Below are 68,994 nucleotides of genomic sequence, written 5' to 3'. Positions count from 1 at the left end.
CCATCCTGTGGCTCATGGCAGAACACCTGTACCAAGTTTCTCTGGAGGAGGCATCAACCGCGCACAGAGACGATGATGGTGATGATAACTCTAACGTACCATAACCATGGTACGTTATCAATAGATAATTCTATTACCAATAGATTAGCAAATCTCGACCTGTTCTTCCATTTTCTCCTTCGCTTCCACTATGCCCACTGTTGAGACTTAGGAGGGTTGATGAATCAGAGGAGTACAACGAAATTAATTAGCAAGTAGGCACATGCATGTCTGAGGTATATTGATAATTTATCGACCTAATCCTCTGATTCTAAATTTAGTATTGTCAAGCTACCACCAAATCACAAATAACGAGATGGTAGGCAACTGGATGCAAGCACATACAGGCATGCTAATGCAGTCAGCACATGGGCCGTGTTTCTGTGCTATTGTAGATCAGGCATTCACGCGATTTGAGTTGCCTATCGCACACTGTATCGGACTCCATCACCATGCTCGACTTCTTCAAGGGTATCACCCGCCATCTTAAATTTGACAGCTGCCAAACGGCTTCTAGGTCCACGGAAGTTCAAACCGAAAAGATCTTGATTTTTGACCGTCTTCTGTGGGCAGCCCAAGCTATCAAAGTTGTACTAAATCAGTGACACTTATTATGGATAGGAGGGAGTATATATTTGCTGAATTGTATTCACTTTCCCTGTTGTTTTCTCCCGCAGACTCACAATGCTAAGAAAGCTTGCCCAGCTGATGTTCCCCTTCCAGATTGGGTTTTCAAGTCAAAGCAAATTGGTAAACCCCTACCCTTAGTACATTGCACTGCATACATGGTATTCTCAGTAACGCAACGTTGTCTGTGGGACACCTTTATTGTGTGCTTTTTGCTCATAGGCACTTCTAGTACCATGTAAAGATAATTTGCTGAAAAATGTGTTAGTGGGTGCGGGGTATCTGGAGAATAATTTTGCTGTCTTGCCATAACCATGTCACCATTTCTTGTCTCCAGCAACAACACAAAACAGTTAAAAAAAAATCCATATATGGACAGGTTTATGTTTAATCTTGTACGCAAGAGACACCTTGCATTGTGCTGCATTTTGGATAGCCTGTTTGTAGTTTTGTACAAGAAAACCTGGTGTATCAGGTTGTCATGTTTGAATTCAGTATAGAAGGCTGAATCTGAACCTGCCACGGAAGCAAGATATATATATGACCTGTTATTCATCTTCTCTCTCCTGGAATAAGAAATGGCATTTAATCGTCCGCGGTATCTTTCAGCAAATTTATACATTTTTGTGATGGTACTGAGCAAAGAGCAAAAAAATAGTGTCTCTAAGCAAAATGCAAGAAATTGTGATGTCCAACAACCAATTTTGCCACAGTAATATGATTATTTCCATTCAGGTTCATGTATCCAACACCTGGGTATGCAATTTTTATTTTATACTGCAGGCAAATGGTGACAAGTCAACATGAAGAAGAAATTGGATCTCACTGACACCATACAAGATGGAGCACACCGTTGTTCCTGATTGATTATGGGATCAGGAGACATCTTATAATGGCTTTCACCAAGGACTCTCCAAGTTGCATGTAGAAGAGGTACTACTGACTACATCGGTTCACTGTTTTTCAGGGTTAGATTATTCAATGTTGATTCAAGGGAATAAACCCGATTTCTCCATAGCCTACTGCAGCTCGTTTCTCCCCCGCAGCTTGTTGATATATACAGACTGGTGGAAGATCGGTTCGGTATATATACCTTCAGGTTCTCCAAGGTATGTCGATGAAACAAACTCGAATTTATGGACATCGGTTCAGATGAGTTGTATTACCTCTGTTACACCATACTTAACCAGTATAGTCTTTGTACCTTTTCCACTCCAGCAAATGGGTCTTTGGGATTTTTCAGAAATTATATTTGGGCCGGGAGCAAATATCCAACGTCTTCACAGGATGATACATTAATTGTCATATTAAAAAAAAATCTAATGGGATACAACTAATGACCAAATCTACTTTACAAATGGCACAAATTCGAAACAGAAGAAAAATGGAGCATCGCAGAACATACAGTAGAAGATCATGGTGGAAACACCGTGCATGAAGTAAGAAAATAATGCCACAAACTAATTAATCTCCAATTGTCATCAATCACATGCAATTAAGCCGGTGTGTCATTGCTAGAATCCTTTGATAATGTTCCTGGCGGACAGGAATGCACACACAAAGATAAGGTAACAGACCAGGAAAACGCAAAACAGCACCGCCAAGCTACTCCCACGAAGGCCGCGGTACCTTCCAGGGACCCGGTATCGGCTGGGTCGAGGGAGCCAGCAGAACATGGTGCGGCACCATGCTAGGAAGCCAATCCTCATGAGCAAAGACCACGCGTGAAGGAGCATCACGAAGACAGGCGTGAGCTGCGGTATGATGACCAGAGCAGCAAACGGGCAGACGGCGATGGGGATTAGGTAATCAACCGGAGCAACGGCCACATACACCCCCGACGAGAACACGACGATGATCGACACCGCCGCTAGCCGGAGGGATACCCCTCCCGTGGTGAGGTAGAATAACCGTGTCCTCCTGTCCATGAAGGAGAACCCGGCGTAGGTGCAGCAAGAGGTGGCCACTGCGGAGAAGGCGAACGCGAAGGCGTCGGACGCCATGAAGATCCTGTAAGCAATTGCCCATGCTAAGCTCTCATACTCAGCCGAGTCCTCTGAGCGGCTGTACATTCTTGTCACGGTGAAAGGCGCTGCGAATGCTATGGTCAGGATGAGCACTGCACAGACAGCCACCAGCCCAGCGGATTTGCCGGTTGATTTGGACTCCTTCTCCCTGTCAGGTTTTGCCAAGACAGTAGCGAACTGGTCCCTTCGACAGGTGCCGTAATCACCGCCAGCAAGTACAAGGTGGTACATAATCCATTGCCGGGGAGCCTGGAGTAATTAAGGGATGAACTGGATTAGTACCCAATAATCATGCAAAGCAATGTAGAAAACAAAAATTAATTAATATACCATTCCACCATGATAGATCATCAACTGTCTATATTTTAAAACTATATATATAGTAGGTATGACCTCTATTCACGTGGATAACCACTGCAACACGATTATACTCTTCTATATTAAATCCAAAATAAAATAAAATAAAATTTAAATAAGTTTCATATGAAGTTCATAATGAGCTGTATTTCAGAACGAAAAATATATAAAATATGGGACTTCAATCAACCGCAAAACTAAAATGTGCACAAATATTAAGATAACACTAGCAATTCGGTTTCCATTTATTCATGCAAAACAATGTAGAGAATAAAAATTAATTGTACCATTTTACCAGGATGGATCAAAAACCAATTATGTATCTAGTATCAGAAAACCACAGCTCTCAGAACTTCTTGTCACATAACCACAACTATTTGGTTAATTGGTAATGCAGACTAAAATTTGAGGTCAAGGGCATTTGAAAGCAAATCTGACCAGTTGGGCCCACTGGTCAGAGCCATATGGGAAAAAAAAAAGGGACCAGGACTGAACCAAGGTTAATTGGCTGACAGACCATTCGAGCATGATTTAGTCTTGGCAGTGTTTATTTTAGTAGTGTTTATTTAGAAACTTTAGTACATACAACCCCTTGTCAATGTCTTGGTAGTGTTTATTTGAGTAGTGTTTATTTTGGTAGTTTTTTTTACAGTGAACGGAGGGATTAGTTTGTAATATAAGATAAGATAGTGTCCATCTCAAAGGTACTCTTAGGCTCATTTGGCATTGCTGAACTGTGCCGCGTTGAGCCGCTGAACTTATTTTATAATCTGATGTGGAAAAATACATACAAAAATAGGGAAAAGTTGGAAAAAACGGGATTATGATAATCCACCGCAATGCCAAACAGAACCTTAAAGGGCAAGAAAGTACAATTAATATGAAATAGGAACCATAATAAATTAGTATTTTGGAGGGAAATTACGATATATACTTACCGGCGATAATGACAGGCCAAGTGGGAGCTTCAACTGTGCAATATCAAGAGGTGTACGCGCCTCCTTGTTTGTGAAGCTCAAACATACTTCCGGACACCGCATTAACCGGCAAAAAATGAACTGATTTCCTTGCTCTACAGCCAAATGAAGAGCCGTATTCCCACTTGAATCCCTGACGTTTAAGATTCCTGCTAACTTGTGCTTGGAGCACACATAGTTTACCACATCGTATCTTCTCTTTTGGACAGCAATGTGGAGGATCGTCTGGCCTAAGTTATTGCATGCCAAAGCGCAGCCGGGACGCTTCTTAGCCAAGAGCTCGACGATCGTAAGGCTTCCATTGGCAGCAGCAACATGTATGGGCAGTGATCCCTCTTTGTCGGCGTGGTATCCAGCACATTCGTCCGCTTTGAGAAGAAGCTTTGCGATAGATGTGTCTTCTGTTGATGCCAAGAGGTGAAGCGGCGTGTTCCAAGATTCATCTGCCATCGATACGAGGCGCCCCTTCTTCCACTGCACAAGACATTTGCTGAGATCTACATTTGAGAGAGAAAGTTAATGTAATGTAATGTAATGTGAGAGCCAAACTAATTAAGATGATATTGGTCAAATAAATGACGAAGAATTAATGACCTGTCTTTTGATTTGCCACACTACACTGTACATACCTTTGCCCAGGAGGACAGCAGCGTGCAGAGCTGTCTTTTCTCCAGGCCCTTTGTAGGATGCATCTGGATAGCTGAGGCGTCGTTGTTTCTGGGTGAGAAACTGAACGATGTCAAGTTGGCGTAGAGTTGTAGCCAAGTAGAGAGGAGAAACACCCTCATTATCCTCCATTCCCACCAGCACACAGGGGTCGCCACGTTCGAAGACGTTAACATCCTCCTCGACCAGCGTCTCCACGGCAAGCTTATTTCCAGACCGCACTGCCTCGTGCAAGCATGTCTCCCCATCACACTTCTTCTCTCTCAAGAGTTGCTTGGCACGTTGCTCTCGGCAAGCTATCGACATGACAAGGCCGATCATCGCGACATTCCCTGTGGCAGCTGCACAGTGCAAGGGAGTCTCTCCCCTCCTGTTCTTGGCTTCTACATCAATCACCAAACCTGGCCACATGGCGATTTTCTTCACTAGCTCCACATGCCCTAACCTTGCAGCAATATGGAGAACCCCATCCAAGTCAGATGTCACTCCTTGCAGAAGCATGGATGTCCTTGGAGGAGTCCGGATTTCCTCCTCTTGCCTAGGTTCAGGAGCTCGCTTTTCCGCCTCCACTTGTTGGTCTAATTCCTCCTGCAGAATTCGCTCAAGTTCCTTTCGATCACCTTCTACTGCCGCTTTGAGCAAGGCGACTTGCATCTCCTGCCGTTGGGGGGGATCATCTGTTTCTCTGACCATGTCGTTTGGAGGAATAATATTACCACGTCCGGCATGGTGGAAGCTTATTTGCCCCTCGAAAATTGAGATTATTACTTCTGATGGCCCAGGCGTGTCGCCTTCCCTGACAGTGATCGTGTAACTTTCTGGCTGGCGTTGATTGTTATCCATCTTCACGGATATGAACTATTTGACACAACATCTGGTAACAAAAAAGAATGTATTTAGTTACGGAACTAAGCCAGACATCCGATCGAGGGGAAGCACCACATTAATCCACATCGTCTTAATTATTTAATCATCAGATGTTATATTTAACGATCAAAATTTAATATTACTGTAGTTGATGCTTGGGATGGTGCACAACTCAAACGTACTTTTAGGAGAACCTTCACTGCTCTGATGTTAGAACAGTGGAGGGAATTGGAGATGACTGATGGTAGTATATGTTTTAGTAATGAGGTTGATTTTGTGATCTGGAAATATGAAAGCAATGGGGTTTTCTCTTCCAGTTCTTTGTATAAAGTTGTAACTAATAGAGGGGTGATGCCGGTGTTTTTGCCTTTCATGTGGAAAATTGTAGTTCCTCCTAAAATTCATATCTTCCTTAGGCTGCTGGCTAATAATAAGATAATGATTACAGATAATATGGATTATGGAGAAAAGGAAAATGATGAAACATTTGGACTGTGTCTTGTGTAAAGAACTGGAATCTGTGAGTCATCTGTTCTTTGAATGTGTAGTTGCTAGGTGTATCTGGTCTGATATTGCTATAATGTTCAATGTGACTGTGCTAGATTTTGAATCATTAGCTAGACATTGGATTAATCATAAGACGATGTCTGTGTTTAATCTACTGTCGGCAGCAGTCCTGTGGGGACTGTGGGAGTGGGAGTGCCGCAATGACATTGTGTTTAACAATGTTTTGTGGATCAATATCAAACAGGTCTGGGGCAAAGTGCTAAGAAACATCAAAAGCTGGAAAGTGTTGCTGCCAGAACATGCTCGCGGGAGCGACTATTCCAGGGGCTGGAACAAATTCTACTACTTCTTTGGCGGCCTTTGCTGCTGCACTAGAAGGAGACTAGCTTTGGCTGGTGTTGGCATCTGGTTCTGCCTCGATCAAGATTGCGGAGATTGGGCACGAAGGCGAGGTCCAGATGAAGGAAATGGAGATTGGCCCGGTGATCAACCTGTGAAGCTGAGCCATCCCCTGAAGTCTGCTTTGATAGTTGGTCTCTGTCGTGAGTTTTGGTGGGTGAAGAGCCTGGGCATCTTTGCCATGTAATAGGTGCGAAATTGCTTTTTAGCTCAAATTTGTACTAAAACAACGACAATAATTACAGTACGGCTGGAGTATGTTTTTACTTTTGCCTGTGACATGCTGAGAACCTGGGGGTGGTGGCTTCGTCTAGTAAAAGATGGGGCTGGGGAGAGGCTCCCTGTTTTTCTAATTTTTTTAATGAAGTAGGTAGTATCTTTGTTGCCCATCAAAATGGTTCAAGACCCAGACGAACGTTTCCCTGCTTGTTGCTGGAGGTATCATCCTAGAGATTGAGCATCTCTTCCGCTCCGGGTCAGAAATTCAGATCCAGCACATCGGATAGGATGACAGTGGCATCATCAACGTTGTTCTTTCCTGCAGGCGTTAGATCCCTGCAGTTGTGGTGTGGCCAATTTGTGGGTGTTTCAGAAGGTATCAGGCATGTGGGCCGATGGGGATGCGAAACAACGTGATAGACAAGCGCTTTGCGGCCCTGCATGAGGTCAACTATGGCATGCAATTTTGGGTTTGTGATTTAGTAAGTACTCTCCCCGTTCCTTAAATTAGGATGTACTGTATATTGTTTTTTTTGACTAAGCCTTTGACCAACGATTATTCTATGGACATGTGACTCATGTGATACAAATCATAACCATAAACAATTAATTTTGAATACTAGTTTAATAATATCAATCTTATTTCATGAAAAGTATATATAAATTGACTAATCATTGGTCAAAAGCTCGGTCAAAGGAATATTCCATGCATTCATGCATGCATTCCCCCTTGCACGCGTTTAGTTTAGATGAGATTTTCAAAAAAACAATAGTGAATTTTCCAACTAAAAAAATTAAATGGGGTCATTTGTGGCAAAACGTTTGCTAAATGGGGTAAAAAACGGAAATCTCACTAAATGGGATCAAAATTGTCAAAAAACTGGAACTTGGAGGATCAAAAATTGAATTCACTCTTTCTTTCTTTTTCTCAGAAGGGATAACCACGGTGATAGGAAAATACTGGCCTTTTACTAGACGTAATTTCTTAATCAAATTTTGAATTCATTTTTTCTTTTTAAATGATTATGTACTGCACATGTAATTCTCCAATGGTTTATATTCTTTAAAAAACAGACCCCGCCCCTAAACATCCCATTCTGTGGGGACTCAAAGAAAAGCGATTACCGAGCGGTGTCTGGAAATACCACATGATAACCAAAACCTTGGATCTAGAACACACCGGGACAACAACCTCAGCAGCCGGCCCAGTCATTCATAGATGTTGCAAGATTAAGGTTTAATTTGGCATTGCCGAACTATGTTGCACTGAACTTATTTTATAATTTACTGTTGAAAAATACACACAAATGCAGGAAAAAATTAATATGCCAAACACGAAAATAGCTAAAAGCCGGTTGAAAAATCTGAATTATCATAATCCACCTCAATGCCAAACACAGCCTAAACGACCAAATTAGACTGTTTTCAAATGGAGTTGAGAAACGATAGTACTTTCTAGAAGACGCTGAGCAAACTTACAGCTTTTGAGGAAGGCAGTCGAAGATATGAAGAATTAGAAGATCGCTACTCCGAGCCCCCAAGCCGTTGGCGCTCCGTGCAACCTAGCCATCTTGCAAGTAGAAGTCCCTTGAGATTTCAGATCTAGTCGGGAACTCCTGGCTTTATAGCCTGCCTAAGTACAGCCAGCAATGCTTAGAAATCGATGTACCTACTATGTTAGTATTATTTATAAAGAGCACATGCTCCGAGGGAGTATACGCGTAACCATCTTAACAACGATTAATTAACACTGTATGAACATGTAATATGACTTCGCCAATCGCCAATCTCAAGATAATTAATCTGTCGGCGGTCCAGTCTTTAGGAGGTGCTCATAAAGACATGGCGCGCGTGCGTTTATAGAGATGAGTATGCATGTGTGAGAGCGCTTGCATCTATAGTGTGTTTCCTCAAAATAAAAATATGTGCCACAAAATATGGTTGGCAACTGGCGCAACGTTGCACGCATGTATCAGAATAATTAGGCTGTCAAAGACGGTTGACTTGGATTCTGATCAGTCGCGGGCGACCAGCTAAGCCAGCGAACTCAGATTCCCAACTTTAATTAAGTCATCAAAAAAAGAGAGGAGAAGCTAAGCTGCCTTGCTGGCTAGTGGCTAGGGTCTACCGGCGACATGCATGTGCCCTGACCAGACCACGTTGTTGATCATGCCACGGCCACCGAACGGGTTGTGCCACTAATCTCGGAGATTCGGGTCATTTTTGCCTTGTTAATTAACCAATCATGCATGTGCCTCTCGATCCTCATTATTTAAACACACAAAACGGATTTTTCACTTAGACTTAATACGAATCGCGTATACTATCACTACCGCAAACCGATATATCCCTGTCGGGGGCCTTCTATTCCTGTCGGGCCCGCAGCCGGCCGACAAGAATAACAGTATATTCCTGTCGGTTGGCTAGAACCACATATGAATAGAAGTATTTTCCTGTCGGTCGGCTCATACCACACAGGGAAATGTCAATTCGTGTCGGTTTAGAAGCTCACACACGGGAATGAACATATATTCCTGTCGGGCAAGTTTACACAGACAGGAATATAAAGCTCCTCCTGTCGGTTTTTTCGTTGGGCTGACAGGGAAAACTTCAATTCCTGTCGGGATTTTTATCTGGCCGACGGGAATATATATTTCCCGTGGGTTGGAGACCGACAAGAATAGGAATTGAAAATCTTTTTGAAACTTTTGACATACCAAATGAGCTCCAAATTAGGCGAGGCTGAGCAAGGATGTTGCACCCTAACAAGCTTGGAATCAAAATATCACATTAAATGTGCGACATGATCATACATTGCCTTGAATGGTTCAAGGTAACTCAAACGTGGAGTTTATTCCTTCTGTGCAATAACTCTCCGCATATTTTTCATCGTTGGATATAATAAGATTTTGCTTTATATTGTAACATAAGTATCGCATAAAAGGTTCTAAATGTACTAAATGTAATTTTTATTTGATACCATTTGGACAAAATAATGTGTTTTTGATTTTTTGAAGCTATTTAATGAAAGTAGTGTATAAAAGAATTACCAAAATATCATCCCAAAAATTATGAATCAATATACCAACTAGAATTGGTTTGATTTAGTCACATATATGAAATAATATCTTACATGGCCAATAGGGATATTCATGGTTGAGTCCTGACATGTGGTTTGTGAGTCCTGCCATGTGAAAGGTGGTTGGATGGTTCTAACTTTTGACAAGTGAAGGTGGTTTGCTGGACTTGTGTGTTTTGTGGTATGTGTAATGGCTATATTCATGGTTGAGTCCTGACATGTGGTTTGTCATGCTCCAATTCATGTAGGACTTGTAGACAATATGTATTGTGATGCTTGGAACTTGTTTGCACATTCTGGACAATATGAACTTGTTTGTGACTTCATTGTGGGTCATATTTACTGTTGAGCTTATATTCATTTGTTATTGTGCTGTGCAAATATGAATTGCATTTAATGTTAATCATCTACATATTTTCTGTCAGTTTTTCTATTTTTCCATGTCGGTCCATGTCCATTCTTCTGTCGGCTAATGTTCATATTCCTGTCAGTTTTTGCACCAATACCTGTCGCAGCTGATGCCGCCCTAGGTATATTCCTGTCAGCATTTTCCTGTCCGCACAACTGCAGAGGCAAATTTGTGCACCCGACGACGGAAAAATTCAATTTTTTCTATTAATTTATTTCCCTGTGGGTGAGCCGATAGAAGTTACCTGACAGGAAAATTCCTTGAGCTGACGAGACACGTCATGGCGTCGGATTATATTCCTGTCGCTGACACACGGGCTCTCGGCCGTCACACAGACATTTTCGACTATCCCTGTCGGCTATTCCTGTCGGCCAACACACAGGAGTTCTATTCCTGTCAGGAAACAGCATTTTTCCTGTCGGCCAACACACGGGAGTTCTATTCCTGTCAGGAAACAGCATTTTTCCTGTCGGCCAACACACGGGAGTTCTATTCCTGTCAGGAACAGCATTTTTGTCCGTGGTAGTGGTAGTGTATACATGCAAGCTCTCGGCTGTAGGTGTCAAGACTAGTCCAGAGTCATTAAGCCCATTAATTTGACAGTGCAATACAAGCTTAACGTAACGTTGGCTGCATTTGTAAAGTACTCCCAAAAGTAAATCCATGGTTCTTGCTGATAGCTAGCTTTGATTTTCACATGCCGATCTGCACCGATTAAGTCACGTACCAGCTGTCTACAACGGCCACAACGTGGGTCTATACGTGCATGATTTGTGGAAGTTCACATGCCTCTAGGTAAAGTCCTCTTTACCCAGCCGACCGGCGCCCGACGTGCCTGGTCTTGTGGCGACGTCTCCAACGACCACAACGTAAGTCCCAACGAAAAAGAACTGCCATGTGCTAATAGCTGTTTAATTGTTTATCGTCGCTGTCAATTGCTGGCATATTAAGGAAGGAATGATTCTCGAGCTAAAGTGACCATGAGAGGTGATTCAGGCATATGTGGATATGACTCTGTTAGAGTAAATATCACGGATATATTTACAAACTTAGACAAAACTACATCTACCATGACTTCTGGACGAAAGTGTATTAGAAAACCCCTAATCTGCCATATGCTCTGCTAACAGCGAAATTGACCGCGGGTCTCACCTGTCGGCCAAAGAAGCAAGAACTAGCTTAGGTTTAGGCGGTTTGGTCCGGTTCTCTGCCAATTCACCCCATAGCACCTCCTTGCAGTGTGATGGCCTGCAAATGCCATCCTTCGAACTGAGTCTCAGCACCTCAAAATAGACTCCTCCACTCAACCACAGTACTCCAAATCTTCCACATACATCAGCACTTTGCCAAATTCCTAATTACTAAGTGATGGAAGCATCAATTCCTCTCTTTCCGGTACTCTAAATGACCAACTACAACCAAATCGACAGCAATCCCCAATTTCGCCTGAAAACATCACACCTCCAATGTACAGCCTGAAAAACTATGGAAGCGTTTCTTGGAGTCTTGATGTTGCATGCGTTTGTTTAACGCCCTCCCTCAATCTAAACTTTGTTAAGTTCAGATTGTGCTTGAATGATTCAAGACTTCGAACTGGAAGGGCCTTTGTCAATCCATCTGCAAGCTGATCCTTGGATGGAACAAACCGAATTTCTAACAACTTTGATGCAACTCTTTCTCTCACAAAATGAAAATCGATCTCTATGCATGTGTTTTGCTCTTGCATGAAACATTGGATTCGCCGAGAGATAAGTAGCACCTAGATTATCACACCATAAACATGAAGTTCTGTCCTTGTTTATTCCTAGTTCTGCCATTAACGATTCCAGCCAAATAATCTCTGCCGTGGCATTTGCTAGCGCCTTGTACTCTGCTTCTGTGCTCGATCGAGAGACAGTAGCTTGCTTTCTTGCACTCCATGAAACCAGATTTGGTCCTACAAAGATTGCAGTTCCACTCATCGATCTTTGATCATCAATACTGCCAGCCCAATCAGCATCAGTGAAGGAATTGATCATAACAGATGATGACTTCTTAAATTCAAGCCCAACGTCAGTACTTCCTTTCACATATACTTCTGGAAATGCAAGATCAGGACGAGTTAAAGTGAGATATTGAAGCGCACCGACTATACTTCTGCAGCGTGTACTATCTTCTGAGCCAAGAGGATCTCCTGCATGTGCTGACAGTTTTTCCGAAACAGATAAAGGAGTGGGAGATGGCTTGCAATTCTGCATATTTACTCTAGATAGCAGATCCAAGGCATACTTTTCTTGTGACAGAACTAGTCCCTCATTATTCCTTTTCACCTCAATACCTAGGAAATAATGGAGATCACCAAGATCTTTTAACGCGAAATCAGCTCTTAGATCTTGTAGAAGGGTTGTGATGGCTTTGTCTGATGAACTTGTCACAATTATATCATCCACATAAATGAGGAAAAACATGTTGATACCTCCTCTTCTGAATATGAACAAGGAAGTATCTGATTTTGAGGGGAAAAAACCAAGTTTCTGGAGCTTCGTGCTTAATCTTGAATACCATGCTCTTGGAGCTTGTTTCAACCCATATAGTGCTTTATCAAGCTTGCAGATCTGACCCGGTGCATTAGGATTTTCATACCTAGGTGGTTGTTTCATGAACACCTTCCAGAACACCATGCAAAAACGCGTTCTTTACATCTAGTTGTCTCAGGCACCATCGTTTTGATACTGCTATTGAAAGAACAAGTCTAATAGTAGCAATCTTTACCACTGGACGAAAGGTATCCTCATAGTCAATCCCATACCTTTGTTTAAAGCCCTTCGCTACCAATCTTGCCTTGTATCAATCAATGGTGCCATCAGCTTTCTTCTTAATCTTATAGGCCCACTTACAATCTATGAGATTTCTACCTTGTTTAGCTGGAACTAGATGCCAAGTTTGATTTTTCATCAAGGCATCATATTCTTCATCCATGGATGTTTTCCAACTCTTGTTCTCAAGAGCTTCTTGAAGATTTCTAGGTTCACCTTCCGCAATGCATAGGAACCAGTTCCACATGGTATTGTACCATCTATCCACTTTCTAGGATGTCTTATTCCCTTGTTGTAGCCTTGTTCTGACACTGGCTGGAGCTTGTGGCTGAACGGGTGCAGGCTGGTGAACATGGCCGGACGCAGAAAATCTGCTCGCCGTTGATCCCGGCGTAGAACTGGCTGTCAGAGAATGTTCTCCTGTACGCAAATCTGCCCTAGGATTTGTCGCCGTATCAGCTAGCGATGGAAATTCTCGTCTGAGGCTGATTTCTTGAGCGTTTGGACTCCCGATTTTTTCCTGTAAAACAACACAATCTTTGTTAGACAATTGGTTAGTACTATGCTCGTCACCCCCGTGACCAATTGGATGGAAATTGTGGGAGTTCTCCGGTAACAATAACATTTCCTTTTGAAGGAGAGCACCGGCATTGGGATGGAGAGTGGCAAAGGGAAAAATAGTTTCATCAAAGACCACATCTCTAGAGATATAGATTCGTCCTGAGGAGATATCTAGACACTTAAATCCCTTGTGAAGTGCACTATAGCCAAGAAAAGTACATTGCTTGGAACGGAAGGCAAGTTTTCTGGCATCGTATGGTCTCAAGTTTAGCCAACAAGCACACCCAAAAATTCTTAAGGAATTATAATCAGGTTTTTCTTGAAGGAGTTTCTCCATTGGAGTCTCTAGATTGATTACCTTACTAGGTAACATGTTTATCAGCTTTGTAGCTGTGAGGAAAGCCTCATCCCAATACTTCAAGGGCATTGAAGCTGTGGCAAGGAGAGCAAGACCAACATCTACGATGTGCCTATGTTTGCGCTCTGCCGAGCCGTTCTGTTGGTGTGCGTGTGGACAAGACACATGATGAGCTACACCAATTTTCTGAAAGAAGGAATTTAACTTTTCATATTCGCCTCCCCAATCAGATTGGATAGTAACGATTTTTCGCCCAAGTTTTCTCTCACCAAGATTTTGAAAGTTCAAGAAGACTTGAAAGACATCCGACTTGTGCTTAATGAGGTATATCCAAGTATATTTTCTATAGTCATCAATAAACCTTACATAATAACTGAATCAACCTACAGAAGTAGGAGCATGTCAAATAACATCTGAGAATATAAGTTCAATAGGAGAGGTGGATCTACTGAAAGATTTTGGGCAAGGCAACTGATGACTCTTAGCTCTTTGACATGGATCACAAATAGACTCACTTGAGCACGAAAGCTCATTATTCTTTAGCACACATTGGACTATAGAAGAAGAAGGATGTCCTAGATGACTATGCCACCTAGCAGTAGAAGGCTTGGTGACGACATAGACTTCTTTCTGCTGCAAACTTGACACTCTGGATGATCTAGGGTAGAGACCTCTTTTACATCTGCCGTGAAGAAGAAGTTTCCTCGTTGCCTGGTCCTTAAGGAGAAAGAAGTTAGGATAATATTGCATGAAAGCTCGATTGTCTTTAGTAAGACGATGAACAGATATAAGATTTTTGGTGGCATCGGGAACATGAAGGATATCTTTTACCCGCAAAAAAAAGAAGAAGGATATCTTTGAGAACAAGATTGCAATTTGGGGTGCGAAGAATAGTACTACCAATATGCTCAATTTTCATACCTTTACCATTGGCACCATGAATCTGGTCCTGTCCGTGATACTTGTCACATACAGTGATCTTGTCCAACTCCCCCGTGATATGGTCGGTGGCGCCGGTGTCGATGTACCAATTGGTATCAGCCCCATAGGAGTTGTTGGTGTTGCTGTATGCTGCAATGGCTGTTCGAGGCTCTCCTTCGTAGTCCTCATCAAATCTCCACCAACACTCTAAGGCGGTGTGGCCTTGCTTGGAGCAGATCTGGCGGGTGGGTCGAGGCTCGTTGCTCCTGGCATTGGTGCGCCCTCCTTGGTTGCTAGATCGTCCTCCACCGTCCTCGCGCGCGACCGCATTGTTGGAATCCGCCACGTCCTCGCGTGACGTTGTTGGCAGAAGATTGGAATCCTCCGCCATTGCCTTGCAGGAGCTCTTGCCTCGTGTCAAAGTTAGACATCTGGGCATATAGATCACTGAGAATGATTGTTTCTATCTTGGCGTCTATGGCTAATACTAACGGGTTGTAGCTGCCGTCGAGACCCACTACTATGTAGGACATCGTACCATCTCATCTTCAGAGAGTGGCTTCCTGGCTGCAGCAAGTTCATCTCCGAGATTCTTCATCTTCGAGAAGTAGGCGGCTGCAGACATGTGCCCTTCTGGGCATTGGCAAGTTGAATCCTCAGGTTGTTAACCCGGGATCGTGACTGTGAAGAGAACATCGACTCAAGGGCCACCCAGATTTCTGTGGCAGTCTCCAGGTTGATGACCTGCGTCAGAACTTCTTTTGATAGAGAGTTCAGCAGATAGGACACGATCTGTTGGTCCTGTGCAAGCCATATTTCATAAGCAGGGTTGTCGAGTTCTCTTTCTGTCTTGTCGCTTTTCTCTACGACGATCGTCTCAACTAACGCCTTGACAGACTCGTCAAGATAGCCGAATAGACGAGCACCACGGATATCCGGGAGAACTTGTGCTTTCCAAAGCAAGTAGTTCTCCCTTGTAAGCTTATCTGAGACGGTAGCACCGAGGGACGTTGTGGCTATTGTTGATGTAGAAACCATCGAGTCGCCGAGATTGGAAATCTAGGTGGAGAATTTTGCAATACTATGGAAGCGTTTCTTGGAGTCTTGATGCTGCATGTGTTTGTTTAACACAGCCTTTTGTAAGAATTTTTGAAACTTCCAAATATGACATTTATGCAGTTTGCACATTTTGCATCGAAGTACGGAACAAGAATCACGCAGGGCCCAAGATGTTCTCTCTTTTTCTCCGAACAAAATGGGCCTTTGCCTTAAAGAAAATGGGCCCGAATTTGCCGTTGATTCTACTTTTTATTCGGCTGGGTGAAGCGCAAAATAAAGTTTGGCCCAAGCTTTTATACCAATGAAAAAGCCCAAAAGAAACCCGCGTCCATCAAAACAGAAGCAGCTCTTCCCACGAACCTCTTTTCGCAACCCTCCTCCGCGCAGCCATGGAGGAGGACAAGGCACAACCGCCGCCGCCGCCGCAGCAGCAAGAGATTGAACTCGCCGGGGATAAGTGCAAGAGGAAGAAGGATTCGCCGGAGCCAGCCACCGGAGATGAACTGGAAGCAGCCTCAACCGCTGCCGCTGCCGGCCAGGACAAGGCACAACCGCCCCCGCAGCAGCAGGAGATTGAACTCCCTGGGGATAAGCGCAAGAGGGAGGAGGATTCGTCGGAGCCGGCCACCGGAGATGAGCTGGCAGCAGCCTCCGCCGCCGCCTCCGCCGGAGAGGAGGGCGGCAGCGGCGGCGGCGGCGGCGCTAGCCAGCTGCACCCGATGTCGAAGACGAGCCTCTGCTCCTACTTCCGCCGCCACGGCGCCGGCCCCGACGGGTGCAGACACGGTGAAGCGTGCCGGTACGCGCACACGGACGAGGAGCTCCGGCCGCGCCCCGACGGCACGTGGGACCCCACCTCCGACCGCGCCAAGAAGCTCCGCAAGGTCTCCGCTGAGGCGGAGGAGGCTGATGAGGAGATGGTCACCTTCGACGACAAGTCGTTGGATAAGTGCCTCGTCGGACTTCCCAGGGCCTGGGTGACCGATAGGCTCAAAACCTTCCTCCAGGAGCAGGCAAGCATTGCTCATCTGATACCTGCTTTTTTTTTACTTGTATACTGGTCTAGTCTTCTTGAGTGGTCATGTAGGCTGAATAAGTTTGAATACATTGAACTGAAGTCACTCAAGCTGATATCTGATAGTTTTAGTTGGAATACTCCATACATCTTTAACTCTCTTTGTAAAAACTCTAAATCAATAATCTCCAAAACTTAACAAACTAAGATTTTTTAGTTGTGACAATCCATGATAGCTCATTGTCTAGACTTAGACTCGAGTTCCCCGTTAGCTATTGAAGGTATAAAACGAAGTGGCTTAGCTATGCAAATTTTGTTTGTAAGAACTAAGATCGGCAGGTTTTGATCTATTTAGTTGGCATATCATGGCTATCACCAAACATTAACCAATACTTCTGTAATTAATTGGTCTAAGCTGACACCGACAGCAGAATACCAGCAGTTGGTCTAATTAATTGGTCTGCATTGCGAGTAGACTAGCATGTCATTTTTCGGATATAAATAGGCAGCTATACTAGGTTGTTTATTACTCCCTCCGATCCTAAATTCTTGTTGTTGTTTTAGTTCAAATTTAGGATCGGAGGGAGTAGTTCTAATCAGAGATTAGGTTGTATAGTTCTTCATGATATAGAGTAGTACAGATTTTTTTTTCATCCTTGTGGGTTATTTGCATTGTATGATGGGATGTTGATTAAATATGGTATGAAGTAGGACAGGGTGATATGTTGCTCATCTTGTCATGTTTTTCCATTTAGTTCAATACAAAAAACTGGCTTTTTACATGCTGTATGTTGGGCAAGTAAAGCACAGTTTGCGTCCACTAACCATAAGCTTTTGGCGCTGAATAGCATAAAGTGTCTAATAAAGAGGTCAATTAAGAGGTTATATGCTGGGAACACATACACAGTTTGTACATCACAAGTTACATCTTTTTGAGAATATCAAAATTACAATGGCCGATGACCTCTTCAGAGTTTTTTGCTTTTGTTCTGAAATACCTTGACATGAACTCTTCCTGTGTGAATCAAAGGAATACCATCTTTTCTATAAAAATGCCATGTCTGAATTACCATTTCTGATTTGATTTGGTGAAAGTTTTAGTTCATAAGTTGAAAACCTCAAATGAAATGACATGTTTATGTTCTGGCCTTCAAAGTTTTGAAAAGACTTGGAAGTGCAGGTGTATCTTGTGGAATATACTCCAATAATGTTGTATGATGTTGTCCATTTTTCTTTCTAGAAACACGGATACGCTTTTACAGCTTGGATAGCTGTTGTTTTATGCTAACCTATGTGATATAACTTAAACGATGGACATGCAGGGAATATCATATGCAACAGCAAAGAAGAAGAAAGGAATGACTGTTGGATTTGTGACATTTGGAACTGTTGAAGAACTGAAAAATGCTGTGGAGGTACTTGTCCATTAATTTGTACTGGCAACTGTTTGGGTATATGACAACTGACAATGAATTTTGCCTCACAACTTGAGTAGGTCCTTAAGGAGAATCAATCTGGTGGGAAGGAAATAAAGATAGCAGATGCCAATCGTAGGTCTCATCAAAAGTCGCACACAGAAGGACCAGTAACTGATAATGGAGCAGCAACAGGAAACAGCAGTGTTGCTCCTGCTACTGCTGAGGGAACACCCATGCCTGAAGCAGAAGCAGCGAGTAAAAAAACTGTTCGCGACGCCGTTACTCCTCTTGCCCATATGACTTACAATGATCAGCTAGAACACAAAAAAAATTCAGTTGCACAGTTACTCAAGAAACTAGTAAGATCAATTTCATGTCCATATACTGTTCTGAATTTGCAAACAACTATTTGCTAAATTTTATTCACTTTTCCTGTTGTTTTCTGCTGCAGACTCGCAATGCTAAGAAAGCTTGCCCAGCTGATGTTCCCAATCCAGATTGGGTTTTCAAATCAAAGCAAATTGGTAAGTACATTGCATTGCAGACATGGTATTCTACTATTCTCAGTAACGCAGCATTGGCCGTGGAACACCTTATTGTGTGCCTTTTGCTCATAGGCCTTTCTGTACCATGTAAAAGATAATTTGCTGAAAAATGTGTTGGTGGGTGCGGGGGAGCTGGAGAATAATTTTGCTATCTTGCCATAACCATGTGTCCATGTCACCATTTCACGTCTCCACCAATATGGGCGAAGCTACCGCCCGGCAACCCTGGGCAATTGCCCGGGCTCGCGATCTCGGTGCCTCGTACCATCGCAATGTGACCGCTTGGAAAAATCCCCCTCCAAGCCATGATTAGCCCGGGCAAAATTATTTTGGACTCCCCTCTATTCAGTATTGGGCTTTCTTCTATTAACAGTTCAGGACGTGTGAACTTGGCCTAGCAAAATCGAAACTCGTTGAGTCACAGCCCAATACGAGGAGCGACCCCCTGCTCGCCTGCTCGCAATCTCCTGAGTCCTGACTCCTCGCCTGCTCGCACGCGGCTGGACGCACTGCAGGCAAGTCGCAATGACGGAGGCTGGCTTGAGCGCGCGGCCGTGCAGTTCAGGCAAGGTTACTACTGACTGATTTGGCTTTGGGGGAGTGATTGAGGTCGGACCAGGGTGTGGGGAATTTTAGTTATTACTACTTCTAAGTTAGAAGTTTCCATCTAGATAGTTAAATATTAACTTCAAAATGTAGATATTCCCTCCGACCCATATTAATTGTCCTAGATTTAGTACAAAGTTGTACTAAATCAGTGAAAAAGTAATTCCAGCCGAAGGGAGTAATTAAATTTTAGAGATGAGGAGGTTTTTGGTTAGTGGAGCAAGTGCTAAGAATGTGCATGGTGTGCCACCTATTTTGAATATGTTCATAACACTCAAGTTATGTCAATTGAAAATCCAATTTATTTTATCTTTAAGTGTCTTCTAGGTTTGGACGGTAATTTGGATAGTTAGACTTTTAGGAAGCCCGAAAAAATTGGTGATTTGGTGCCATGATCAGGATTTTGTTGTCAAGTCCTGTCTTTACATTGGTCTATTAAACTAAGTATTGATATATTGTATTGATTAGTGCATTTAAAATTATATTTTTGTCAGTATAATTTTTAAAATTTCAGTTTATTATTGATGTGGGTTTGTTGTCCGAAAATTTGGTGTTATTTGGTGCTATTTCATATGTTGTCTATTCAAATAACCAGTTTTGATTGTGGTTTTAGACACTTAGTCTAAAACTTGCCCAGGCTCCGCAAAAGTCCTGGCTCCGCCCATGTCCACCAACAACACAAAACATAAAAAAAAACATATATGGACAGGTTTACAGGTTTATGTTTAACCTTGTACGCAAGAGACGCCTTACATTGTGCCTCATTTTGGATAGCCTGTTTGTAGTTTTGTACTAGACAACCTGTTAGTATCATGTTGTCATGTTTGAATTCAGTATAGAAGGCTGAATCTGAACCTGCTATGGAAGCAAGATATATATGACCTTTCACTCATCTTTTCTCTCCTGGAATAAGAAATGACAGTTAATTGGCCGCGGTATCTTTCAGCAAATTTATACAGTTTTGTGATGGTACTATGCAAAGAGCAAAAAAATAGCGTCTCTAAGCAAAAGGCAAGAAATTATGATGTCCAGTACTATTTAGAATCTCTTGACGAAAATACAGAAATTGTCTTGCTTGAGTGTAACACGTGGTGTTTCAGGCTCTCTTCCTGATGAAAGTGAGCTCAGCAACCACTGTATATTATTGATATTCACTTCACCTTTGTGAGTGTTTGTAACATATGTACATTTTGTTTTAGTATATTAGCTTTGCTTGGCTCACCTGACTAGTAATCTTGAGTATCTTACACATATTATTTTCATTATTCTAAAGTACTCTTACAAAAGATTATTTTTCCTCTGTTTTCTAGCACTTTATTATTTATCATAGCTGCTCTTTATAGGTTTTTGTTGACGTTAGATAAACGTGGCACACTTACTGTGGTTTCCAGTCTGCACAATGCCTTTTTGCGCTTATGTTCTTGGAGGCGGAGCTAAGGGCCCAGTGAGCCTGGGCAGCTCCCTGGGCTCTCATGGGTTGAGCCCAAGTGCCCAACTAACTATCCCAAGTGTGCCTAACTAAGTAACTAACTAGCTACTGTGTACAGCCCAGCAAAGCCTTTTCTTGAAAAAAAAGGACCCCCACAAGCCACAGGCAACCAGTGACAGCCCAACCCAATGCTGCCGCTCAGCTAGTCATGCACTCTCGCTCGTCTGCGCAACTAGTGCCAGTGGATCTGTGACGGCTCACTTGGCTCTCTCCTATCTGTTATTCCTGCGGCACTCCATCCCCCACGGCCCCATGTAGAGAACCAGGGCGCTTGGAGACTCCACTCGGTGCAAGATTGCCGCTGGCAACGCGCCCTCACAGTGCAATGCGGCAGTCCTCATACATCTCCTGGGCTCTGCTGCTTGACAAATTTGTGGACCAAAGGTTTAATACCTTTATGTTTTATATCCCCTTTCCAGTTTCAATCTAATTCATGCACAAGTTGTTGATTTGTAGTCTTTAATCTTTTAATTTCAGAAAATTCTGAGATATTTGGTTAATAAGGAAGCATTGAGATCTAGAATGTTGTGCAAACTGCAAACTTTTGTTGGTGACTCATACTCTCTAGAGCACTACAACTTGTCATAACTTGTATCTCATTTATCTTTTGTGTATGAACATTTATAGGTGCATTATATCTGTTGTTTGACTTCGAAACTATTACGGATTTGCAGTTATAAAATTCCGTGTTTATAGTAGCATGGTGTGTATCCGAATATCTGATTGCAATTCTCAATATTTTCTGCTTAGCATGTGGCTTGCCCAGGCTCCACATTTTTCCTAGCTCCGCCACTGCTTGGAGTTGGACCTTCTGCTCTTTTAGCTTGTAATAAGTGTTTGTTCAAAATTCCAGGTGGTCTTCCTTGCAAGCTTGAAGGTATTCTGGAGTCCCCTGTGATTGATGGATATCGTAACAAGTGCGAGTTCTCTGCAGGACATTCCTTGGAGGGCAAAAAGACGGTAGGGTTTATGCTTGGGAATTTCAGGTTGGTTTTCACTTTCTCTTTCTTTCTGTTTTGTTCGTTGATCTTCCAGCGTTAATGATTGGTACAACAAAATTCCAGGGAAGGTGTGACTGCAGTTGAGGAACCTGTGGACTGCCCAAATGTTTCAGGACTTGCCTGCAAATATGCTTCAATGTTCCAAGATTTTCTGCAGTTGTCAAGCTTGCCTGTTTGGAACAGAATGGATAATTCTGGGTTTTGGCGCCAATTCACAGTATGCTGCCCTTGAGCATTAAATCCTTAAATTGATTATTCTAGTTCTGTTTTACGTTGAAATTCTATGAACTGTTTATAAATTTTGTCCATTTGAGGGCAATAACTTATATTACACTATGGTTGCCATATTAGGTTCGAGAGGGTAGAAGTCCACCTCAAGCTGTTGTTGCACATGATGCAGAAACACAAATAGCAGAAGTCATGCTTATTGTGCAGGTAGTTTGGACCAAAACGAGCTGTACTGTCACTTCAATGCAGTACAAACTTCCTGCTGGCAGTACTACTGACATGCTATACTTTTTTTACTTTCAGGTGTGCTCCACAGGTGTTGATGAGGTACTAATGAAAGATGAGCTTGACAAGTTATCCACGACTCTTGTACGAGGGGCAGCAACATGCTTGCCTCCGTTGCCTCTAACAACTATAGTAGTCCAAGTAAGTACGATAGCTTGTTTCAGAACTAATGTTATGTGCATGTTTCCCTTCAGGAATTAGAGGTTATCTATGTCCCTTCTTAAGTTATTTTAGCTGCCTTAGTCTGTTAACCTAATGTTTGTTCTGACCCCGCATGCTGCCCAGTGAAAACTAACCGTTAGTACTTAGCACTATATTACAAACTTAATGGTTTCTGACAGTTCAGGAGGCCTGCTTGCACTTACCACTTAGTTCATGACTTGATATACTTTTGAGCTGGTAGCAGATGTTACTGTTTGAATTGAACTTCACAATATTGTTCCCTCCTTTCCAAATAGATGTCCTTTAAGAACCCGTGTGATCAAACTTAAGTTTGCTAACTAACATACAAAAAATATGTAATGATGCTCACATGGTGATGTTACTTCATTTCTTAAAAAAACATGGAGATGATATTCATAGATTTGTCATCAGAAGTACTTCGTGGTATTCTATTTAATGTAATTCGTATCGACATATAACTAGTGAAAGTAGTTGTCAAAGGTGAGTGGTGATACCATGCTGATGCCTGCAAAGACATCATTTTGGGGACATAGTGGGTGATTTTTTGGTTATGCCTGCAGTCTTCATTCGATTTTAGACGTGTTAGTTGCAGTTTGTTTCGAGGAGTAGGCTTCTTTGTTGTTCTTGAAATTTTGCAGCCAATGAAATCTTTCACTGCGCATGCAGGACCACAAAGGAATATCAAATGTAGCAGCTGCTGACTGTCCGCTGATCCCACTATTGGTGCCAAAAGTAGATCAATCAGAAGAGGAAGCAGTGGATAAAACAAGAATCCATGATTACATCAGCAATCTGCGGTTCTCCATATCACCAACAGCATTTTTTCAGGTTTGTGGCTATTATATTTATGGCTGGACTCCAAATTACTTTGCCAATTATTTTTTTGTGGTTAATTTTGGTAATGACTCACAATTACACAGGTTAACACTCTTGCTGCAGAAAGACTGTACACCCTTGCCGGTGATTGGGCCAATCTGAATTCGGATACACTACTTTTTGACGTATGCTGTGGGACCGGAACAATTGGCTTGACATTAGCACACCGTGTTGGAATGGTGAATTCTTTTGTACATTTCATCTCATCGCAAATGATAATTCTTATTTCCAGTATAATAATGTACAACCAGAATTGTGCCCTTTGTTAACGTACGTAGTACGGAGTATTTTGAATAATTTTCATGTTAGATGACTCAGTTTTTGCTTTGGAATAATGTTTGTTAAAGTTACATTGTTAAATCTCCCAGGTTGTTGGAATCGAAATGAATGAATCAGCAGTTTTGGATGCTCGGAGAAATGCTCTTATTAACGGTGTAAAAAATTGCTGCTTTGTCTGTGGGAAGGTGAGACTTGTTTACTAAGGAGGTTACTGTTACCCTGATATCATCTTGTTCAGCTCCTTTTATTCCCAATTCTTTGTACTCACAACAGTAATCTCATCTGAATTCCCATCATGGGAGTAAACAGGCCGAAGATGTGATGGGGTCTCTTCTCACAGAGTATCTTGGTTCGCCACAGCAGGACATTGCAGATTCTGAAAGTAACTCAGAAGTTGGTCCTACAGGAAAAAAAGAGGATACAGTTAGTGGCAATGAGGAAAACCTGGACAGTTTAACAGAGAAAAACGACAATGGTGAAAGTCCACAGCCGAAAGACATATCGACCGATCATCCCACTCGTGTCAGTGATGAGGCAAATGGGGGCTCGGATAATAGGGGTAGTGAAAACTTGGAAGGTGGACATGAATACAATGAGGCTATTCGTAAACAAAATTCTGAGGAAGCATCATTGATCAATGCAGAATCCCTCGACACAAAAGCAGCTGACTGTTTGGAGCACACCAAGAAATCCAAGGATGATTCTTCCATTTCTAAGACTAGTGTGCTTCCAACTGGTGCATCTCAGTTCAAGAACTTCGTTGCTATTGTAGACCCTCCACGTGTTGGGCTTCACCCTACTGTAAGTACATTTGATATTTTAGTTTGTTCTTATCGTAAATGTCAGTTCCTTTTCTGTTTTTAAATGCTTTGTTCAAAAAGTGCCCACAAAATTAGGCACACACTTTGTCCATCGTTTGTTTTCACTTGCATCGTTCCTAGAATTTGAGTGCTAACTGACCTAATGATTTGACCCAGTAAAACTGTCACATCATCAGTAGGTCATTGGTCTATGTGTTGTCCTTCATAATAGTAGTAAGAAATATATTTGGTTTTGATATGGAAATGACCATAATTGAGGCTATTCCAGCGTTATAATCCCAACACTAAGTATGATTCATTTGTATAAATCTTCATGTGTTAATAAATAGCACCAATTAGTTGACTGAAGCTGGCCCACTTCACGATTTAATGATTATACTTGTATCTTTTCTGTATGGCATTCTGTTTGTGATTGAATTACCGACCTTCGTGGAGGATCAAGCTGAAATCCTAACATTTTTTATAGGTGATCAAGGCGTTGAGGACTCATCCACGCATTCGACGCCTAGTGTAAGTACTACTCTCAACTATACTGGTGAATGGAGAAGTAAAGTTTTTCCATCACAAGTTTTCAAGCCATCATGAAACAATACCATGCATTATTTGGATCTCAATCTCGTTCGAATATACAGTAACCTAGCTCCCATGGCTTGTCTTGAAGCTAAAATATTAGAAGTAGAAACACAAAGCACTTATTTAGCAGAGTCCGGACATTTGGCTCCTGGGTGCCAGCCTGCCAGGACTTCCTATATTTAAAAAAAAAATATGAAGAAGTCATATTTCTGAAGGTTGAATTTTTTTAGATGTACATGTATATGTTTCCTACATACCTGTAAATTTTTTTAGTAAATATGTTCACTTGTGTGCTACACGAAATAAACAAATATGTGAATCTATAATAATACTGAGGAGCAAATAGTGCATGAATAATGCATTCATTGGATATCCATATATTTTCTTTTTTGTGTAGTCCACACATAGATATATTTCTTCATGAGATTTTACAGGGGGTAGTAAGCATCTAGAGTGACTATAGGTACATGTGAAAAAAAATCAGAATTTTTTGGAACTACTATATTTTGGTTTTCGAATTTGAAAAATATAGGGAGCCCCGTCACCCGAGAGCCAAAAGCACTTTCCATTGTGAGTTCTTCTACTGGCATCAACCATCTAGTGGTCCTATTCTGTAAATGATGAGTTGGAGTTTTCAGAATTTATAAGTAGATAATATCATCATGTGTTTGTGTGTTACTGCTTAGACATTCAGTCTTTATTCTGGTTTTACCAGGTACATTTCTTGCAATCCAGAGAGTCTAGTCGCCAACGCGATTGAACTCTGCACCCCAACATCCGAGAACAGGGAAAAGAACAAGGGCCACCGAGGATGGCGAACCATGAGCAGCGCTGGTCTTGCAAGGCAGCGGACAAAGTCGATGCCTAACTCGGAGCCTTTCATTCCCAAGAGAGCCATGGCTGTTGATTTGTTTCCCCACACCTCGCATTGCGAGATGGTTATGCTTTTCGAGAGGTGAATGAAGTTGTGGATGTTCATCGATTTTCTTGCTAAGATTTTGACCTCTGTTGAGAATCAGACCAAATTTTATTGCTCATCTTGTTGTATTAAATGTACTTGACCCAGGCTATGACAGTTGAATGGAGATTTGTGTGGGGGCTATTCTTACATGTAGAACTCAACCAATGACCTAGATCTGCATCAGCCATATCTTGATTCTAGGTAGGGAAACCCTAGCAAGTCACTGGTCCTAGTGTCTTTACATGCTGTGATGAACAGTAGTAGTAACAGATTGGGTTCTGATTGCAATCTTGTCTTGAGAAAAAAGGTTGAGTGCCTACTGATTGGCCAAACCAGGCATAAAACTTGGCCAACATAACTATATTAATATCTAATGCATGGGGATCGATTTCTTTTTCTGGTGCCCACAAGAAAGCAACGGTTTCCAGTGGCAGTAGCAATCTCATCCTCCAAAGATGATAAAAGCAGAGGTGTGGTTGGTCTAGCATCATATCAGCTAACCGGCTTTATTGATGCCAAAGGCAGGTAGGCAAGCATCTAGGTGGCAATCAACTGTTTCTTTTTGAATTTGCCAATTGTCTGGTTTGTTCTAAATCTCAGTTATCTTCACTCAGATTTTCTGAAAAATGCAGTTATATTTTGCTAAAATTGCACTTCCAGTACTACAGTTTTATCCCAAGCGATGTCTAGCTGTAGTTGACTGGTACAAAACCGAGAATTGTTAAAATTCTTATTTGTAATGAATTTCATGGGTCAACATTATAGGACCACACTAACCTTGTACCCTAAGTCTGCTCCCATATGGCTATACCGTGCAACTACTAACTACGGTGGAAGTTATGAACTCTGTCCGGAATTAACGAAAACCACTGAACGTGCAAACTCATCTCCCTTGTTGGTCTGCCGGGCAATAATGCCTCGAATATTGTCGTTGGCTGAGCCTTCGGTGCAAAGACTTTGGCAGTGAACCACGTATTTCCAATATATTTTTGGATAAAAGGAGATTATTTTCACATGGTAAACCCACGTATTTTTATTGCTATAAAAATCTCAATTGGTGTCAGTGTCACTTCATTTTATTTGCATCATTTGTCTTTTGAATTTCATCATTGTTTCTGATTTGACACAAATCATTCAGACAAGATCATATATTTGTTATACGATTTAAAAGTAATACTCCGTCCAATCCATAATAAACGTCGACTTTGCACTAAATACCGACACTTATTATGAATCGGAGTAAATATATTTTAAATATATAGAAGATACGGTTATTTCAATTGCTTCATTTTGACATGTATGAAATCATGTTTTTTAGCTGGAGAAGATAGCTGACCAGAATACCCTTTTCTTATTTACATCAAGCATGTGGCTGTGATGGAGAGAACTGTCATTAGCGAATTCCCCACTGATCTTTGCAGCCGTCTTAAAGTGTTTAGAAATACCTGCTTGCTATGTCATGCAATCTCCAGGGATCACTCACTCCCATGTATATGGTCCTTGTGGGCCACAAACGGAAATGAGCTCACCACAAAGTCCTCCTAAATGGTCCACAAAAGAAGAAAGAGGTCGTAACCAAATGCTAGTATGCGACCTTTGTTTTTGTTAAGCTAGCTTTATTTTATGTTATCCCTACGTACACGTCAGCAACAGTAGGAGAAGAAGCTTTGCACATATGTCAGTCGAGTTGGACACCTGTCCCCTTGACACGTATACGACTGTCCTGGAGAATGCTCGACGCCATATAGTATAAACACTTAGGTCATACAAATCTCGCATTTGCTTTGCATCTCGATAAACAAAGTCGGCAATTTGTTTAATGTTAGGAGTGCTTTTGTGCTCTAGCTTACAATAGAAAATCAGAGTGATCACTGTGATGTCGCCACGTAGCTTACAAGTGACATGGTGCAAATCAATCGATCATATCCTATCTTTTGTTTCATCAACAGTATCAAAGTTAAACTATTCCTGGCCTTCTTTTAGTTTAGTACACATCAATTCACTCTTATGATGGTCAGTTTTGTAAACCTACATGATACTAGTGCGCAAAGTAACGATGATCATTTTATTTTAATTTTTGCAAAATCGGCTGAGAGGTCTTATATGATAAAGATTTGCTAGACACAAGCCCATTTAATTAGTGTACTTATTTTGATTCAAATTATTATTGCGTATTTGCACACTGAAACATGTCTAGATGAATGTGTATCTAGACAAACCTCCGGCAATTAATTTGAATCAGAGAGGGAAGTACTTCTGTTTGAAAATATGAAACGTTTTGATAGGCCAAAAATAGCCTAGTGTTTCAGATAATTAACCGTGCGGCCATATATTTGTTTGCTTAACCTTGTTCCAGGTAAATCATGCATGGCATAATCCAAGAAAATTGGCATATATTCAAGTTCCCGCGTTGAAACTAGCTAATCTAGCTAGTGTACATAACTAGCGTGCATGCCTCAGATCAGATCAGATCCCTGTCAAACATGCAATCCCTTTTAAAAAGTCTCAAGTTGCAGATTCTGTATAGCAAGATGAACGCGTTTTGTTTATGGGAAAAGGGAAAACATAGAACGCGTTCTCCTTTTGATGTTGTTATCAGCGGCATCTACGCCGCGTACTGTACTATAATCCATTTGTAAAAAATACTTTGTAAGGAATTTAATATACTTCATGATAAAAGATAAAATCAATAGTAACACGTAAAATGCAATTGCATATATTGTAGTTTTATAAGGAGTTCAACCAAGCGGAATTCAGAATTGACACTCAATATCAATTTTTTTTAGAACATAGTACAAACGCCCATACACTCACTCCTATGAACACACACACTACCCCTATGAGCACCTTCAAAGGACTGAGCCGGCAGTTCTTGAGAGATTGACAAAGTCACCGCTGATGACTCGGTGTTGACGGATACGCCACCTACTACTGAAAGAACAGCGTCGGTTAAATCCTGAAATAATCTAGAAAAATGTAACACCCATGGCAAGTCTAGAACTTGAACCTGGGTGGGCTGATTCCACCACAGGTCCACACAATTGAAGTGGAATTGGTCTTTAATTCGACTAGTTCCTATGGAATCAGAGCTAGATGTTCAACTCTATTCCCAGATTCCAATTCCACTTAGATTTAATGTATACGTGACCGGAGAGATAAAGAGCGAAGGTGCATTTAAAACTTCGAAATGATTTATTATTCAAGGTTTGGTTAGGGTTCATGTTAAGTTTTGTCCATGATTTATATGAACAATTCCAATCCTATGATATAAGATTCCTGCGGTGAAACCATATGATCAAAAGGGGTAGGAGGAATAAAAAAAAGTTCTTCTCAGAATTCGCAGTCATATGCTTTTTTTGCTTCCAAAATTCCTTTTGTTCTATACATATGGACCATCCATCAGATTCCTTCAACCTTGTTCCTACGGAGTACTATCAAAGGGTCTCTATATCAAGAATACTAGTATCGACCCAAAAAAAAGGCGGGAGAAGTGAAAGAGACGGTCACTTCTTCCGAGGTCACCAGTAACGCGGCGCCACTAGGAGCAGGAGATACGCAGGCGGCAGGCAGGGAGCAGAAAAAAAGAGCTTCTTTTTTCCCCATCCTCTGATCTGATTCCCTGCCGATCCGTCCGTCTTCCTCCTCCACCACCGCAACCGTCCGCACCTCTCCTCTATTTATGGCCCCGTCACCTCTAATCATCGCCCCCACTAGCGCCAACCCAATCGCCCTTCCCTTCCCTTCCTTGATTTCCCACTCCACTCCGCTTCTTTCTTGGTTGGTCACCTTCCATTTCCAACCCCCAACCAAGCGGCAGACTGAAGAGGAAGAAGAGGAGTGCGTTCTTGGGCAACTCAAGAACTACTAACTGCCTGCAAGCTCATGGATTTTCCACGCATGGAGAAGCAGGTGACTTGTTGTTCCTTACACTCATCAACCCCTTCATTCCTGCCTTGTACGATTTCGTCTAGTCCAACCTCTTCCTCTTCGTCTGTTGTCGGCCGGAGGCCGGAGCACAGAGGCGCCCGGCCGCCCAGTAATTAGTTCTCAAATTATGGATTTTATATGCTGTTGTCGGTTCAACTGGAGCCTCGATTTCTGAATCTTGCTCTTGCTCTTTGATATGCAGGACAGTAGTAGTACTACCACAACAACAGATCCAATGCAAGACCCAGCATCTCTTGTGCAGCCAAAGCGGCCACATCTCTCCATCGACATCCCAACAGGGAGCACCACGGCCCAGCATCATCATCATAATCATCCCCTCACACCCACACCAATAGACACAGATGCACCTGGTTCTTGTTCCAGCAGCAATGTTCCTCCGAAGGCGGTGGCAGCGCCTTTGCCGCAGCGATCGTCGTCGTTCATGCTGCGGCAGACGGTGAAGAGCCTCCTGCCGGGAGGAGGGAGCTTCAAGTCATCGGTCAGAGGGTATGAGGCATCGTTCTCCAAGCTTTTCGGTTCAAGGATCACCAGGACGTCATCGCTCCCGGTTGTCGACGATGATCATGCTCTCTCGGTACACCGAGCCGAGAAGACTCCTAGCGTGCCTGACACTGTAAGAATTTTGATTATCACTTGTAATGTAAGTTCAGGATTCAGGAGCTGAAACTATGTTCATTGCTGAATTTATTTTATTTTGGTTATATTTGGTGGCAGGACAAATCAGGCCATATGTACAGATCGCAGTCCCTCCCCATGAACATGAAGAAATTCAACTCAGCCAAAAGCATTAAAAGGATGAACTCGCTCGGTGGCGTGTACCGTGTGGTCCCTTCGACACCGCGAGCCGCCCCCGCCACGGCAAGCAATGCCGTGCCGGATATCGCCCCTGCCGAACCAGGTGGGTGGACTGTTGGATACATACTGTCCAACATCTCTCTGTTAACAGTTTTCAGTCTGAAGATTCTGTTTATTACTGTATCAGTCATACAGAGTCTCTGAAACTGCATTCAGTATGTGTTGGTGCTTCATTCAGGGGATGGAGAGGAGGATGGGGAGGACATTGCAGAGGAAGAAGCCGTGTGCCGGATTTGTATGGTGGAGCTCTCCGAAGGGAGCGGCACGATGAAGCTGGAGTGCTCCTGCAAAGGTGAGCTTGCACTTGCCCACAAGGACTGCGCCCTCAAGTGGTTCAGCATGAAGGGAACCAGGACCTGTGAGGTGTGCAAGGAGGAGGTCCAGAACCTCCCAGTAACCCTCCTTCGCGTCCAGAGCGTCCAGGGCGATCCGAGACGTGTCGGCAATGGTGGCGCCAACGGACCGCGATACGTCCGGCACAGGCAAGTTAAATTGTTTAGCAAACAATTCATCCTGTTACTTGCAACGTTTGTGTTCCTCTTATGGAGTCAGATTAACACCTGTGCTATAGTTTGAGAGGGACGTGGTGTGGTTGGTAGTATTATACGAAAATAGTTGATTAGTACTTTGGGAATGACCAGTCGAGAATGCCTACCTTATCGTGACAGATCAAAGATGGCATTTCTTCTAGAATTAGAATGATGTGTGTGCTAGTACTACACTAAATACCTACTCCTGTCATACATTTATGAAAACCGGACATGTGACTCATCATCATGTTGCTCCTCAGATTGTGGCATGGAACACCAATCCTTGTCATCATAAGCATTCTGGCCTACTTCTGCTTCTTGGAGCAATTACTGGTAATTATATCTCTTCTTTTGTTGATTGTTGTTACCATTGTCTTACACATTCTTTCAATCGATATACTCTATATATTAAACTTTCTTTTTCTGGTGTGTGGTACTCATAGGTTTCACATAATGGTCTTGCTGCCCTGGCGATATCACTGCCCTTCTCATGTATCCTAGGCCTCTTCTCATCATTGACCACAACAAGCATGGGTATGTTGTCATCAGTCATCTTTACACCTTAAAACCACAACATGAACTTTTTGATATGCTTTCTGTGATGGGCAACTCTAACCTGAACTGTGCGCGCGTGACTTGATCTGCAGTGGCAAGAAAATACGTTTGGATCTATGCGGCGGCGCAGTTCCTCTTCGTCGTGTTCTTCACTCATCTCTTCTATAGATATGTAAGCACAAGACACCATATACTTCGCTCAACCCACATCATGTTCTGAACATCTTTGTTATGCAAAATGCTGATGTTCTTGGGAAACTGTTTGCAGCTCCACTTGCAAGCTGTGATATCCATCATCCTGGCCACCTTCGCCGGTTTCGGCGTGGGGATGATTGGCAATTCCATCATCGTCGAGATACTAAGATGGAGGGCAATGCCTCCGATTCAAGTACGACGTGCTCGCAGGCCACGCGTAGGCGTGGCACAGCAGCAGCATCAGCAGGCTCCGGCATCCGGTCAACCTTCAGGCCAGTCATCAGCTTCCGTCGAGGGACAGCATAATGCCGGCAGCGACATCGAGAATCCCACCGTCTCTCGAGCATAGACCATATGTTAGTTTGAAGTTATGTCCCGTCTTTAGTAGTCACTTGGGAATTTGGGAGTTGAGACCTTGCTGTATAGATAGTAGAGCATAAGGGGTCATTTTTTTAGTTTTTTTGCAGCATGTTAGAAGGAACTATATATATAGCAGCTCCTTCAAAAGGATCAGTAGAATGTGTCATGGTGTGCAAAGTATGTCAGGCATAACCGCTATGCTCTGCTCAAGAGCATGAAAAGTAAATTCCATTGGAAATCTGAAGACAAGCAAGTAAATAGAATGTTTTGCTTGGCACGTCTTCCAAAATTTTGGCTGCTTATTGTTACTTGAGAATCGAGGTAAGATATGAAAACAACTTGTACAACTAGGAGCCTCTTTGAGTTGCAGCCAAAATTTCGGGAAGATTGAGAACCTGCATTATCTTCTGAAAACCTTTTGGATCGAAGATGGTCCAAGATTTGGGCCAATAGCTCTTTCCTTGGCACTCCAGCAGCGGTAGCAAAGATACTCCCCTCTGATCCTAAATTCTTGACTCAAATTTGCTTAAATATGGATGTATCTATTCTTAAAAAGTGTCTAGAAACATGTAATGTTTCGACAACAATTTAGGATCGGAGGGAGTACCTTCTATCTCCAACATAGGCCTTACGTTTTTGTTCTTCCTGTAACTGACGACATTGACACCGTGAGAAAGGTCAGTAGACAGATATGTTCAGACTTGAGAACATTTCTGATTCCCTGGTAAAGTGGCGACGGGTAGACATGAATGGCCATGGCGAGTCCCAATCCCAAACTTGTTTCGAGTGCGGCTCAAAAGTTTGGACCAAAATGTCGTAATGAAACTAGTACCCAATAAACCCAGCAAATAATGGTGTAACTAGCATGGCCGACCTACAAATGGGAATGGACCGACCCAACTAGCATGGCTTTGAATTTCTGGGCCGGACCACAGATCCAATGGGTCACATTGGCCCATTCCCACCCCTACCGGGCCACCCCGGATTGAGCAATCCTCCCCTCCTCTCAAAAAAAAAGAGAGCAATCCTCCCATAAACACTCCTATGACGGTCTCTTTAAAATGATCGCTCTCTAAATAAAACCGATCCGCCAAAAAAGAGAATAAATAAATAAATCAACCCAGCCCCTCTCGAAAGCACAGAGAGAGAGAGAGAGAGGGGCCCTCCAGATTTTATTAAATCTCCAGGGCTCAACTCAGTAGATCCCAATTAGCTTCGACCGGGGCAGAACAAATCCTTTGCTTCCAGACCAAGTCATGAAATAGACCCAGCGTCCTTCAGTGACAGACATGTGGAATTCTGTCGATCTGAAGTCTGAACTCAGCAACGGAGAGCAAAGAGAAAACAGTTAAGTATCCCATAAAAAAAAAGAAAACAGTACAGTTAAGTAATTAGCGCGATCCGATCCTTTGCCTGCTCCCTGAAGCCTGGGATCACTTGCCATTCTTCCCCACGCACAACATTCTTCCACTCCCCACGCACGCAATCCAGCCTCTGCCCTTCCATTAATCAATCCATGGCGGCCATGGCTCTGTCTCCTCTGCTCCTATATAAACTCCCACCGTCTGTTCTTCTCCAATCCATCAATCGCCATTGCTCTCTCTACTCTACCTCCCGAGCTCAATTAATCACCTTATCTAGGCATCTAGCTTTCATCCCCAGCGCCATGGCTTGCAACACCGTGGCCACCGAGGTGAACGCCGCCATCACCAACCTCAACGCCCACCTCGCCGGCGACGACGCCAGCGGCAAGAACACCATCATCACGCTGGCTGGGGAGAACAACGGAGCCACGATGGAGGCTGCGGCCGAGGCGGAGGACCTGGTGGTGGTGGAGGCCGGCGAGCACGGCGAGGGGGAAGAGGAAGAGGTGGAGGTGAGCGCTTACACGAACAGCAACTACCAGGCGGTGAACAACTCGGTGCTGGTGGCCGGCAGCTGCGCCGTCAGGGACCCCGGCGTGCACGTCGTCGTCGTCGAGCACGTCGACGACATCCGCGAATGCGACGAAGGACTCTTCCAGGAAGGGGAATTTGTTGCCAACAAGATGGAGTGATCAGTGCTGATCGAGCCATGGATGATCGATCACCCATCGATCGAGAGTTATATTACAGGAACACGCTATATATTAATGTCCTGCTCTCTTAATTCTGCTTGTGGTAGTCAATTTGGTTGATTACTTTGATTTGTCCACACTAGCTTACTCGCGGCCCTGGAGATGCTAGCTCCGATGATCCACTGATTGTATGTCTCTGTAAGCGTTTGATATTATATACATGCATGTTTAATTATGGTGAAATTGCATTGATCAATGTACGCACTACAAACATATATTTCGTTGTATTATGCAAGTTTGCTTCATGTACAATTCAATAAAGGTTTGGCTGTGGCTAATCTGGCATAATGCCATTGCCACTGAGGATAACATGGTTAAGAGGAATTGGGAAGGGGATGAGACTTGTAGATTCTGTCCTGATAAAGAATCGATACATCATTTGTTTTTTCATTGTGCTGCCATCATAATATGTTGGCCATCCTAATTGCTCGTGCCAAAGAAGATAGTCAAGTTGGTGGACTAGTTTCTTATTTATAGTCAACGGAGGAGTCTCCATTCTTCAATACGCTGAAAGCCGTCAACATGAAACTGTCTGGCCTTAGAATCAATTTTCATAAAAGCGAGAATTTTTTTTTTTGGTCAAGCTAAAGATGATGAGCCCCAGTACAAGCGTCTCTTCGGTTGTGAGTCGGGATCCCTACCTTTTCGTTATCTAGGGATTCCTATTCATCACCGCACTTTGCTTAACAAAGAATGAAAGTCGGTAGAGGATTGTTTTGAGAAAAAAAAAAACTAGGGTGTTAGTCAGAAGGGTTATCTATAAAGCCACGACCAGGATTCGGCTATGGGTTCCTGCTCCTTGCACACGAGAGCGGAACCTTTGGCTATTGTATGCCCCCAACTGAAGAGGATCTCACGGGATATTTTCAACCGGGCTGGCTGGTTGGGTGGCCTACTAGACGACTTAATGCATAGACTCGCCATGTTTGATTTTTTTCGCTAGCTTATCTTTGTATCTACAATCTACGATCGCTGAATTGTACAACTCATTACAATTTTGCAATAAATTGGTTGTGTGCATCACTTGATGGAGAGGCCGGGAACCCTCCCCTTTAAAAAAAAAAAAAATTTGCGCTGCAGCAAAATACACCTGGGGTGTTGTAGGCATGGCTTTGGGGCTTAATACTAGACAAGGCTGTTTTTCCGAATATTTCTGATGGCTTGCGTCATATACTACTAAAAATCGAAATCTTCAGGTTGTGCGTTTCGCTGCGATCTGCTGGGCTTTGTGGAAGCGAAGAAATAGAGCATGTTTTGAGAAAAAACTAATTTGATCACCAGCTGAGATAATTTGTCTGGCATGTGCTTTTTTGAAATATTGGGCAGGGCTCCAGCAGGGGAGTGATGTTGATGCCATGCGTCCGGGAGCTGAGAGATTACAGGCGGAGGCGATGACTCATCATCCACGTCAAGCACGGGTGGATCTGGCAAGAATCGGAGCACGAGACTCAGCTGATGGGACTGGCGAGATTCCAAAATAAGCTCGAAGTATGAAGGCTACTGCAACAAAGGTCAAAAAGATGGGCACGCTGGAAGTTTCAACTTCTCAAGATAGTTGGGTTGGAGTCTCCTTGTTAAGTTTGGGGCACGGTGGTGCCTGGCAAAAACTTTGTCTGTTGTCTTTTCTTTTGCTTGAACTTGCGTGTGTTGTTGTTAGCTTTTGCGGCAAGTACATGTTAAACTACGTGTGTGGGTGACCCTATGTTCCGTTATCTTTGATAATGGAAGCCGGCCATAAGGTCGTTTGGGAAAAAAATGTACAATTCAATAAAAATCCGCGTAAATTTTGTTTGTTCATAAGGATTTAATACCATATATATGGATGTTTATGCATTGATGCATGTCGTCTACAAATATATACTATCTCTATTTCTAAATATAATAAATTTTAGCTTTGTTCTAAGTCAATCTCTTTCAAGTTTAACCAAGTTTGCAGAAAAATCTACCACATTTCGAACACCAAACGAGTAAATATCCGGGCTGTTTATTCCTCAACCTTATACAAACCTAAATCTACATTACTCCCTCTATTCCTATTTATATGATCTAATTTTGTCCTAAGTCAAACTCGTTCAAGTTTGACCAAGTTTATAAAAATGTAGCAACATCCGCAATATCAAATAATTAACCTTTGAAAATATACATGAGGATGGCTTTAATAAAATGAATTTAGAGTTGTAGATGTTGGTAAAAAAAAATCTATAAACTCGATCAAATTTAAAAGTTTGACTTAGAAAAACCTAGAACATCTTATATTTAGAAATAAAGAGAGTACAATTTAAGGAGTGGAGTGAGTATGCGTAAATATCATCTTCAATTCACCTTTTCCCTTTTTAATACTTTCATCTAAAATCCGTGTCTTTTACTTTTGATACTCTCTCTTTTCTTTAAAGGGCATCTTTTTAGTTATGTGCTAAATCAACTTCTTTATGTATGACCTCGTTTATTCTTTATCGAACAAATGGCCACGTTTATCAATAAATGTATTAACATGTACATTATCAAATCAGAACCAATGAATCCATCATAGAATATGTTTTTATTTATCTGGGACTATTGGTGTACAGAGTCAAAGATAATCAAGCCTGGTTTTAAGAAAAAACTAAAATGCCCTCTTTGAAGGCTTGTGCAGCTTTATCAGCAAATTAAGTTTTTTTCTTGAGAAAAAGAAACAAAATCAATCTGAACGATCGTGCGTCCTTTAGTTAATTAATTGCATCAGCCAACGTAGACTGATTGCACTGGTAACTGACCCCTCCTGCTTAATTTATGCTAAAAATCAGTAAGAATCAGCACTTTGTTTAGGGAAACCATGAGCACACTCGAATAAAGGGAGCAGTTTACCCTAAAAAATAATAAAGGGGGCAAGAAAAGCAACCTCCAACATAATAAAACCATCCAGAGTTCAGTTCGGCTAGTGTGGGGATCCCCATGCCGTCCAGCAATCATCAGTTCATCATGTTGTCCTTCTTTTGATCAGGTCGATCCATATTAACTTTGCTTCACTACGCAACTCATTGTGATCAGTCACAAATGAGTGACTTATTGAATGTTGATAATACTTGTGATATGTTCTTCAATACGGAGTATATAAATTCTTCTATTTTCAATTAGTAAAATTAGAGGGATGACAATGTGGACTGAATTCGTACCTGATCCTACTTCAGAGCATGGAGACACGGTCTTTCATAGACTTGCCACCGGTTGAAGACGATCATTCGGGAGTTATTCAGTTGGTTTAGGTTGCTGCTAATAATAGGATTAGCACAACTTGATTTGTTTTAAGCTTGTAATCCTGAACATTTGACATTTCTCTCTTTATTTGACAATTGCAATAATATTAAGGTTGTGGTGTGCATCGACCAATACAGAGAAAAAAATTACTAGGAAAAAATTACTTTCTTCGGAAGAGAAAAAAAAGACGATGGCAACGAGCGGAGCCATATATATCAAGTGGTGTAGCCAGAGGGGTGGCCAGGTGGTCCACGGACCACTCTAAGATTTTTCAATCTTCTACTCCCTCCGTTCCTAAATACTGCAACTAAAACCACGACAAGTATTTAGAAACAGAGAGATTATATAACATAGATAAAAAAAATCAAAATATCGAAATAAATAAATTTGTTTGAATATTTTTACTGTTGGACCATCCTGGAAATTTTAGCTGGCTAAGTCACTTGGGGCATCCATGATCGAAGAAAAGTGGCATCAACCTATATAACTAAAAGTTGTTGATGCATGCGCGCGCCACCCTTTTCATATATACCTTCGGCGCGAGTAATTAACCTACATCTACATACATCAGCTGTATATATATTATCATAGTTAAGTGAACAGATCGATTGTAAAGCAAACTTTACTCGAATAGGGACCGCAAGCAGCGTGCAAGCTTACACGTGTAGCCGTGGTGCGCATGCACTAGGTAATGGCCATTGTACACCTGTTGTACGTAGTAAGAGAGAGATACTATATACACCTGCAGAGATGAGCCTGTCAGTGTGGCCCAATATACAGCTAGAGTAAAGGCCAGGTGTGCTAAAACCCATCATTACACCCACATTGCAACTTATAGCTTAACTTAATTAGCTACCTTAATTAGGTTTAAAAAATATAATTAGCTACCTTAATCATGACGCTGTACTGCGCCTGCACCCCGCCTAACTCCGGTTCTTTTGTGAGCGGCGGGTCTAATTTTCCTTTAATTTAAGAGCAGAGGCCATGCTCGTCGTCGGCGTTGAACCCATAGTGGTTGGGTGAACGTCTTAGAAAACTGATCTCTTTCTTCCCTAGGGTTTAAAATTTCAACAATATAAATATTTTGGTCCTCGATGAAATGATCAAAAGCTAGTAAAAAATTACGTGATGTTTTCATTTCATTAAGAGGAGTAAAAAGAATATAGAGTTAAGCCGATTACAACCGACTCGCTAGAAAAGAAAGAAGAAAAAACTAAATCTAAATCTACAACAAGAGAAAGAGAAGCATGATGAGAAGATTGCAGTGAAGACTAGATCGATCTGGGCATATGTGATTGCCACTCGACAACACCCTTCAAAGAGGGGAGGGGGTGTCATGCATATGTGAACGAGGTGATCCAAGAGAAGATCATGTGGTCGCTAACCTGGCTTTAGATGAAAGCAGAATGTCATTCCGCAACTCGGTCAAACCAAGCTCACATTGGCCAAGCACCACCTTTGGGAGGCATTGCCAAAGTGCCTTCTAAGAAGCGAGGAAGATAATATCACTAGAACCATTGACCGTAGTTTTCTCCAACCGGTTTCAACTCAAAGAATTAATGATGCCCCAAGAAGATCACGACGGGAAATTCCACCATCTTCTAATTTGGCCTCGAGATAGACCGGGGAAATAAGTTCTTCATTTGAAGCGTTGGCTGGCCGAGAGATTTCCCCAAAGTTGCCTTGGGTGTGGAGACACGGGCACATCGCCAACACCTTGAAGAAGGATGTGATGCCCACGAGCGCTACCGTCGTCAACACTGGCCAATAACTGGAGGCAAAGTCCTAACCCAATGCTATGTCGCAATTCATATGCTCAATGCAAACCACCACGCCTGACGGCCGTCCACCCACGCTCCTAATAATGGCTGCCACCTATAGAAGAGCGTGTAGGGGGCAGAACTCAGACAATGGTTGTCGACTCACAAACTCAACGTCTTTCGCCACCATCGACGTTAGATTTAGGGCCTCCATCGGATCCACGACTTGGGTCCACCGCCCTGGCTTCTGCCATCGTCCCCAAGTGAGTTGTGCCGGTCAGGGCCACCATCGCATTGCGAGATGGATCTGGCCCCAAGCTGTCCAGATAGTGAAATGAATAGCTCCCCTTTTCAAAGTTTAAAAAAGAAAAGCACATCGACAACACAAAATGAGCATGTATTCAGCTTGATTGTTATTTTGAAAGTAGCTTAATTTTTTTTAACTTGGAAGTCTGCTTAAACTTTTTTTGAGAACACAGTACAAATGCAGAAATGTCCATGAATTACGGCCATCTTATATATTTGGACAATAATGAGAGTAGTTGCTCTATAATTTTTGGGGTCTATGATCCGAAACATTATAGTACGGAGTTTAGTAATGTTATGCGATTCTCAAATAAAATAAAATAAAGAACACAGTTTAACTGAATCCATCTCTATAAAAACCGGCGCCCGCTGCACACAGCCCCCACACACCCCTCGGACCCTCTCCGCTCCGATCGAAGCCCGAACACTCGCACACCCAGACTCTCGCAGTCGCAGCGCGAACACCATGGCCGGCAGCGGCGGTGGCGGCGGCAACCTCAAGAACATGGTCATCGCCTTCCTCGTCCCGCTCCCGTCCATCCTCTTTTACCTCACCTTCGTCCACCCCCAAGACGACCATAGCGGCGGCGCCAACCCGGTGTCTTCCTGGTGCGCAGCGCACCCGCTCCTCCTCGCCAACATCCTCTTCCTCATCAACGTCGACATCCTCTTCTGGCTCATCGGGCTCCTCCTCTCCAACAACTGGGTAAGCAAAGTAATCGCATCTCACCACTTGGTTGCTCCCTCGGTGCCTCCAATGATTGGCCATGTGGGGTCATTTGTTGCTGGGCGTAGCTTGCCTGCAATGTGTTTGACGAAATGCCAATCCCCCCCTGTTCTTCTGCCGCTTGCAGCTCATCGACCTGTACTGGACCGTCATCCCGGTGATGCTTCTGCACTACTTCCGCGCGCACCCTGCAGCCGTGGCGAACGCTGTGAGATCGGCGGCGGTGGTGGCGCTGACTTGGGTGTGGAGCGCGAGGCTCACACACAACTACTTCAGGAGGGAAGGGTGGGAATGGGGGAAGAGGGAGGACTGGAGGTTCTCCGAGATGCGTGGGCAGTATGGTAAGACGTGGTGGTGGATGTCCTTCTTTGCTGTCTACCTCTCACAGCAGGTAATTCAGGCATTTGGCCAGTAACTTGAATGCTTGTTTTGGGAAGTTTTGTATGTACGCAATTCATTTGATGAAATGCCATATGGCGTTTTTTTTTTTTTTTTTTGCTATAATCAGCTTTGCTGAAAGTCATGGTGGTAATATATTTTCTAGCCCTTATTGACAGAAATTGGATATTTGTTGAATGTAGGTATTTCTGATTGGTATATGCCTGCCGATGTATGCCGTTCACTCCAGTGACCAGCCTTTGGGCATTTGGGACCTAGTGGCAACAATTGCCTGCATTGTCGGAGTTGTCATCGCCTACTTTGCTGATACCCAGCTGCACAACTTCGTGACGAGGAATGATAAACTGAAGCAGCTGGGTGAACCAACGGTACCCACCCTTGAGGACGGCCTCTGGGAGTTCTCGCGCCACCCTAACTACTTTGGTGAGCAGCTCTGGTGGTGGGGCCTGTACCTCTTCGCCTGGAACCTGGGCCAACGTTGGATGTTTATCGGCGCGCTAGTCAACAGCCTATGCCTTGGCTATGTCACTGTGCTCGTCGAGCGTCGCATGCTGAAGCAGGAGCACCGAGCAGAGGCCTACAAGCTGTACCAGAGGAGGACCTCTGTTCTAATCCCCTGGTTTAGGAAGTCCGTCCCTGAACCAAAGCAGAAGGAGACATAGATAGGTTCTGGGCGTCCATTTGTGTTGGCAGTGTTCCTTCTTCGGGTTGCGTTGCCATGTTGTTCCGTCCTGTCATGTTGTGATCTTGTTGTTTGATCAGTTTATGTGTAATTAACGGTGTGAAATGTAGCACGTATCATGATCACCTGTTCAGGTGTAAATTAATAATGTATCAGCATTAATCTGTGTAACTCAAACTTGTTCATCATCTCCATCAGAAAATAACAAACTTATTCAGGATTGTTCAGAGTTTCAGACTCGGAGCACTACTGACAACTGGTGATTGTTTTGAGAATTATGACATGAAGTTGCCAATTCAATCTGGATTCTCAAATCAGGTCAGTTTTGTTTTGGCCATCCCCCCTTTCCAATATATTGACATAAGACGATCTTTTACATCAAGTGTTAAAAAAAAGTTACAGAGCACTCTGCTAGCTGGCAATCAACACATGCACCAAATCAGTTCTGACTCTCTGCAGCCACCGGCACCTCCTTGATAATGACAATGGCTTCTCTATCATTCTTGTCGTCGTCCTCAACCATTGGAATCGGCAGCTCGCTGATCCCTGGGATGAGCTCTTCATTCACCTTGGTATCTTCAGCCTTTGGTGTCGAGAGGTTGACCAATGGCGCTTCGATGACCGCATACTTGTCCATGACAACTGGAGCACTGGCCTTGGGGCTGACCGGCGTGTCCACCACCTCAGGCTTCTCCCCTTTAGGAAAACCCCTTGGACGGCTAGCACAGGATCCCATGGTTGATTATGGGATTGCGCCGGTGTCGATAGGTGTCCCCACCAGCCGGCCCGGCCTGTTTTCGCCTCGGCAGCGAATGTGGGTGTGGACCGGGGAGGGGACAGCGGCCGGCGAGGAGGGAGGAAGGGGCTATTTGTAGGGGCAGGAAAAATTGGTGGAGAGCAATGAGAGGTGGAGAAAGAGCCAACCAATTAGGACAGGCTCTGAATGGTTTCCCGGGCTTTTCTGAGGACTCAAGAATTTGAAAGGCAGTTATTTACCGTCTGTCCCTTTGCCGCCATTTGCGTTGTTTCCCCTTCAAAAAGTAATGGACAGATGGAGCATATGATATACATTGGGTAATTGTTTCAATTCCAGTCAAATTTATCAATAGTGAAACCCTGGCTGAGATCAGGCGACCCAAACAGAGCACATGATTTGATGATCAATGCCACATCAAGGACAGACAGTGGATCAATCTCAGGAAGATTCATCATGGACCATCATAAGCTTTTGAGAGTACACTTTGATCAAATGTTCGCTTTGTGTTGATCACACATGGCTGCTTTCTGCGATGTTGCTCGATAGGGTCCCCTCCCAACAGCTGATTAACGTAAGAACCTCTCCCGATATACATTTGATTAACGGCTAGTTGTTCATCAGGCAGGGTAAACTAGTGTAGACTGCTCCACTTTTGCCGAAAGGATTAGAGAGAAAGGAAGCAGTGAGATCAATAGCTAGAGACGCTTGGGTTTTAAAAAGTCTGATTGATGCTTCTGATCTCAGTCTTGTACGAGCTGTCCGGACACAATACATAGTCGTCACATGCACGCGTTGTTCTGAACTAGTGATCGATCTCTTGCCTACTTTCTTCTGAGTTCTTCCTGGCTGAACTCTGAAGGAAAGAAAGATCGGCTCTATTTTTTACCTGAACTGTTTCTTTCTGAAGGTCAATATCTTTTTTTTATAGGGAAAACAGTAGATCGATCTGCTGCAAATATATTAAAAATATGTACAGGATACAAAGGATATGTACAAAAAAGGCTAGCGAGAGCGTTAACGAAAAGCCCTAATGATTGGATCCAGTCTCCTAACTTGCATTTTTTTCGAAAAGGAGGATTACCTCCGGTCTCTGCATAGACTGATGCACACAGCCATAGTCTCATAATTTTCCATAGGTCTTTAATTCTATGTGTCAATATCTCGTATACATTTTACTCCTCTGAAATGCACTGATATGCAGTAATTCTAAGTTAGTTAACTTCATGGCCTTTTGCAGCTTAATCAGTACAACTGCACAAGCCTGAAATTTTACCGCACCAAGGCATCATCGCGTACCGAAAAGATCAAAAAGAAGAAAGTTGAATCACAGAAAAATAAGAAGATCACTGCATGGATGATTCTGAGGGTGAAGTTAAGCTTAATTAATTCGGCCAAGCATATGCAAGTTTGATAAGCTTTTCAGTTGTCTTCATCTTACTGTGCCTCGCTGTAATTGGGACTAGCTTTTGAATTGTCCTGAGCTTGTTTTGTTCAGTGTTTGTGCTGCTAGGGGTAACATCACTGTTTTTTCTTGCTGCTTTTAAGACTGCAATTTGTAAGAACCTGTTGGGAGTTTCTTTATGGGAAATCGATGGGGGCGCCCATTGTTTCTAAAAAGAAGAAGACTAGAAACATGATTAGCAAATTGGTGATTAATATCATTGATTAGCAGAGTGAAATCAAGACTCATTGAGTCCTTGGAGTCCTTTGGACGCACGGCCAGTCGGCCCCACGGGTTGGAGTCAACCAATTTGTAGTTGATTAGAATTTAGAACATTGAAGTTTATGTTCATCTATTAAATCTTGACTGTTAAATCTACTCCGTAGTTCTAATGGATCTGATACTTTAGCCATGTTTTTAATTTTAATTATACAATAGATAGATTTGAGATTTTGCTTGCCACAAATAAAATCTACTGTTAAAACCCTGCTGTTAAAAAAAAATAGATAGATAGATTTGAGATTTTGCTTGCTCATCACCTCAACACCTTGTAAGTAATATAGAGTACTAATTTCCCTGCTGTTAAAAAAAAAGAGTACTAATTTCCCGATTGTTTTTCCGTGTACAGTTAGATTGATTTTAGTTTGGCAAAACTTGTTATGTTAATTTGGGAAACCTGTATTGTTCCAATCTCGAAAAAAATTATTATTCCTATGTAATTCCTCGTCTTGGAAATGGATATTGATGGGATATGATTGGCTCTATGATCTGGGATTGGGGAGATCCATAACCCAACTTTTGACATGGTATAAACGTAAACCTGATTTTTATTTTTTGCGGGATACACCTGATTTATTGACGGACAATTTCATGGTCCTTTACTAGCTGTATGTACCCATCTAGTACTATAAATTATCAAACCCCTAAACCTTTTCTTTAAAATCCTCTGCAAGTATTATTTTTAGGGAAAAAATCCTCTGCAAGTATAGTTAAAAAGGATTTCTAAACTGTGGCTTAAACCACCGTGCATGTGTTCTTCTCAATCTTCAACGTGCTGGAATATTCACCATTAGTTGTATAACATTTTCAATAGAAATACAAACACATGTCTCCACACGAAGGTTAAGAACAGTAATTTTTTTTGCGTTATCGATTAAACAGAATTTTCGAAAAAGAAGCAAAATGGGCCGGCCTGATGGGCCGCCGTAAACTCGTGCGATCATACAAATAACGAGCCTCTTATCATTTGTTCCACGGCCTCTCCAGTCTCCACTCCACTCCGTACATTCGTACCGTCCGCCATTAGCGAGGGGATAACGTCCATCCCATCCTCTCGCGCGGCTGCTGGACGATGGCTTCTTCTTCTTCTTCCCTTGGCGCCATCCTCCAGCGCTTCCCCCTTCTAGCGCCTCGCCCCACCGCCCGCCGCGCTCCGACCAGCCGCCGCGCCGTCGCCAACAAGATCTCCTGCATCGGATGGGTACGTACCATACACCAACTCGATCTGGCTATGGCTAGCCGGTTCTGAATGATGGGCTCTCGGTTTGGCATATGCAGGACCCGGAGGGCATCCTGGCGGCGCCGCAGCCCGGCCACATCGCGCGCCTCGAGTTCCGCCGCCGCCTCGAGAGCGACTCCGACGCGCGCGAGGCCTTCGACCGCCAGGTCAAGGAGGAGCAGGAGCGCCGCCGCAAGGAGCGAGAGGTAATCAAAATTGACAACAACCTCTCTTTCACTAGCACGGCGCGGCATTCCGTCGAACACATGCCGTTCTTGGCTGCTGCGTGCCTGCCCTGACACGACATGGCCGCTCTCGCGTGCAGGCGCGGGTGATACCTGACACCGAGGCCGGCCTCGTGGAGTTCTTCCTCGACACGGACGCTCGGGAGATCGAGATTGAGATCGGCAGGCTGCGGCCCAGGCTGAACAAGGGCTTCTTCGACTACATCCAGCGGGAAATCGCGACTATAAAATTCGCAGTCACAAGAACAGCGGTATGCGTCTGCATAAATTGGCTCTTCAATTCCTTTCTGCTCTGGTAAAATGTGTTTCCACTCCAGCTTGATTTAGAGAATCGTTTTTGTGCGGGCAGGAGATGGAAGACAGACTGATTGAGTTAGAAGCAATGCAGAAGGTTATCGGGGAGGGAGTCGGTCAGTGAACAAAATCTTCACTGAATTTGCTGCATAATCGAAGCTGGATAACTTCTGTGTATCTTTAACTAGTGTCGTTCCTGATGATGCAGAGGCATATGACAAGTTGCAAAACGACCTCGTGACGGCGAAAGAGCGGCTCACCAAGATACTGCAATCTAGGGATAGGAAAACAACAGTAAGATCTGAAACAGATATGATAGAGCTGAAATGCTCTGACTTCTTTTGTATGCACCTGCTGAGTTTTCAATTTGTGTTGTCATTTTACCAGCTGCTGGAAATGGTCGAGCGGAATGAGCTCAACATGTCCATATTAACACTCCTTGATGAGAACATAGCGAGCGCAAAGACGAGCAATCAGGTGATGTGATGTCTCCCTGGATGAATTGAATAAATTTGCGAAGTAGCAAGGCTTCAGGTCTTTGATCATGTGTTTCTTTGCTATGCTTCTAACTTGTATTATCTACTTACTATTCAGGAGGAAGCTGTGGCTTTCATGGAGGGTGTGCGCTCATCTATGTTGAAATACATAACAGTATAAATTTTTGCCTACATATGCTGGTGAGCGTTCATCTCCGATATTGTACCTTTGGCACATAGCTGTTAAAACTTCAAATTACCACATGAAGCTATCGTTTACAAGGGCATCTTGGGGACTGTAATTTTGTTTTATTGTATTTAGTTGATATACCCGTGTTACCAGCAAATACAGCATGACTATGATCCGTTCTCCTGGTTGGATAGCTGATTTACCACTGGTGCCGTGTGTATACTCTGAATCTTTTTCAAAATAAGTATTGATCTTTCCTCTCTTAACGCAAGTTTGTGACGGCATGTCCCAAGAGAGTATCCGACGGCAAAGGCCAAAACTAAGATGACATGCATTTCGCCATTTCATCAAATTTTCCTATAGCGTCAGCTGTAATTGCACAAAAACATGTTTGTATCATGTACAATTGTACATGAAGTTGTTTTAATCCTAGCTGCAGCAAAACTATGAAAGTAATTCTTCGACACGAGAAAACACTCCGGAGGAGGAGTGGAGTGTATCTCTATGCACCAGGGTAAGAAAAGGGAGAGATATAGCGTGTGTATATGTATGAGGGCGTGTCAGTGTATCGAGATACACAAATAAAAATGCAGGAAAAGTATTTTATTAATCTCAAGGATAAACAAATAGAAATTCCCGGACGTGTTGCGCCCCGTGGCCTACTAGCGCGGCCAGACTGACTATGGCGATTGCGGTCCCCGGGGCCTCGGAAGGCTCCCGGTTAATTACTCCCACGGGTTGCGCCGCGAGATACCTCCGATTAAGCCACGTGGTCGTCGTCTTCGGTCTTCGCTTCAAGTTCCCGTGCATGAAGAAGAGGTGATGTGTGTGTGGCGGCGGCAGAGTCTGTGTCCTCGTCGGTACACGCGTCGCGGGTAGCATGGCCTTTGTTCCGGCCATGCCCGCCCGCCGTCATGCCTCGTCGGTCTTGAACGGCATAGATGGGTTGTAGTTGTATTACCACGGGTCCTCTTCGCTTGGACTTTTTGACGATCAGCAGCTTCATCGGGTAGGTGACGGGTGTTCCGTGGGAGTATGTGATTGGTGGAGACCGGCACCGATTTAAAACCGGCAAGCGCACTTGTTGGCGTGGTTGGCGCAGCCAGCGATGACACCTTCAGTCAGACGCCAAGTTGACACGGCGGTCATCGTAGGTGTCGCGCGCCTTCTCGTCTTGGTCGAACCGCAAAGTAATGGGCGCAGCACCTCGTCGTCTTCACGCGACGCCTTAGGGACTGCACGCCGGCAAGTCCGCTGAGCATGATGACGAGCTGCATCTGCCACGGCCCTTGATGACGTGCTTGCCGATGAACCCTTCCTCCGCCCGGCTTGATGACAACTTGTCGTTGATGACTTGATGGTGATGGCTTGATGATAGGCCCCGCCGGCGCCGTGGTAGGCTGCAGGAGTCGTCTAGCTCCATCCACCATGGTGTCGACGTCGTGTTGTTGTTGACGGCGACGGGCTGCAGCTGTTGGCGAGCCCCATCCTTCGTGATGCTGACGTCGTGTTGTTGTTGACGGTGACGGGCTGCAGCTGATGGCGAGATCCATCCTCCATGACGCCGAGATGCCGCGAGCCACACGCTGACGAGCTCGATGAAGGGCAGTGACGCTAATCTTCAGTGCTCGACGGAAAAACCTTTGGGCTGCTTGCTGGTAACTCCGGCCATGTGACCGTCGCCTCCGCCTCAACTCCAGTCGTGCAGGGAAGAGATGTTGGGAGAGAGAGAGGACGAGAGGGAGAGAGAGTCAGCTATGATCTACGGATAGAGGAATACATAAAGTTGAACATAATAAAATGAGAAATTGAAAAATTTCGTTGAAATTGTTCGTTTGGAAATTTCCTGAAAAGCTAATTATAGGTTCTTCTCTCCATCGGAACAATAGGGCCGTTATGCTTATTACTGAACTTGTTGAAGATATGAAATAGAACCAAGGTCTATTTTTTTATCATAGGTTGAATCGATCATCATCAGAAGAAGGCCAAAAATTAGGATACATTCTGGGAAAATGAAACTTCCATGGAAGAGAAGCAAATGAAGCGCTTCCTCACCATTAGAGAAAAGGGCCATGCTTGCTTCACGTCAACCTCCTGAACAGCTTCTTGCTTGTTCCTCCGTCCCTCCTGGACGTGGCCTTCTTGATGTTTCTTCTTCTGCTTTCTCTTCAGTCTCGCTTCTGTGTGAATTGCGTTTCACCTGCGTCGGCGAGTGTGTCTTCCGTCCAGGCGACTGCGTCCCCTTCCTGAGCGTTGACGTCTGCGCCTTTTATAGGCAGCAACTAACAGACGCGTGCGGGAATGGATAGCGATGACCTCCGTAGTCCTCGGCAGAAGTCATGCGGGAGGCTTTATCTCTTCTACCGGCTAGCTAAATAATCTCGGCCTCATCTATTCTGGATCGATGAATAGCTGGCCGGCCGTTGTGATAGATGAGCAACAACCCGCATCGTATCAATGCATGTACGTATACAAATACGACGGATACATACGTACTAGTCGTCCGGCCGTATACGAATACATCAACTTTTCCATATATAGCTGGCTACGCGTACGTTCGTACGTACAGCATGCACATGCAGTTCTGGCTTTTTTTTTCCTTGAGTTTGCTTGAAGGATTAATACTGCGATACAGATCAATCAATACGTGCAAGAACACAGTAATCAATTGATCCTGAGCTAGCTGATATTTCCATGCACGGACGCATGCATAAAAAATGAGAGCATGCATGCATGCTGCTTCTCAACCAGTACTACGTTCATATGGCTTATACTTCAAATGACCAAATTCCGTCGAACAGTAATAAACCTCAATTAAAAGTTCATGAAAAAGCCCATATATAAAACCCAAGCTAGCTAGCTTGGCCCTCACTCAGCCGATGGAGGGGTCAAGCACATGGCCTGCGAACAAGATCGCACCGGACAGCTCCTCGATCACAAAGAAGGCGAAGGGATGGTCAGCCACGAAGTCCACTGGCACCGGCTCCGGCGGGGAGTTCCGACAGCACGCCTCCAGCCCACAATAACTGACCGCGGCCGCCTCGGTCCTTCCTCGTTCACCTCCATGACAGCCTTGTGGATCACTTGCTGCAGCGCCAGCCTCCTGCCGGAGCTTTCATCTGCTGCCATGTCCGACAGGTCAGCCTTCCCCTGCTCGAAAGCCTCCCGGACCCCCATGTCCTTGAGAACGTCGTTCAACTCCGCCGAGAAGCTGATCTTGAACCTGGGCAGCCGGAAGTCCCCGACCGGGACAGGGGCCCCCGGCAGGTGCTCCAGCAAGAACTCCGGGCGGCAATCCATCTTGTCGGTGAGCCGCCACAGCCCAGTCTGGGACTGGTCGGTGAGACGCCGCAGGCGAAGCTGATCTTGGGCCCGCCGGTCTGGGCCTGGTCGGCGAGGGCCCGCTCAGTCAGGGCGCTGACGTGGCCGGCGAGGGCCTCCCTTGACGGCGCGCCCAGGACGCCTAGGAGCTCCGAGAGCGTGCGGTCGCGGGCGCCGGCGGCCACGAGGGAGAGCGCGGCGTAGACGGAGAGCGGCGAGAAGACGAGGTTGCCGCCGCTCCTGCGGGCGTCGTCCGCGAGGCGCTTGTTGAGGCCCAGGGCCAGAGACTGCAGGCCGCTCCGGGCGGCGGCTTCCGTGGAGATCCATCGGGAGAGCTTCGGGAAGCGGCGGACGGCGTGCGCCTTCAGGGAGTCGATCGTGTCCTCCATTGGCGATTTTTGTTAGGGGTCTTCTGCTCAAGTCATCGAGCTTCATATATAACCTCAGATTTGAGCGAGTTTGCCTTGGACCATAAGTCATACTGCTGACTAATACTCAACTCATCGTTGGGCCCATTTTGACATCATCGAAAACAGCCGGGGCTCTGGCCCGCTAAACGTCCTACTAGTATAATGGTTGCTGCTAGGCAAGATTCTCTATATTCTGAAAAAAAAGGCAAAATTCTCTATGCTAAGGTTCCTTTGGTATCTGCACATGCTCTCTCCTGGAAGACAATATGAAGCATAATGTGTTCTGAAACTGTTATGGTAAATTTTGCCGACGTTCTACACTACACAGAATGTCTTCTGTTGCCAGCGTAGTTCGATGACTGTACACATGCCTGGCTGGTTAAGATTTAACTGATGTGCTGGCGTCTGTCAAAGGTGCAGCCTGTATGGATTTTGCTTTATGAATTTTAATGGTGTCGAATTGTGGATATGATTTTACTTGGGTCTCTTTTTCAGAGGTCATCATATTTTTGCTAGTTCTTCTACCATCACATTATTCTGATGTCGCTGAAGCTAGACACAAGCTACCATTAGAATTATCTATCTTCAGGGTGCAATGCATGGCATGGCATGGCATGGGCTTGTCCTACCTACAGGTTAATCATACGAGTGCAAATGACATCAGTACCTCTCTAAGGGATTAGAAAGTTCCGCAAGTGAGATTATCTAGTACTCCATGAAAAAAAAACATATTGAAATGATAGGATGGTAGCTAAACATATTAGCATCTGACAGTTTATTCACTCAAGAATCTTGCGAATCACATAAAAATTCATCACAGTAATAAATGACGTTTCATCAACCAAATACAATCTGAATTTAAGGTTCATCAATCACACACCACACTCGGCTGATGCACACAGTACAGGTGTGATCATCCTCTTATTACAAAAACAGACATCAAACCAACACAAATCAGCTAGGTTGTGAACGCCACACCAAGCTTTTAAAGCTAGCACTCTTGTGCTTGCTTTAACACGTACACCAATCCAAGCATACCAAGATCAGGCATAGCTTGGTGAAAACACACAATTTATTCGTCTTGCAAGTAGCAGCACCAACAAGTCTTGCAAGCACGCAGGCATATGGAAGCACTTCAGGTAAGCAACTTCCCTTGCATAAACACCGCAGTTAACAATGATACAGATTACCTGTGAATAAATAACATAAATCAAACTGATTACTTAAATAGCAAACATATGGTAGTTTCTCAATCTATGTAGTAAGAAATCAGTGTGCATCAGACCTTAGGACGGAGCCTCTCGGGATGGTCTTCTTGTAGTAAGCCGAGTGCCGCGTTTGGAAGAGCGACGGGTCATGGCCGGCATCCAAGCCATCCCACTCCAGCTTGTCCCACCAGTCCTTCTCGCAGTCCACCACCGGCTTAGGACCATGACTTGCTACAGCCGGTAGACGCCTCAGGCCCCAGCAGTCCCTAAGGCCAATTGTCTCCAACACCGGCGCTGTCAATCTGACCTCACATATCTGCTCCAGCTTGTGAAGGTGATGTAGCTTGATGTGCTTTAGATTCGTGAATGTGACGCCAGATGCTATTTCTTGCGGGACCTCATCGTGCAATGGAAAAACATGTCGAATATTACTGCAGTATGCGATCTGGATGCTCTCCAAGTTTGGCAAGCTGAATGAAATGGGGAGGACGAATACCAGCCTGGGGCAATTGTGTAAATATATGTGCTGCAGTTGTTGGAAACCAGTTCTTCCAAAATTACCATCAATGCTTCTTACCCAGATGCAATAGGCCATCACGAGATCAGAAGCTGAAAATATCGTTATATGCTGAAAGCTGTCATGTCTGATCCAACAAGTAAACAGAGTGTGCAGCTTGGGGCACTTCTCAACATGACACCATTTTAGGTATGTCCAGCTCGCTGGTGTCGTTGGAGGGATAGCCGTGATAGAGGAATTGTCATGCAAATACAATGATTCAACACAATAGTCGATGAAATATCTGAAAAATACATCGTCCTGCATACTCTCTAAGTTGTAGCTTCCTTCACCAATCTCTATATGCGTGCGCGAAGGTTGAAGCTGTTGACGGTCCCACACCAAGGACGAGTGTGTTACGTCTTTAGCAAGGGCGATATCACTATAAGTTAATAACGTCCCTTTTGGAACCATACCCTCTTCGTTAGGGCTGATCTCCTGAATACCTTTTGTGATGCTGGCTTGGCCGTAGCTCATACAAGAGATGAGCAGGTACACTTTGGGAAGGTATGAATGGAATATTTTCAAATATAGTCCCTCTATGGCCGACCAAATGAACCTTCCATCCGTGAAAGCAATACATGCCTCAAAGTCAAATGTTGTTTTTTCTCCAGGACAGGTGGTCGATCTTCCCTTTACCTGTGTGTCTATATGTAACACTGTCAAAGAAGTCTTCCATCCATCCCAAAGTAGGCTACGGAGCTGATGACAACCCAGTAGGAACAGCTTCTTGAGTTGTGGGACATCCATTGCATTGAGGTCAAGTGTTTTAATGGCTGTACAAGACAGGTCCAGTTCCTCCAGATAGGGCAATGCACGCAAAAATATGTCATGCAATAGGACACAGCCATGTAGGGAGATCTTGGTCACCTTAGCTTTTTCAAGTGGAGCTATTATAGGAGTCTTCAGGCGCAGTTCCTTTTGTGGCAACTGTATGGAATGTGTCCAATCCTCAACTGGGCCATAACCATCGAAACTGAAACTCTCAAGCAGTGGGGCACCTCCTTCAAGTGCAACCTGCTCCAAGCTGGAACAACCATCAAGAACAAGCATCTTCAGGCTTCTTTCTGATGACAATGTTGGCAATGATTCCAAGAGAGTATTGCCGGACAAGTCAAGGAGCTCCAGATTATTCACATGTTTGGAAGAGCAACTGTCAAATGTGATAAAATCTGAAGACTCTCTCACTCTGAGCTTGTTAAGTTTGTGTAGCTTTTCCCATGCATGACATATTGACTTCCATGAGACTCCCACTGTATTCAATTCCCTAAGACTGGTCATCGATTCAATAATCTGTGGCAACAAAACATATTCTGTGAAACGCAAGTCAAAGACTAGCAGGTTTGGAAAAAATGATCCTCCGCCTTGCTTCTTCTCTGTGTTTGTACAACGGTCCAGCCAAAGAAATCTTAGATTCTGACAGCAGTGGAAAGGGGGCGATGAAAAATTAAAGCTGCAATTGCAGAGTTTAAGCACACGGAGATTGCTGGCTACCCGAAACATATCACCATGCAGATATCCTGGATCATCTCCCTGAAATGTTAGGAAATATGATGATGCACTATCAGGAACATTAGAGATATCCTCTGCTGCTTGTTTGTTGGAGGTGACTGAACACCAACCTTCATGGGGTTTTCTTCGTTCATCCAAAAGGTATTCTTTTAGTTCCTTTCTTAAGCTTTCTGGTATATTGAAAAGGTGTTCCCTTGTTATATACGATGGATATCCCGACAGTGGAATCACTTCATACAATGCATTGCCAATCTCCCAAGCTCTGTCCCCTCCAATTATTCCATCACATACCCAGTAGTTGCATGCATGAGCAGACCAACCATAGTCAACACCGATGATAGAGTTTTCCCTTAGTTGTTCTGTCAGGAACATTAAGTACAGGAAGCAATCCAGAAATGTTGCTGGGTTGATGCCATCCATGCCGGTGTACCCAATCACCTGAACAACTTCATTATGCACGAAGGGACGCATTGTTTGACGCATATACTCGTAAGTGATGCCATGGATTTCCATGTCAATGCTAGCTGTGGCCATCAACTTCTGTTCTTCCCGAAAGAACTGAAATCTTCCATAATTAGTCCATAACAATATACCTTTACCAAAGGCTCCTACTTTAGGAATGCCACAATCTGCCAGATCCAAATATGCATCTCCCCCATAATGAAAAATCAGCAGAAATTTTCCATTCACCAGAGATTCATGGATCGCACTTCCGATGCTTGTTATCTCTTCTCTAGAGCTGCCATCCACCCCTCTGAAATCATCGTCTTCATCATGCTTATAAAAAATGGGCATTAAATGCTGAAGGTTTAACTCCTCAGCAATTGCCCTCTGCATCGTCCTTCTATTCTTCCACAGGGAGCAGTCCACATGAACAATTTTGCCAAAATGGTTTCTCGTATCAGGATCACTTCTTGTGGACTTGAGGAGTTTGGCTGTAGCTTCAAGAACAACAGATGCTCCCAGACCACTGCCGTTCAAACCACTAAAGAAGAATGCTTGAATTTTGCCTTCTGCAGTACCATCGTTATCACGCAAAAGATCAAGCAATTGTTTGACAGCGCCATCAATACCGTCTACCCGCTGCATATAAGTACGAAAATGTTAGTATCTATTTTTCTTATTTTTCTTTTGTATGAATAAATTGGAGGAGTAAAATACACTCGCGGTCCTAATTCTTTCGTGAAGATGTCAACTTAGTCCCAAATTTATGAAAATGCACGTCTAAGTCATAAAACTATTTTAAGTGGTTCATCAGAGATCCGCCACTCTCTGACCAGTTGACGTGGCGGTTTGACCAATACCACCTCAGTCTGGGTCCACCCATCAGGTAACCACGTCTGATGTAATCTTTCAGAAACCTCCCTGGATCTCTCATCCTTCCTTTTTCTCTCTGCACCTCACCGGACGTTAGAACACAACAGAGGGAGAGGGAAGATGGCCCTGCCAACCAGCCAGCTAATCCTCGTCCTCCTTCTGGCCGCCAGCCACGCGGACACTCCGCAGCCCCCGTGCACCCCTGAAGGCTATCAGGTCAGATTGAACTGGCGTAGCTCGTGGCCGGCGAGGAGCTCGCGGGATTGCAGAGCGGGTAGAACTGGCATAGCTCGCGGGCGCATGCGTTTCCATGCACACACAGCAGCAACACGCCGCGACCCGCCTCCGGCTCCGCGTCGTGTGGCTCGCTTGGCTCCTCCCACGTCGACGCGTCATCCTCCAACAACGGGACACCCTCTCCTCCTGCACCGATCTGTCGGTGAGTGCCCGACAGGCGACAACGACATGGTACCTCCAAATAAACTGCCTCGGCCTGGAACTTCCGATCCAACCGTACCCGACGGCGCGCCCCTGTCTCGGGCCACCGCCGGTAGCCCGTGACCTCCCTGGGACACTCGGCACACCGCAGATTCCTATACCCAATTTCCCACAGGAATCAAGGCCGGCGGCGCTGCCCGAATCTCGGCAGTCACCAAACGCCATCGCCGCGATTGAAGCCGACGTCGCGGCGATGCGTGCTGCCACCGCTGCAATTGGAGCCACCACACTCCTCTTGGTCCTCCTCTCAATGCCCAGCAGCCGCATGGGCTCAGAGGTGGCGCGGGCGACTGGTACAGAGGCCGTGCGTCATTCGGGCTGTGGGGTGGGGGCGGTTGGCGCAGGCGGCGGCCGGCGACCGGAGACGGTGGTGTGCTGGAGGAGGATGAAGACAACCAAGTGGAGGGGGCTGAGTTCTGGTTGCAGGGACACAAGGATAGGCTTTGGATTTGGGGATAGATTGAGGGACTGCGGGCGGAGAAGAAGAGACAAGTCCGGATCTTATTTGCAAATTTACCATTAGACGTGGTTACCCGATGGGTGGGCCCAAGCTGACGTGGCATTGGTCAAACCGCCACGTCAACCGGTCAGAGAGTGGCAAACACACATAGGACCTCCGATGAACCACTTAAAATAGTTTTAGGACTCAGACGTGCATTTTCGTAGATTTAGGACTAACTTGACACCTTTACGAAAGAATCAGGACCGCGAGTGTATTTTACTCAAATTGGAGCAACAAATGATGCAATAGTTACTAGTCTCTCTGGTCGCTGATTTATCAACTTTGTACTAATCAACTGGCGCTCGTAATTTCACAAAAAGACACTTGCTGTTTCCCGAAATCAACCTGCAGTTCACGTTTCACTAGAATTAAAAAAAACCCTGCAGTTTTTCGGAATCAATGCACAGTCCACGTTCAATTGAAAATATTATTGACGGTCCAACTATTAATGACGGAGTGTCAAAGTTAGTTTTAAAATTACTAAACTATATATTTAGGTCTCGACTTTTTGTTAACTGGGTCACGACAGGTCCTAAGCTTGTCTCGGAGCGTTTGACCGGCCTACATGGCGTGTTGACTGAATACACGTTGGCTAAGGACCCGTTGGACATGATTAGCGCGAGAAAAAAAAATGCACAGACAGTCCTAATATTATTTACGAGATGCAAAATTATTAGTCTTAAAATTGTTAAACTGAATATTTAAGTCCTACTTCCTTTGTTAGGTGTGTCACGCAGGGCCGGGCGGACGTGAGTCCAAGTGGTGCGATGAAACAGGCCCCAAATTTGAAGGGGCCCAGATTTCATAGTGCCACTTCAGCCTGCCAGCCCAAGATATTTACCCCAGCAGCAGCCTACGCCCACGCGGCCGACGGCCTGACTCCCGAGCGGCCTGTCTTCTCCACAAGTCGGCATTGGCAGGAATTCCCTCATTGCCTCGTGCCTGGCAGGCTGGCAGGCCGGCAGGCCCTCACCGCCTCACGTAGTCTGGCGGGATCGGTTTCCACGGCGGCAAGGCACGAACTCAAGAAACGCTGAAGCGAGTCGAAGCGGAAGCCAGACCACTGGGTCGAGCGCCCGCCCTTTTTTTAGCGGATCTTTAAAGTCCTCCTAATCGTCAATCAAAGCAACGATCCTGTTAATTCTTCGAGATATTGTTGATCCATCCCTTTAATTCGTTTTATTTGTCTCTGTATCTAGTGTTTCCAGAACTGAGTGGGGTTGGAGGCCAATTTTCTAGTTCATTAATTTCTGTTTTTCTAGCGAAACAGGAGCCCAATTTTACTGTGTCGCACAAGGCCTCGAATTTTGCCGGCCCGGCCCTGGTGTCGTGACATGTCCTTATCTCGTTCATTGCGACACCGTCGACCATCCCCACGATCCCTCATGATCTCTAGCTACGCCGCCTTGACCATCTTGCTCCGCCGAAGCTAGAGCCGCAACCCGCTCCTGCTCTAGTGCCCTGTATCGCCGGGAATGCGACGGCATTTGCGCCTTGGCTTGCGCGTCATGGGCACACCGCTTAGCGCCGTCCTTCATCGCCGCGTGATCTCATGGCCGGCCCTCCTTGGATCACTGCCGAGCACCCCAACAACTTAGTAGATCTCCTTGACACTCAGCAAGCCACCCTAACTCTCTGCTCCCCTAATCGCAACTCCAGCGACTCGAGTGGTGTTCCGATAAGAACCGCAACGTTGGGTGAGACAACGTTGGACAGACTAACGCTCCTGAATGAGGTTAGGACCTGTCATGACCCAATTAACAAAAAATTAGGACTTAAATATGCAGTTTAATAATTTTAGGACTAACTTTGCACATCGTCAACTATTAGTACCGCCGGTGCATTTTTCTTCACGTCAATCATGTCCAGCGGGCCCCTTAGACGACGTGTATTCAGTCAACAAGCCACGTAGTCCGGTCAAACGCTCCGGGACAAGTTTAGGACCAGTCGTGACCCACTTAACAAAATATCGGGTCCTAAATATGCAGTTTAGTAATTTTAGAACTAACTTGGCACGTCGTCAATAATAGTAGGACCGTGGGTGTATTTTACTCGAGGAAGATTATGCTTGTGTCATTGACGTGTGGCTAGCGAGCAATCCTTATTTGAAAAACACGTTTTCAGAGTGTATTGACCGGGATTTAAGAATACAGGGTGCCAATTTCAGGGATTCTGACGTGGGGATTTGATGTCTTCCACCTCTACAAACACAAGGTTTAAAATAGATACTCTTTGAAGTAATCAAAACTTAATTAAATATTTCCTTAAATCTTTGGTTTAAATTGAATTAACGCCAACAACTTTTAAATTGAGTTATCCTTGCTATTTTGGTTGGCTTGTATTTTGAGTTGGAGTCTAGATATTCAGATATGCATCTCTGAATTTTTCGGAAATTTTTGGAGTTGGTTTGGTATTTAATCAAGGCACGTCTGAGAGGAAGACCGCGAATATGAGAAGGGTATGGGTTTGTGGCAACGCGGATCGGGCTTCTGTGATGTACGGCCGGTGTCGTGCTGGTCACTGATGCGTGGGCCAGGCCCCACCTGCAGTGGCCAGTGTGGTACCGACCGTACGGCACCTGAGCTGCATTCGGCAGACACTGCTGGCTCCCATCTAAAAGTCTGTCGGCAAAAGATGTTGCTGGAAGACAAAAGCCAGTAAAGGACACCTTTCCTTACAGACATAGTGCCATGCATAGATCTTGTTTATATCATCATTAGAAACAAACTGAAATTATTTTCATATTTTTTATTAATCCAGCTGGGTTTATAAAAGAAATTGAAATCTCAATATCCTCCCTGGTTGTGCCACTCTTTGTTTCACCTCGCCAACTATCTGTAATGCCCCACTATCAAATTCAAATTTATGCAGCTACTACCTATGCCATAGGTCTTTCGGTTGCGTGCGTCGAGTGAATGTGGGTGGCCAGGTCGAGGTCCTTAGTGCTGTCATGTTTCATGATGGTGCTTTATACGTTTGCTACGGTTTTTATCCGGTTTTCTCATTAATTAAGTGGACAATTCTACTCTTCTTAATTAATGAATTGAGTCATTCCAGGTGGGTTCTTTTGGCCCGCCTGACTTCTATCCTGCCAATATGAACCAAAGCCATAGCCCTTGGCATTAATGCCTCACTATCCAGGAACAGAATTAGCCCACTGCCAATTCATAATTTTTGTGGAATTTACTATTACTGCCGGATGAAATCTGGATTATAATCGTTTGATAGCCTGTACAATCCGTTTCTTACTACCTTCCATCTATTATATATTAAAAGTACATAACGGAGTGACAAAAAAAAATACAGAACTCTAGAAAATCCCAAAAAAGCAAAATATCTGGCCCTTAATTAGGTGGGCCGTATCAAGATTAACGGATCACAAATCGATAGAACTGTACGGCCGGGATCACAAACCGATAGATTTGTACGGCCGTACAACGTCTGCTTTAATCCGGTAAAAAGGAAAAATTCCGCGTTCCCGATCATGCCCTCCTTTTGGTCCATCCACAATCGGCCGCCAACAGCACTTCTCCACTCCCGGCGCACGGCGGACCTTCATCCGGATGACCAGGTTGCTAATTAATTCGTCCGGCCGCGCAGTCCAGAGATGAAGCTGATGCCAGGAGCAGCCATGTTTGTCTACAAGTGACTATATTATGTCTTTGTATCACATAGATTCCTGCCTCACCACCTCTTTCCACTTATATTTTGTACATACAACTGTAACTACTTCTTTCTAATTTATTACTATTGTTTCTTTCTGTTTCTGATGCGGTTTTTCTACAAATCTTTGAATGCTAAATCCAATGAAGAAAACAGGGAGAAATATGCAAACACAGTGCTCCAACTATAGAACAAAGTAGCACATAAACTATACCTCTTCAAAAGGGTGGAAATGTCTTATTACAACGTCAAAACGATGCAACAACCCACAGTCAATATCTAATATATATAGTGCATTTTAAGTTGTAGCGGCTCACATATTCTTGACTTGACTTACATTAATTTATATACCATCAAACAAAGAATTTTGGCGTGTAATTAGTGCTTCAAATGGATATGGCGTACCGTTACTTAGAGATTATTTTTACGAAGTCTTTTGTTTTAGTTTACTAAATGTTTAATAGGTTTTAATTTTATAGCTAGCATACTACTGCCTTTATCTTTTATAATTATTATCCATGTTGCACTATATCTATCCTTATCCTAGCACGTGCAACAGCCAAATAAGCATGAAATCTAAAAAATAATACTCTAATACAATGTACAACAAGTCAACAATTGATTCCTGTATGAATTGAATAGAGATTAGAGACACAAATTGGAAATTGCAGTAACTGCAAGTTCTTTAATGGGCATACATATTGAAACAGAGTTTTCCATCGTTCATAATAGCCACAACGTGTTAAAAACTAGAGGAACTTCATTCTATCAAGTTTGGTGATTATTTTTATGAGACATTCATATTGATAATGCATATATTTTCCCAAGAAGGAGCAGCTAAATTTGTGAACTTCCTCGGCTATGTAGCTTTACACATGATTCAAGAATACTACAAGGCAAATAATGGATAGATCGACACATCACAAAGTAAATCACTAAATGCTTTTTACAAACTTTTGTATTTTAAATATTAACTCTATAAGGCATCAAAACATTGCCCGCAAGCGCGGGCTGCTATCCTAGTTGCCTGTAATTGTGTGAATTTACTATTACTACCTGCCAATATGATTTGATTAAGATGGGTATAGATGATGTCATGATACACATGATGCTAAATAAAAAAGCTTCAAACAAATAAATATAAACCAACAACACAGCGACTTCATGAGATTAGCAAGGAAGAGGTACCAACCAGTGTGTACTTGGCAGGCATGCTGCACTTCTCCAGAGAGTAAACTAATCTCAGCAGCAAACCAAAACCATAGAAAAATATGTCTAACCCATCGACTGCAGATTTATCCAATTCCTACAAAGGTGACATACTTAACCTCCTGATCTGACTTTGAAAACCAATGAGAAACCAAGCTTATATATGTGTGCGCAAGATGCAATAGAAGTACCTCAAGAGCGTCCAGGAGGAGAGAAAGAGCGGTAGAACACTCGCAGCAAAAACGGAAGTTATCTCCACGAAATCCAGTTCCAGTCGAAGATATATTAATCGACCATCTTGCTTCAGACAACAGAATGTTCACTCTGTCATGTGGTAGAGCACCGGGAAAAGAATGCACTGCAAGATAGAGCAGGCGTATGTGTTTGGGCAGATGGGTGTCAAGGTAATGGTGTGAGTTTTTGGCACCACGTTCCTTTCCTTTTGCCAAAGCATGGTTCCTTACTTGCACTTGGAGGCAATGTCGCTTGCTGACCCACTCCATGATCTTATTTTCTTTTCTACTTTTGTTCTTCTCTTCTTTTTAGCATGCAGAATCTGCCTTTTCTGTTCCGTTTAAGCAAAGGGACGTGTGTTCAACTTTAAACATATTGGATCACATATAGTACTTCATAAGAAAACATACTATGTGCGTGTACCTCCATTTTCTTGCACCATTTTCGGCATTGACATTGCTTCAGAGCGTCATGCCGCTCCATTTGACCTATCTCATGGAACGAGCCAGCGAGGCCTCCCAGGGCTCTCCACCAGATGGATACCTTGGCCAAGGTGATCCAAGAGGCCGTGAAGATAGACAGGCTCTGTTGGAATTTATGTGGCCCAGCCCACTATTTAATTTATAGTCCAATAAATTCCTGAAAAAAAAATCCCAAAGGCCCATGTTGACCCATTCGTGTGTGGCAAGAGGTGGGACAAAAGTTTAGTCCCACATTGTTAGTTGAAGAGAGTTTGCACCATCTTATAAGGGGGGCTCCTCCACTTGTTGTATGAGCATGAGAAGAAGAGAGTTTCTACGCGCTCCTCCTCCTTCGCCGCCCGCCACGCCTCGTCTCGAGTCTTCATATGCTTGCATGGCTTCGGCTCGTATGCTTAGTTCTTGTCTTAGATGTGTTTTCTTCATATGCTTGCATGGCTACTGCATTTGATCTAGTCATGTTTTTTCCACTATTCATGTTGATTAATTCTTGTCACGAATCATTCATGGTTGCAATATTCCACATGTTTTATTTACTGTTTTTATCTATTAAATCTTGTGGTAAATTGTTCATATTTCCAACAATCCAAAAAACCTTATTTTAGGCAATTTACCCCAAGTGGTTTTGCTGCTTCCATGAAGCCACCTGTGTTTGAAGGTGTCAATTATAAGAGGTGGCGTGCGAGGGTAGTGCTCTGGTTCCAGACCATGAGCTGCTATAACACCATCTATGTCCTTCCTGAGGGAAATCATACTCCTGCTGAGGAGGAGGCTTTTCAAAAGCTTGAAATCATATTCCTGCTGAGGAGGAGGCTTTTCAAAAGCTTGAAATCATACTCCTGCTGAGGAGGAGGCTTTTCAAAAGCTTGAAATCATATTCCTGCTGAGGAGGAGGCTTTTCAAAAGCTTGAAATCATACTCCTGCTGAGGAGGAGGCTTTTCAAAAGCTTGATACCACTTTCAAGGCTGCTTTGATCAGCATTCTTGGCGACAATATTGTTGATTCGTACCTGTCACTTAACAATGGCAAGGACATGTGGGATGCGCTCGAGAGAAAATTTGGAGTCTCCGACGCTGGCACTGAACTGTATGTCATGGAGCAATTCTATGATTATAAGATGGTTGAGGACCGCCCCATTGTGGAGCAGGCTCACGAAATACAGTCACTTGCCAAGGAGCTTGAGCACTTCACTTGTGTGTTACCAAACAAGTTTGTTGCTGGAGGCATCATTGCCAAGCTTCCTCCTTCATGGAGGCATTTTGCTACTTCTCTGAAACACAAGAGACAGGAGTTTTCCGTGACGGATCTCATTGGGACTCTTGATGTGGAAGAAAAGGCGAGAGCAAAAGACACACGTGCTCGAGGTACTGAAGGAGGTTCTAGTGCCAACTTCGTACAGAAGAATAACTCCCAATCCCACAAACCCAAGAACAAGAACAGGTTTGATGGCAAACCGAAGTTTGATGGGAAGTACAAGCCCTCACAGCCTACCAACTTCAAGAGGAAGTCTGACAAGAAGAAAGGGGTTTGCCATGTATGTGGTGATCCTGAACATTGGGCTCCAAGTTGCCCAAAGCGCTTTGACAAGCGTCAACATGGGAAGGGCGGCAAGACCGCCAATGTTGTCATCGCTGATACTGAAATGAAGGAAGCTGGGTCGCAGGGACTTTCTCCATGCTGATGGGCAACGGCTCACATGCTTCTGTTCGAGGTGTTGGTACGGTCGACCTGAAGTTCACTTCGGGAAAGACCGTGCGCCTGAAGAACGTTCATCATGTGCCCTCCATCAATAAAAATCTTGTTAGCGGATCTCTTCTGTGTCGAGATGGCTACAAGATTGTCTTTGAGTCCAATAAATTTGTAATTTCTAAATTTGGAACCTTTGTTGGTAAAGGCTATGAGTGCGGAGGCTTGTTCCGCCTGTCTTTGTCAGACATTTGCAATAAAGTTGTGAATCATGTTTGCAACAATAATGAATCAGATGTTTGGCATTCACGCCTTTGTCATATTAATTTTGGTTGCATGACGTGACTAGCTAAAATGAGTTTAATCCCTAGCTTCACTTCTGTAAAGGGATCTAAGTGCCAAGTTTGTGTGCAAGCAAAGCAATCTCGCAAGTCTCATACGACTACGGAGGTGAGAAATTTGGCACCATTAGAACTCATACATTCAGATCTTTGTGAGATGAATGGTGTGTTGACAAAAGGTGGAAAGAGATATTTCATGAAGTTGATAGATGACTCTACGAGATACTGCTTTGTGTATCTTCTGAAGTCAAAAGATGAGGCCTTGCATTTATTTAAAATCTATAAGGCTGAAGTAGAAAACCAATTTGATTGAAAGATCAAGAGGCTCAGGTCCGATCGTGGTGGAGAATATTTTTCTATTGAATTTGATTCTTTTTGTGCGGAACATGGTATAATCCATGAGTGGACACTTTCCTATTCACCCCAGTCAAACGGGGTGGCCGAAAGAAAGAACCGTACTCTAACTGATTTGGTTAACTCCATGTTAGACACATCGGGTCTCTCTCAGGCATGGTGGGGGGAAGCGATATTTACCGCGTGTCATGTCCTAAACCGAGTTCCCACAAAGAACAAAGAGATAAATCCATTTGAAGAATGGGAGAATAAAAAGTTAAAACTCTCTTACTTATGAACTTGGGGTTGTTTGGCGAAAGTCAATGTGCCAATCCCCAAGAAGTGCAAACTTGGACCCAAAACCATTGATTGTGTTTTTCTGGGATATGCTTTTCATAGCATCGGTTATAGATTCCTCATTGTAAAATGTGAGGTACCTGACATGAATACAAATGATGCGACTTTCTTTGAGAATATCTTTCCTATGAAGGATAAGCCTAGCTAATCAATTCAAGAGATGTCGAGTTCGTCTAGTCCGGAATTTGTTTCAATTCCCGAACCTACCATTCCGATCGAACACTCTGGAAATATTGAGGAGGATGACATTGAAGCTCCTAAGAGGAGTAAGATACAGAGGACTGCAAAGTCTTTTGGTAATGATTTCATTGTGTACCTCGTGGATGATACTCCTAGTTCCATTTCGGAAGCCTATGCTTCTCCAGATGCCGACTACCGGAAGGAAGCTGTCCGTAGTGAGATGAACTCTATCTTGGCTAATGAAACTTGGGAGATAACTGATCGTCCTTATGGGTGCAAATCTGTAGGATGTAAATGGGTGTTCAAGAAGAAGCTTAGACCTGATGGTACAATTGAGAAATATAAGGCACGGCTTGTGGCCAAGGGTTACACCCAAAAGGAAGGTGAAGATTTCTTTGATACTTACTCACTAGTGGCCAGATTGACCACCATTCAAGTACTACTATCATTGGCTGCCTCACATGGTCTTCTCGTTCATCAAATGGATGTTAAGACAGCTTTCCTAAATGGAGAGTTAGATGAAGAAATTAATATGGAGCAGCCAGATGGTTTTGTAGTAGATGGTCAAGAAGGAAAGGTGTGCAAGTTGGTGAAATCTTTATATGGTTTTAAGAAAGCCCCTAAGCAGTGGCACGAGAAGTTTGAAACAACCTTAACTGCTGCAGGCTTTGTTGTGAATAAAGCCGATAAGTGTGTGTACTATCGCCATGGTGGGGGCGAGGGAGTTATTCTTTGTTTGTATGTTGATGGCATACTAATATTTGGAACCAACCTCATTGTGATCAAGGAGGTCAAGGATTTCTTATCTCGATGTTTTGAGATGAAGGATCTTGGAGTAGCTGATGTTATTTTGAACATCAAGCTGTTGAGAGATGACCATGGTGGGATTAATTTGCTTCAGTCTCACTATGTGGAGAAGATTTTGAGTCATTTTGGGTATAGCGACTGCAATGCTTCGGAAAAATCAAAGAATTGCTAGAGATCAACTATGATACTCTCAAGTTATTGGCTCGCTTATGTACTTAGTTAGCACTACGAGGCCTGACATCGCTTTCTCTGTGAGCAAACTTAGTCGATTTGTCTCTAATTCGGGTGATGATCATTGGCATGCTCTTGAAAGAGTTTTACGCTATCTAAAAGGCACTGTGAGCTATGGCATTCACTATAATGGGTATCCAAAGGTACTTGAGGGTTATAGCGATTCAAACTGGATATCTGATGCTGATGAGATTAAGGCCACGAGTGGATATGTGTTTACACTTGGCGGTGGCGCTGTTTCTTGGAAGTCTTGCAAGCAGGCCATCTTAACGAGGTCAACTATGAAAGCGGAACTCACAGCATTAGACACAACCACTGTTGAAGCAGAGTGGCTTCGTCAGCTCTTGATGGACTTACCTGTGGTTGAAAAACCAATACCCGCTATCCTTATGAACTGTGATAATCAAACTGTTATCATCAAAGTGAGCAGTTCTAAGGATAATACGAAGTCCTCAAGGCATGTGAAGAGGAGATTAAAATCTGTCAGAAAAATGAGAAACTCCGGAGTTATTACGTTGGATTATATCCATACGTCTAAAAATTTGGCAGATCCCTTCACAAAGGGTCTATCACGCAATGTGATAGATAATGGATCGAAGGAGATGGGTATGAGACCCACATGTTGAGTTGTCCACAGTAGTAAATCACTCTATGTGATCGGAGACCCGTGAATTAGAAGTGGGAGACAAGCTGTTGGTCAACCGAGAGGAGAGTATCCTTAAAATTTTACCTCTCCGTGAAGATGCAATACACTCCTACTCTGCATGGCGGGTTGATATTTATCTTAATGTGTTCTAAGAGGCTTTTACAAGCAAAGATGTTGTCCTGCAGAACATCTTTTGAAGAACACACCTATATGAGCTTGACTGTTAAACGTCGCAGTCTATGAGAGTTAGGTTGCTCTCTAACAAACTCATGAAAGGCCCCGGAGTATGACGCATAAGCTCCACCCGTGGGGAAGTCCTGCGGTAGCCTAGTATCGGTCCAGGCTTTGTGTGAAACTAGGTTTGTAGAAAACTTGCAGTTCAAGGCACCGTCCACTGTTCAAGTTGCAACTAGTGTAACATAAAGTCCTAAGTGGAAGTTCAACTTAACAGTCTCCATTGCAGCACTGGTATATTAAACAATGTTTTGAAACCATAGGCAAATCTTATGTGCCTTTGGGATCTGGTGGGGGATTGTTGGAATTTATGTGTCCCAGCCCACTATTTAATTTATAGTCCAATAAATTCCTGAAAAAAAATCCCAAAGGCCCATGTTGACCCATTCATGTGTGGCAAAAGGTGGGACAAAAGTTTAGTCCCTCATTGCTAGTTGAAGAGAGTTTGCACCACCTTATAAGGGGGGCTCCTCCACTTGTTGTATGAGCATGAGAAGAAGAGAGCTTCTACGCGCTCCTCCTCCTCCGCCGCCCGCCACGCCTCGCGAGGCGCCTCGCCTTGTCTCGTCTCGTTGCGGGAATGCCTCGAGCCGAGAGCTTCTTTATCTTTTTGCCACGCGTCTATGGAAAATAAACGGTTGCACAGAAGCTGAAACGAATTGTGCCTCCTCTCGTCCCAGAGCATTGCGCTACCGCTCCGTTCTTCCCCATCCCGTCTCGCGGCGTGCACCGCAGGTCGGGACAGTAGGCCTCCGGAACCCCGCCTCTTCGAGTCCTGTACGGGAGAAGGGCGATAAGGTTTTTGGGGAGCGCTACGTGCGACTACTGGCTTCTTCCTCTTCGCCGCGAACGCACTGGAATCCGACGACTCCTTCCCCGACGACGACTTCTTCCCGAAGGTCGACGACATCCTCGGCATCAACATGACTGGCAACGGAAACACAAGCGGTTCAACCTCTGCACCGTACGTATCACTGTTTACAATACTTGAGACCATGCTGCAATTCGTATGCTTAGTTCTTGCATTAGATGTGTTTTTTTCATATGCTTGCATGGCTAATGTATTTGATCTAGTCATGTTTTTTCTAATATTCATGTTGATTAATTCTTGTCGCGAATCATTCGTGGTTGCATATTCCACATGTTTTATTTACTGTTTTTATCTATTAAATCTTGTGGCAAATTGCTCATATTTCCAACAGCCTCTGCACAAACGTTCTGTTCAACTGCTCCCTAATGTTCTCCATGGCGGCCCACGCATCACCGCCACACGGTGCAGTGCATGGTCTAGATGTCTCGCAAGCGCGCTTGCTGCAGGGATGTACCGTCCCAAGTCGTTGCGTTCTAAACATGCGCTTGTTTAAAATTTGTTTGGCCGACTTTGGTGAAACCACAGTGTGACGTGAAGAACATTGGCGAATCCGGGATCTCCATGACCGGATGTAAAAAAACAAAAAGAAAAAGAGAAATAATTACCTCAACGTGTCGCCAGCCCGCAGCAGCACCATGGTACCCGCCAAGTGCCCGCCGCTCGGTGGGAATTCACCCGAGCATTCCGTCGAACAGCTCTCCTGCACTGCACCGCCAAGAACCCGAATTGACTCAGAAAGATGGCCCGCCGACGTTCGCCGCGCTGGTCTGCAGCTAGAACTCCGTTGCAACTTGTCTCGGGGATATCTCACTGCAGCCTGCAGGAAAACAGCATTAACACCAATTATCATTATCTACCTTTTTCTTTTCCGGGTGCCGAGGCGTGGCACATCCTCGTCGGCTCGACCCGGAGTGAGGCTCTCCGCCCAGCCGGAACGCGCCAAGCTCCCTCGCTCCGACCGGCCTGAACTCCTTGCAGACGCGCCCAGAACTAGCAGTTGATTGACTGGACCGATGAACCGTCTTGCCGGCGGTACAGCTGGACGGACTCGAACTTCTTGTGTGGTTGACTGGACAGTGTAGATCCTAGTATGTTTGATTGTTTTTCAGAGAGTGAAATGCGCCGTGTTTTCCGTTTAATTTACTCCAGACTTTTGAAATCTCAAAATGCTCTTTTTTTTTAGGTAATCAACGTGAGAAGAGCATCCCCACCTGAATATATTACTTCAGATTTATGATTTAGAAAGAAGAGGAAGATAATCACGGTACAAACCGGCCGCTATTTTTTTTTGCAAAACGTCACAATCTTAAAGTCCGTAGAGGTGGTCGCGCGCGCCACAGCTTTTTTCTAAAATTTTGACAGCTTCATACAACTAAAGCATACTCCTTCAGTCCCATAATTCTTGTTGTTGTTTTAGTTCAAATTTGTACTAAAACAACGACAAGAATTATAGGACTGATAGAGTAGTTTTATTTATGCAAAAACTAATGCCAAAAGTATACCTCAATAGCTTGACTAGCAGCTATTTGATCCAAGAACTTGGGATGCACTTATAATCCTAAAAGTTTTTACTCAATGAAGAATATGTTACAATATTAATGTCAATGAAGAGCAGTGATCAATCATGATTGATTAGGAGTAGCGGCCAGCAGCACCAGGGCGCACAGAGCCGGAGGCGTGCAG

The 68,994-nt window shown here is 44.0% G+C and overlaps 9 protein-coding genes across 11 annotated transcripts in view; 6 read left to right on the top strand and 3 right to left on the bottom strand.

Moving 5' to 3' along the window:
* LOC100838865 overlaps positions 1-4,372 on the top strand; it is a 7,792-nt gene extending 3,420 nt beyond the window's left edge. The window contains exons 2-6 of one of the 2 annotated variants that reach the window (XR_002960755.1): positions 1-109; positions 717-789; positions 1,450-1,599; positions 1,685-1,775; positions 4,237-4,372. The exon at positions 1-109 is cut by the window's left edge and continues 2,019 nt beyond it. Coding sequence is in view for 1 of the 2 variants with exons in the window: in XM_024455473.1 (XP_024311241.1) it covers positions 1-104 (104 nt within the window). In the remaining variant the exon portion in view is untranslated. Of the gene's footprint in view, positions 658-716; positions 790-1,449; positions 1,600-1,684; positions 1,776-4,236 lie in introns of those variants that run through there. The other variant, XM_024455473.1, reaches the window with a different exon arrangement.
* Positions 1,902-8,315, bottom strand: LOC112269236 (ankyrin-2-like). Its single transcript, XM_024455474.1, has 4 exons — positions 8,165-8,315; positions 4,657-5,567; positions 3,989-4,524; positions 1,902-2,942 (listed from the first exon to the last, which is right to left on the bottom strand). The coding sequence occupies exons 2-4, from the start codon at positions 5,534-5,536 to the stop codon at positions 2,181-2,183; spliced, it is 2,178 nt and encodes a 725-aa protein (XP_024311242.1). The 5' UTR covers positions 5,537-5,567; positions 8,165-8,315; the 3' UTR covers positions 1,902-2,180.
* A 7,881-nt stretch (positions 8,316-16,196) lies between these two features.
* LOC100838257 (zinc finger CCCH domain-containing protein 24) lies at positions 16,197-26,430 on the top strand. Its single transcript, XM_010241363.3, has 14 exons — positions 16,197-16,880; positions 18,205-18,297; positions 18,378-18,659; positions 18,752-18,824; positions 21,794-21,926; positions 22,005-22,158; positions 22,293-22,376; positions 22,473-22,595; positions 23,304-23,465; positions 23,558-23,692; positions 23,882-23,977; positions 24,102-24,593; positions 25,080-25,123; positions 25,902-26,430. Exons 1-14 carry the CDS (start codon positions 16,257-16,259, stop codon positions 26,143-26,145), a joined length of 2,739 nt encoding a protein of 912 aa, XP_010239665.1. The 5' UTR covers positions 16,197-16,256; the 3' UTR covers positions 26,146-26,430.
* A 3,381-nt stretch (positions 26,431-29,811) lies between these two features.
* Positions 29,812-32,879, top strand: LOC100836924. Its single transcript, XM_003580946.4, has 8 exons — positions 29,812-30,056; positions 30,277-30,708; positions 30,810-30,993; positions 31,129-31,432; positions 31,741-31,813; positions 31,924-32,014; positions 32,128-32,207; positions 32,304-32,879. The coding sequence occupies exons 1-8, from the start codon at positions 30,030-30,032 to the stop codon at positions 32,577-32,579; spliced, it is 1,467 nt and encodes a 488-aa protein (XP_003580994.1). The 5' UTR covers positions 29,812-30,029; the 3' UTR covers positions 32,580-32,879.
* A 1,152-nt stretch (positions 32,880-34,031) lies between these two features.
* LOC100826624 lies at positions 34,032-34,984 on the top strand. Its single transcript, XM_003580784.4, has one exon. The coding sequence runs from the start codon at positions 34,107-34,109 to the stop codon at positions 34,644-34,646; it is 540 nt and encodes a 179-aa protein (XP_003580832.2). The 5' UTR covers positions 34,032-34,106; the 3' UTR covers positions 34,647-34,984.
* A 5,390-nt stretch (positions 34,985-40,374) lies between these two features.
* LOC100824258 (uncharacterized protein C594.04c) lies at positions 40,375-41,985 on the top strand. The gene is made up of 3 exons (XM_003580776.4): positions 40,375-40,712; positions 40,861-41,124; positions 41,315-41,985. The coding sequence occupies exons 1-3, from the start codon at positions 40,473-40,475 to the stop codon at positions 41,792-41,794; spliced, it is 984 nt and encodes a 327-aa protein (XP_003580824.1). The 5' UTR covers positions 40,375-40,472; the 3' UTR covers positions 41,795-41,985.
* A 3,279-nt stretch (positions 41,986-45,264) lies between these two features.
* Positions 45,265-46,981, top strand: LOC100822708. Its single transcript, XM_003580771.3, has 7 exons — positions 45,265-45,492; positions 45,570-45,716; positions 45,836-46,006; positions 46,105-46,165; positions 46,258-46,343; positions 46,437-46,526; positions 46,644-46,981. Exons 1-7 carry the CDS (start codon positions 45,364-45,366, stop codon positions 46,704-46,706), a joined length of 747 nt encoding a protein of 248 aa, XP_003580819.1. The 5' UTR covers positions 45,265-45,363; the 3' UTR covers positions 46,707-46,981.
* A 2,483-nt stretch (positions 46,982-49,464) lies between these two features.
* Positions 49,465-50,425, bottom strand: LOC100836610 (serpin-Z2B-like). Its single transcript, XM_010242408.2, is given in 3 exon segments — positions 49,465-49,760; positions 49,763-50,054; positions 50,057-50,425. Coding segments are annotated over 3 exon segments (834 nt in total). The 3' UTR covers positions 49,465-49,587.
* Positions 50,426-51,204: 779 nt separating this feature from the next.
* Positions 51,205-61,433, bottom strand: LOC100836305. 2 transcript variants are annotated; one of them, XM_014895533.2, is made up of 4 exons: positions 61,103-61,433; positions 60,895-61,008; positions 51,732-54,805; positions 51,205-51,636 (listed from the first exon to the last, which is right to left on the bottom strand). In XM_014895533.2, the coding sequence occupies exons 1-4, from the start codon at positions 61,412-61,414 to the stop codon at positions 51,633-51,635; spliced, it is 3,504 nt and encodes a 1,167-aa protein (XP_014751019.2). In that variant the 5' UTR covers positions 61,415-61,433; the 3' UTR covers positions 51,205-51,632. The 2 variants fall into 2 exon arrangements, with proteins under 2 accessions (XP_014751019.2, XP_024311202.1); XM_024455434.1 differs by lacking the exon at positions 51,205-51,636 and having other exon boundaries at positions 51,716-54,805.
* Positions 61,434-68,994: the final 7,561 nt, after the last annotated feature.

Source organism: Brachypodium distachyon, chromosome 5 (assembly GCF_000005505.3).
Source record: "Brachypodium distachyon strain Bd21 chromosome 5, Brachypodium_distachyon_v3.0, whole genome shotgun sequence".
Classification (NCBI taxonomy): Eukaryota; Viridiplantae; Streptophyta; class Magnoliopsida; order Poales; family Poaceae; genus Brachypodium; species Brachypodium distachyon.
This window is presented reverse-complemented; position numbering and strand designations above follow the sequence as displayed.

Excerpts from the sequence above, each read along its gene's own strand:
- LOC100822708 (XM_003580771.3), top strand. The coding sequence starts at position 45,364 with ATGGCTTCTTCTTCTTCTTCCCTTGGCGCCATCCTCCAGCGCTTCCCC. Across the intron at positions 45,493-45,569 it reads AGATCTCCTGCATCGGATGG|GACCCGGAGGGCATCCTGGC; the intron begins GTACGTACCATA and ends TGGCATATGCAG. Across the intron at positions 46,166-46,257 it reads GGTTATCGGGGAGGGAGTCG|AGGCATATGACAAGTTGCAA; the intron begins GTCAGTGAACAA and ends CTGATGATGCAG.
- LOC100836924 (XM_003580946.4), top strand. The coding sequence starts at position 30,030 with ATGGATTTTCCACGCATGGAGAAGCAG. Across the intron at positions 30,057-30,276 it reads TTCCACGCATGGAGAAGCAG|GACAGTAGTAGTACTACCAC; the intron begins GTGACTTGTTGT and ends TTTGATATGCAG. Across the intron at positions 31,433-31,740 it reads CCGCGATACGTCCGGCACAG|ATTGTGGCATGGAACACCAA; the intron begins GCAAGTTAAATT and ends GTTGCTCCTCAG.
- LOC100826624 (XM_003580784.4), top strand. The coding sequence starts at position 34,107 with ATGGCGGCCATGGCTCTGTCTCCTCTGCTCCTATATAAACTCCCACCG.
- LOC112269236 (XM_024455474.1), bottom strand. The coding sequence starts at position 5,536 with ATGGATAACAATCAACGCCAGCCAGAAAGTTACACGATCACTGTCAGG. Across the intron at positions 4,525-4,656 it reads TGCTGTCCTCCTGGGCAAAG|ATCTCAGCAAATGTCTTGTG; the intron begins GTATGTACAGTG and ends TCTCAAATGTAG. Across the intron at positions 2,943-3,988 it reads TTGGCCTGTCATTATCGCCG|GCTCCCCGGCAATGGATTAT; the intron begins GTAAGTATATAT and ends TAATTACTCCAG.
- LOC100824258 (XM_003580776.4), top strand. The coding sequence starts at position 40,473 with ATGGCCGGCAGCGGCGGTGGCGGCGGCAACCTCAAGAACATGGTCATC. Across the intron at positions 40,713-40,860 it reads TCCTCCTCTCCAACAACTGG|CTCATCGACCTGTACTGGAC; the intron begins GTAAGCAAAGTA and ends TGCCGCTTGCAG. Across the intron at positions 41,125-41,314 it reads CTGTCTACCTCTCACAGCAG|GTATTTCTGATTGGTATATG; the intron begins GTAATTCAGGCA and ends TGTTGAATGTAG.
- LOC100836305 (XM_024455434.1), bottom strand. The coding sequence starts at position 61,414 with ATGGAGTGGGTCAGCAAGCGACATTGCCTCCAAGTGCAAGTAAGGAAC. Across the intron at positions 61,009-61,102 it reads TCCTCCTGGACGCTCTTGAG|GAATTGGATAAATCTGCAGT; the intron begins GTACTTCTATTG and ends TCACCTTTGTAG. Across the intron at positions 54,806-60,894 it reads TGCCTGCCAAGTACACACTG|CGGGTAGACGGTATTGATGG; the intron begins GTTGGTACCTCT and ends ACTTATATGCAG.
- LOC100838257 (XM_010241363.3), top strand. The coding sequence starts at position 16,257 with ATGGAGGAGGACAAGGCACAACCGCCGCCGCCGCCGCAGCAGCAAGAG. Across the intron at positions 21,927-22,004 it reads TTTATGCTTGGGAATTTCAG|GGAAGGTGTGACTGCAGTTG; the intron begins GTTGGTTTTCAC and ends ACAAAATTCCAG. Across the intron at positions 22,159-22,292 it reads GGTTTTGGCGCCAATTCACA|GTTCGAGAGGGTAGAAGTCC; the intron begins GTATGCTGCCCT and ends TTGCCATATTAG.